The sequence below is a fragment of the Acomys minous genome (genome assembly GCF_964271855.1).
Source record: "Acomys minous genome assembly, chromosome: 15".
Classification (NCBI taxonomy): Eukaryota; Metazoa; Chordata; class Mammalia; order Rodentia; family Muridae; genus Acomys; species Acomys minous.
The window spans coordinates 50,646,641-50,718,729 of record NC_140497.1 but is presented as its reverse complement, the minus strand read 5'-3'; the positions used below and the strand labels follow the sequence as shown (position 1 = coordinate 50,718,729).

The following is a 72,089-nucleotide window of genomic DNA, read 5'->3' as shown; positions in this document are numbered from 1 at the left end:
ATCCTGTGGAAGCCTTGCCAGTCTCCACAGCCCAGCAGGGACTCCCAAGCTCTCAGGAGGGACTGAACCAGCCTGAGGGGATGGTGCAGAAAACCTAGCCAGCCACCAGATCCCCGTCCACACCCCCCTCCCTAGCGCCCTCACACTGGACAGAACCTGCCTGAAGCCTTCATTTTTAAACTTCAGCGTCTGGTGTGAGTTTTCTCAGTTTCCTCCCCAACCCAACACCTAGTAAGTGCGGAAAGACAGAAGAGTCAGCTATTGGAAGCCAGGGGCAGGGCTACTGAAATGCAAATCTCCAAAATCCCTGCCCAAGGCTGGAAAGGGCCCTAGATGATACTGTTCCTTTTGCAGGCTCTAATCCTGAGGGAGGGACTTTTGTCTGTCAGCGCTTACTAGCCAATCAGAAGGTGCAGGAGGACTGCCAGTCAGAAAGGGAGGCGGGCTCTTCCGGTCTCGGGCTCAGTTCTGAAGCTGAGTAACTGCTAGTCAGATCTCTGCGTGGAGCTGTGAGGGGTCCACAGGGCGTCCTAGAAGCCTGGATATGGTGAGCGTGGGGCGCTGTCTGGGGAGGAATGGGCGGCTGAGCCTCTGGTGTCCGTGCTGTGGTCCTTCCCGGCGCTGGGCCGGAAGCAGTGGTTATCGTGGCGTCCTGTGAAGTCTTTTGTGGTTCTTGCAACTCCCTGGACCGAAGTGGTGGCCTCAGCATAACTGAGCTCTGTGCTCTGTGTCTCTGTAGAGCATTGGGAACAGGGACTGCGTGTAGAAACACCTTGTAGTCAGCATCACAGTGCTTTCTGTGCATCAGAAGATGCCAGGGTACCAAACTCAGGCCATGCCTAACAGGACCGTTATTTTTCTGGCTGTAGATGGACAGCCTGAGAGAAAAGGTGGGAGCAATCCTTTGCGGGCTGTTTTACAGATTGCTAGTCCCTGGAGCACATGGGGCCATAACACAGGTTTCAACTTTAAATTTTTTTTTATATTGTATCATTTTCAAAATTCTTTTTCTTCCCTCCAACGTACTCCTCCTTGCATTAAATTTCATTACCTCTTTGCTTTTATTATTGTTGCTGTTAGAATTTGACCCAAGATTTGGTGCAGGACTTTCCAGCGGTGAAGCCAGGAAGGCGCCTCTAGATACTGTGTATGAAATGGCACGTGTGTACAAGGGACCCTGTGTCCTCGGAGATGAACAGGAAGTGCTTTTAGAGACTGAAAGAACTTCTACTAAAATAAAAAATTTCAGACTAGAGTCTTTTCTGACCATAGAATAAAGTGGCCGAGCTAGGAGGCTGTGAGTCCTAGTCATTTGATCCCTGCTCATCCAGTAGGGGATGTGCTACTGCCCTGTGGCCCAGTGGGTGGCTCTAGTTTAGGAGAGATTCTGGGAAGGCCTAACAACCATATGCACTAGCAGAAGGAAGCTGTGAGGGAGAGCAGCAGCCATACCGTGGTGAATGTGAGGCCACTGTGCTCAGGGCAGGGGTAGCAGCCAGTTGAGCTGTCAGAGTTCCAGGTGCTGGACTGGAATGTGAAACAGACTGTTGTTCCCTCTGTGTGGTGACCTGCACAGTGTCTCTTGGCCCCTTAGCTTCTCTGACTGTGCACTAAACCATCTGGTCCTGGGTGTTTTGTTTTGCTTTGTTTTTTGTTTGTTTGTTTGTTTGTTTGCATTTTGTTTAGTGATTTGTTTGGAAAAATTTACTCACTACTTCTTAGATGCTATAGCTCTATTTAAATGGTTTTGGGCAAGGGCATCTTGATTTCACACTGGTAAATGATATCTTTTGACAATAGCGTTGATTTCTTTTAGATTTCTCAATTTCATGGTAAACAAGTTTTTAGAGTATGATGTGATTATTCTCTGGATTTCCTCAGTGTCCTTTGTTATGTCCTTCTTCTCAGTTTTGATTTTGTTAATTTGGATATTCTCCCTCTACTTTTTAGTAAGTTTGAATAAGACTTTGTCCTTGATTTTTTTTCAAAGACTCAAGGCTTTGTTTCCGTGATTACTTATAATGATCCTTTTTTTTTTCTATTTCGTTTATTTCAACCCTAAGTTTGATTATTTCTTGCAGTCTCCTCCTGTTGTGCGTTCCTCTTTTTGTTCTGTAGTTCTTGTAAGTGCTGTTAATTTGCTGGCGTGTGATAGCTCCATTTCTTAGGTAGACACTTACTGCTATTAATATTCTTTGTACTACTGCTTTCATTGGGTCCCATAAATGAATTTTTGTGTGCAATCATTTTTATTGAATTCCAGGAAGTCTTTAATTTCTTTCTTTATTTCAGTCTTGTCCCAATAGTCATTGAGAAGAGGGTTGTTCAGTTTGCATGAGTTGTAGGCTTTTTGTTCTTTTGTTGTTGTTGAAGTCCAGCTTTAATCTTGGTGGACTGGTAGGATACCAGCAGTTATTTCAATTTTCCTGTGTCTTTGAGACGCGCTAAGTGATTGCATGTGTTTTAAATTTGGAGTAAAGCTCCACGATGCTGAGAAGAAGGAATATTCTTTTGTGTTTGGGTGCAGTATTCTATGGATATCTGTTAGGGCCATTTGATTTGTAACATGTTAGCACCGGTGTTTGTGTATATGATCTGTTGGTTAGTGAAAGTGGAATATTAAAGTATCCCACTATCAGTATGCGACGATTGATCTATGGTTTATTTATTTTTTAATTAATTTATTCAAATTACAACTTAATTGTTATCCTAATATTTCTATCTTCACTTTCCTCCCTCCCTCCCATCCCCACCCTACTCCCCTCCCCTAGGTCCATGACTGAGGGGGATCTACTCCCCCACTTTATGGTCACAAGCTATCAAGTCTCATCTTGATAGCCTGCCTGTTCTTTCTTTGAGTGCCACCAGAGCTCCCCACCAAGGGGAGGTCGTCAAATATGGGGCACCAGAGTTCATGTTCGAGTTAGTCCCTGCTCTCCACATAACTGTGGAGAATGTCCTGTCCATTGAGCAGATCAGAGTAGGGGTTCGGTGTTTACTACTTGTATTGTCCTTGGTTAGTGCAATAGTTTGAGCAGACCTCCCTGGGCCCCAACCCACCCAGCACGATGTTCTTCTTGTAGGTTTCTAAGATCATCTGGATCCTTCTATTTCCCCATCTCCTATATTTCTCTTACCTAAAGTCTCAGTAGGATGTCCTCACGTTTATCCCAATCTCCTGCAAAGTAAAGACTTTCATGGGACATGTCTTTTGGGGTAGTGCACAATTTAAGTGAGTATATACCATGTGAGTCTTTCTACTTCTGGGTTAACTCACTCAATATAATCATTTCTGCTTCCATTCATTTGTTCACAGCTTTCTGGATTTCTTTGTCCTTGGGTGTCTAGGTTGTCTGTTTCTGTAATCCCCAGAGTTTGTGTTTTCCTGTTGTTTTTAATTCCCTTTTCTGGTTCTTAACACATTTATTTCCTTCATTCAACTATTTGTTTCGTTTTTGCTTTCTTTAAAGGATTTACTCCAATTTTTTGTGGGGTTTTTTGTTTGTTTGTTTGTTTTGTTTTGACTTGTTATTTCTTGATGTCCTTAAGTGGTTTATTCAGTTTTTTAAGGCTCTCTATGACCTTCATAAAGTTGGTTTTAAGGTCTTTCTCATGTAATCCTGCTATGCTGGTACATCCATGGCTTGCTGTAATAGAATAGCTGTTAACTTACTGACCTGGCTCTTTCCGCTGTATTCGTGTCCTGGTGTTTTGGCATCTCCATTTGGGGTGATTATTCACATGGTTGCTGATTTCGGGTTTGTCTCTTTCGGATTAGTATTATATTGCTTGGCTTCTGTTTCATCCCTCATCTTCCGAACTATGTGGTCTGTGGTTGAACAGAGGGTCTCCACCCAAGTTGAGACAGGAGTTCTTCAGGCCTGTGTAGCCTCTGATCCAACATGTTGTCTCCAGCTGAGTTGGAGGTTGGCCAGTGTGTCCTGTGGTTAAGCCCTGAATGGCCACTCAACTTGAGGACTAGGATGTGTTGATGTGGAGGGGAGGGGTACTTGGTCTAGGATGAGTGGCCTATTTAGATTTTTGTTAGGTTTGGCCTCTGGTTAGGCATGGATGTCTCCCTGGGAGACACAGGAGAGTCAGAGTGGTCTTCAGACAGAATCACTGTAAGTTGGGTAATAGTGGTCAAGATTTTATTTTTTCACTCTGACATATTTCAGGACTTTTAAAACTTGTCCATTTGTGCTTTTGTTCAGGACTTTCTGTCTCCATCACTTTATTCTTTCACAATCTTTATTGTTGTAACTCTATAATAGAAATCATATTGTGTCAATGTGTACTAGCTTTTAATCGATTTAGCAATCAGTTGGCATTAGTTTCCATGTGGGTTTGAAATCAGCTTTCCTGTAGTAAATCATTGGCAACTTTCTTTAGATTACAATACATTTATGTGATAAATTGACCATACCCAACATTTTAGTAATGATGATATTAATAAAATATCCTCAAGGACCAGTTATTTACTTCTTTATTTTCTTAGGTTTGCTATTTTTGTTAATTTATAAAAAAAATTGGTTTATTGCATAAAAATATTATGGGGGTTGTGCAAGTTGCTCAGCACTTATTATTTTTGAGGGTACCTGAGTTCCAATCTCAGTACTACAATCAGGAATCTCATAATTTTCTGCAACTCTGCATCAAAGCGAACTGGCACCATTTTCTCTTGTGTATCCTGTGTATATAAATAGACTACATATATCTATATATATATATATACATAAAGATACATACTTACATACAACCATACACATGAAAGTGTGGATGAACATGTTTTGATTGTCCTTATGGCTCACACAGCAATTAGTGTAAAACAATTTGCTTTAGGTGTACAATACAAATCATTCCCTGTTTTTTTTTTTAAACTCGATGTGTCTCATTTATCATAAGAAAAGTAGATACTTTTTATATTCAAAGTATTTTCTACACCTCTTTCCCTGTGCACTCAATTCCTGGTCCTGCACACTGATCCCTGCTGGCCCTTGGCAGCCACCTGGAGAAGATAGGTGAGATCTCTCTGTGCCATCACCCTTCTTTAACCAGGCTGCAAGGTAAACACAGTAGCTGTGAGCTACACCTAGTCCCCCTAATAGTTCCCTCTGCTGGGCCACACACCTTTATGTATTCCTAGAATCCAGAGTCCCACAGGGACCACCAGCCATACCAGAGACAACCAGATTCTACAGGATGTCACAGTCAAGAGATTGCTTTGACTTTCATAAGACATTTTGGACATTTGAATAGCATTGGGCAGGTATAGACCATAAGGATCTTTGAAGTTAAACACATTTTCATCTTGGGATGACCAGAAGCCTATAGTGACTTTTGTCATACTAGTAGATTGAGTGAAATACTACCCAGATAGAATTATGTGTTTGAGCGTTTGTCTCTCATTGGTGGCTTCCTTTGGGGTGCTAATGGGTCATGAGTATGCAAAGATTTCTGGATGAACTTAGGGATTGGAGATAGGAGTTGTCTATAGCCTCACTTTATGTCCAGTTAGTTCATGGTGCCTATTTTGTGTGTGTGTGTATGTGTGTGTGTGTGTGTGTGTGTGTGTGTGTGTGTGTGTGTGTGTGTGTGATTTTAACTGATAAGCCTGCATCCATTCTGTGGTCGAATGTCCTCACCTCCAGTATAGAGTATTGCTAAATAACATAAGGTAGATTAGAACCATTTGCTTTTTACTGTAAAGTCATTTGACAGCCTTATTTTTTTACTTTTTATTTTGTTTTGTTTTGTTTCTGAAGACAAGTTTTCTCCATGTAATTTGGCTGTCTTAAAATTAGCTCTGTTGACTCAGTTGTCCTTGACTTGTCTGATTTTGCTTCCCAAGTCTTGGGACTAAAGGTGTGAGACCACATGCCTGGCTTTTTTATTTTTATATTTTTGGAAGATGTGCCTTTAATGCAGGATTTTGTAGGTGACAAGCATTTGCTATTGTCTTGAGTTTCAACCTGCTTCTTGAATTTTCAACTTTCACCAGAAGATATCATCCTGTTTCTGAGGTTGCTATCTTCTCATATTAATACTACCTGAGCCTCCTATGTCATTGGATTGAAGATACATGACATTCTTTTTACCTTTCATATGTTTTATTAAAAATGATTATAATTTCCTTGTTTTAAAAAGCTGAGTAGTATTCCATTGTGAAAATGTACCACAGCTTTTTAAAAATCAATTCTTCAGTTGAGGGACCTCTAGATTGTTTCCAGAATCTGTGCCTCAACAGAAGAAATGATAGAGAAACTGTGGTACATTTAAACAATGGAATACTACTCAGCTCTTAAAAACAAGGAGAATGTGAAAATTGCAGGAAAATGGATGGGACTAGAAATAATCATCCTGAGTGAGGTGATCGAGACCCATAAAGACGCCATGGTATATACTCAATTAAGAGCGCACGTTAGCCACGTGATATAGGATAACCACACTACACTATGTAGGCATAAAGAAACTAAAGAACAACAAAGACCCTGGAGAGGATGCTCAATTCTTATTCAGGAGGGCAAGTAGACTATACACCAGAAGGCATGGAAGAAGACAGGAGCTACCATAGAGGTCCTTTGAAAGACTCCACCCAGCAGGACATCCAAGCAGATGCTGAGACTCAGATCCAGGCTGGAGCAGAGTGGGAAGAGTAGGGACATAGAAGGACCTGGAGGGCACTGGGGCTCCAAAAGGAGACTAATGGTGCCAACAAATCCAGGTGGAGGAGTGGTGCTTCAGAGAGTGATGCACCAACTAAGGACCATGAATAGTTGAGGAGGTAGACTCTCTGAACAGCTCCCTTATGGGTCCCATAATATGGGGAGCAGGGGCTACTTCTGACATGGACTCTGGTGCTGCCTTTTTGATCAGTTCCCCCTGGTGGGGTGGTCTTGCCAGGGCACAGAGGAAGAGGATACAGGCTGTCCAGATGAGACTTGATAGGCTGAGGTCAGATGAAAGGGGAGGAGGTCTTTCTCTTTCTGAGGACATGCGAAGAATGGGAGAAGACAAGGCAGCAGGGGGGTGAGGTTTGGACAGGGAAGTGAAAAGAGATGAGGCTACAAGTATTAAGTGAACAAAGTAAAAATAAAAATAATAATTAAAAACGTAATAGTCATATAAAACAATACAGCAGGTACCCCCTAACCCACTATTGCATAGATAAATAACACAGAAACCTTAAAAATATTAAATACATCTTTTGAATATAAGCATGGATGCTCTGTGTCTGGTGCTTGGAATCGTCAGAAGACAGTCTCAGAACCTCTGAACACAAACTAATTGATAGTTGTGTGCCCCCGTATAAGTACTGTCAATTGAACTCATCTCCTCTAGAATACTAGAAAATATTCTTAATACTCGACCCATGTCTTTTGTCCTGTCCTTTCCTGTTATTATTTTAATGATATACATATATGTATGTATGTATGTATGTATGTATGTATGTATGTATACATACACACATGTATTGCTTATATTTTCATCTGTTCAGCACAAGCTGTTTGCATATGCATTCTGTTTTGTAAGGTCTTATTAGTTTGACATGTTAAACTGTGACAATTCACATTTCTGGGAGACATATGAAGAACTGGAGGAAACACATAAGTTTTTTCCTAAAGAACTGCAATAAAACCTTCAGAGTTTTTGTCTTATCTTTTTTGTTTATTTTGTTGGTTGATTGTTTGGGTGTTTTTAGGGGTGGTGAGTGAGGACAAGGCTTTAAGATATACCTCAGGTTGTCCTTGAATGCATTCCACAGATCTGGCAGGCCTCCAACTCAGTGGAATTCATCTGCCTCTGACTCAGAGTGCTAAGGTTAAATGCATGCACCAATATACCCCGCTTGCCTATGGTTTTTTGTTTCTTTTGTGTTGATTTTTTCAGTTAGTAAACTATTCATCCAATTTGTCTGATGAGTACTTATTATGGTAGGCTTGGTTTTATTGGTTTATGTTTCTTTTTCTCTATCTATATATTTACTTTTTTACTTTTATTTTATTAATTTATTCTTATTACATCTCAGTGGTTATCCCATCCCTTGTATCCTCCCATTCCTCCTTCCCTCCCTTTTTCCCCTTACTCCCCTCCCCTATGACTGTGACTGAGGGGGACTTCCTCCCCCTGTATATGCTCATAGGGTATCAAGTCTCTTCTTGGTAGCGTGCTATCCTTCCTCTGAGTGCCACCAGGTCTCCCCATCCAGGGGACTTGGTCAAATATGAGGCACCAGAGTATGTGTGAAAGTCAGACCCCACTCTCCTCTCAACTGTGGAGAGTGTCCTATCCATTGGCTAGATCTGGGTAGGGGTTTGAAGTTTACGGCCTGTATTGTCTATATATTTATTAATAGGCATTTCTATCTGAAGGCTATATCCTATACAAATACTTAGAAATGATGTGTACAAACCTCCTCTTAAGTTTTGTCCTAAAATGACTTCGTGATTACATTAGAACTTGGGTATCATGAATAAGTATGGAGAGCACGAGAATGATATACATTTATTGTCAAAGATGTGCACGTTCACAATGTTGTCTGTTTTAAGCTATCTGTTGTCCACATCTATGGGATATTTTAGGATGTAGTGACCTATGACGATGTTCACATAAACCTCACTGTGGAGGAATGGGCTTTGTTGAATCCTTCCCAGAAGAGTCTCTACAAAGAAGTGATGCTGGAGACCTACAGAAACCTTACTGCTATAGGTAAGACTGAATTTCCTTTCACTTTTTAAAATATGGGAGAATGTTTTTCTTGGTGATTGATGCTCTTCTGTAATTTCGATTGAGAAAGAAGCAGAATGTGGTAGAGATATAAGGCATAACTCTAAGGTTCACTGAGGATAGTAACTTACATTTTGAGTAATTGTCAATAATATTTATTTCCTGGTAATATGTTTTAGGTTATAAATGGGAAGACCACAATGTCGAAGAACATTTTCAAAATTCTCAAATACCTGGAAGGTGAGTTTCATGTGCCAGCTGATACAGATGTACCTTTGAAGACATTTGAATGTATCCTGGAAGTTTTAAGGAAAAGCAACAGTGTAAAAAAGCAGAGCTTTAAGTACACTGATGATTAGTAAATTCTCCAAATCCATGTACCTCAATGTCAAGTAGCTTATCCATGTTTACAAGGTGTTTCTCTAAGAAACAAGACAGAGAAGCAATGCTTTAACAGCTATCAGTGTTTTATTCTTCACCACTTGAAACTTACTCTGCAGACTGCCAATTCCTTTAGTTTTATGCTTCCCCAGTTCTGCAATAGACATACAAATAGATTAGATAATAAATATATATATACAAACCTTTCTAATATGCAAATAGTTTGTAGTAAGTCCCATGTTACTCATATACTTGGAGTGACTTACTAAAGTTTAGTGAGCAGTTTATGGGAGTCAAGAATATTATGGTGGAGAAAGCTTAATCTCTCTGTTATATCTATGATGAGCATTACTGCAGTGTGGATAGCATTTACTTGGTAACTTTCATACATATACTATAGTTCACATTAGATGCAAGTCATGAGCGCATAAGGGATATGGGAAGAAGCACAGGACCTCTCGCCCAGAATGATTAGAAGATATGAGGGAATCTTCTTTTCAGACTCTTAGTGAATGTTATAAAAAGTGCACAATTAATTGAGTGTCCAACTTCATTGGTAATACATCCACAAACCACTCAGCAAGAAAAGTCCTGTGAGTAGAGAGAATATGGATATTCTTTGATTTGTCCTGGTTCACTTTGCAAATGTAGTCCGAGTCAGGGCATTACAGGAAAATGCAATGAATGCAATCACTGTGGTAAAGCCCTGAGTTCTACCAGTTCTCCTCAAAGATGTGAAAAAGCCCACCTAGAAAAGGGATGCTATAAGTTTGAACTTTGTACTAAATGCTCTAATGTGCATAAGTATTTTCTTTTTTCATATATATTTTTTATTTATTCATATTACATCTCAATTGTTATCCCATCCCTTGTATCCTCCCATTCCTCCATCCCTTCTGCTTTCCCCCTACTCCCCTCCCCTATGACTGTGACTGATGGGGACCTCCTTCCCCTGTGTATGCTCGTAGGATATCAAGTCTCTTCTTGGTAGCTTGCGATCCTTCCTCTGAGTGCCACCAGGCCTCTCCATCCAGGGGACATTATGACGGGAGGATCTGGGCCCGGGGTCCTGCTCAAACTATGGCATCAGCCAAGGACAATATGTGCAGTAAACTTCAAACCCCTACTCAGATCTAGCCAATGGACAGGACATTCTCCACAGTTTAGTGGAGAGTGGGGACTGACTTTTGCATGACTCTGGTGTGCCATAGTTCATAGGTATTTTCAAACACAGAAAATAACCCAAAATGAGGAGGTAGCTTATGAGTAAAACGATGGGAGATAAAACTTTAAGATCTAATTCCTTTCTACAATTAGACCAAATTGTAAAATTAAATCATGCAGATTAAAAAAACAAAACTCATCCCTATCATCAATGTGGTAACATTCATACACTTGCAATTTATCTTCACAGGCATGAAATAAGTCACACTGGAGATACACCATATGAATATACTCAATGTGATAAAGGCTTTGTACATAACACTAGTCTTCAAAATTATGAAAGAATTCCTACTGGAGAAAACCCCTATGAACGTAATCGATGTGGTAAATCCTTTGTATGGCACAGTACTCTTAAAAACCATGAAAGACAGCATACTGGAGAAAACCCCTATGAATATATTCATTGTAGTACAGATCTCAGTCATCTTCAAAGGCAAGAAAAAATTCATACTGGAGAGAAACCCTATGAATGTAATCAGTGTGGTAAAGCCTTCCCATGTCACAGTAAGCTTGAAAGGCATATAAGAATTCATACTGGAGAGAAACCCTATGAATGCAGTCAATGTGGTAAAGCCTTTGCATGTCACGGTACTCTTAAAAATCATGAAAGAATTCATACTGGAGAGAAACCCTATGAATGTAGTGAATGTGGTAAAGTCTTTACATATCTTAGTAATCTTAAAAATCATGAAAGAGTTCATACAGGAGGGACACCCTATGGATGTGTTCAATGTGGTAAAGACTTTGCATGTCGCAGTCATCTTCAAAGGCATGAAAAAATTCATATGGCAGAGAAACCCTATGAATGTAGTCAATGTGGTAAAGTCTTTGTACGTGTCAGTAAACTTCAAAGGCATGTAAAAATTCATAGTGGAGAGAAACCCTATGAATGTAGTCAGTGTGGTAAAGCCTTTGCATATCACTATAGTCTTCAACGTCATGAAAGACATCATACTGGAGAGAAACCCTATGAATGTAATCAATGTGGTCAAGCCTTTGCACATTACTATAGTCTTCAGTGTCATGAAAGAAATCATACCGGAGAGAAACCCTATGAATGTAGTCAATGTGGTAAAGCCTTTGCCTATCAGACTAGTCTTCTAAATCATGAAAGAATTCATGCTGGAGAGAAACCCCATGGATGCAGCAAATGTGGTAAAGCCTTTACATATCGCAGTTATCTTCTTAGGCATATAAGAAGTCATACAGGAGAGAAACCCAATGAAATAAGTGAATGTGCTAAAGCTTTTTCACATCACAGTATCCTTCAAACACGTGAAAGAATGCATGGTAAAGAGAAACCATATGAAAGTGGTTAATGGGACAAACCTTTTGCTCATCACAATAGTCTTGAAAGTCATGAAAACTTCATGCTGAAGACAAACCCTATGAATATCAATGTTGTACAGGCATTATATTTCATACTACTCTTCAAGGGCTTGAAATATTTCATAAATGTAATCAACATGGTAAAGCCTTTGCAGGTCACATTCTTCTTCAAAATCATGAAAGAATTCATATGGGAGAGAAACACTATGAATGTAATTGATGTGGAAGGCTTTTTCACAAGTGGTTCGTGTCTGAGAACATGAAAGCATTTATGCTTAAGAGAAAGTTTGTGAATGTAGTAAATGTGGCAAAACAGTTGCACTGCACAGTCATCCCCAACCTCATGCCGTGAAACCTAAGAATGTTATCCAACCTCTTTTGGGTAATAATTTACATCCTACCATTTATCATTAGCACCTCCTGGGTTGTGTTCCTCCTTGTTTTAAAGAATGTTATTCCCTAAAGTGTGTTCTTTCCACATCTTTCCAAGGCCAAGACCATCCATCTGATCGACCAGGTTACTTCAGTGGGAATGTAGCTCAGTGGGAAATGTGCTCACAACAAATGTTTGAAAACCCAAATTTGATCCACACACCACATATCCAGAGCACACAGTGTAGTGTACATATCCCTTCCTAGTTTTCCTGCAGGTATATAGAAGTGTGAGAGGTGACAGGGCCTGGAAACTGAAAGCAGTCCACTCGGGAATACACAACAAACGATGACAACAAATAAAAACTAGTGTCACACTTGGTAAATGACAAACTATAAAATGTTTCCTGACAGCAAACACACATTGACACATACATTCCGACACACAGAAGGAGGTCACATCTTACTCTGCTTTCCATTGCTTTGATAAAGAGCATAAGCAAAACAACTTGAGGCTGAATGGAATTTTTTTGGCTTATACTTTGAGAACACAGTCCATCAGTGTAGGAAGCCAATGCTGAAACTCAAGCAGAAGATAAATTTTGCATGCAGGAACTGATGCAGACACTATGGAGGAATGCTGTTTACTGGCTTGCTCTGAAGACTCATGCTTACGGACTGTTCTTATACCTCCCAGAACTGCCTCCTCATGGGTGGCACTCCCACATGAGCACACCAAATCCTATTCAAGAAATTGCATCGACCTTCCCTACAGGCCAATATATGTATTTCCTCACCTGAGGGTTTCTCTTCCCAGAGAATTCTAGCATTTATTATGTTGACAAAAACCTAGTGATCACTGCTGACCCCTGCTTACAAGAAAACCATACATTCCATTCAGTCCTTTGCACCTTATTCTCAAGATGTTATGTTAATGACATATGGTAATACAGTTCAAAATTTTAAAATACAACAGTGTTTCAGAAATTAAAAGTTCCGATGTCTCTTTAAAATATCTACCAACGTGCACGCTGACAAAATCGATCAGATCCTGAGGATTTGGAAGAAGTAAAAGTCTGAAGACCTTGAGTGTATACTTGGCAGAACATCCTGTTTAATCATGGTCTTACTAACTCATGTGATTCTTCTGCTGGAGGAGAGAGAAGGAGAGCAATGCCTCTGAACAGACAGAGTGAGTCCAGGACAGCCAAGGCTACACAGAGAAACCCTGTCTTGAAGAAGAAAGAAAGAAAGAAAAAATAATTTCTTCATGTGACCTTAACAGGTCTAAGGAGATATTTGTGCTACTCCATATCCCCCAAAATGATCCTTAACTCCCACTACATATACTCTCATTATACGCTTTAGAAGTAACAAAATCTAATCATAGTCTGTAGGACAATTTAAATGAGCTCTAAGTTTTACTCCTAGACCTTCATCTCCAGGAAGTTGTACCATCTCCTGCAATGCTTCCAATTTATGCTCTGGCTTAACATCTATATCTTCTTGAGTTCCAAGTGCCAAAGTGACATTTCTAGACAATTGATTTATGAAAGAAGCAGTTTGTCCTTCTGGAGACAAAGCAATTGCAGCCGTGCTGGGTGGTAGCTATAAGATTAATCAAATCAGAACTCCCAGCTGTAATTAATCCTATGTTCTCTGTGGTCTACGTAAAGCATCTCTTTGCTCTTCCAAAACTTGTAAACCCAGTTCACTATACCAAGATGCTGAAACTTTAACTGGCACCATGACAAAGGAAGGCTGTTGAAATACCATAACTTGAGTGTCATTAGGTATCTCAGAAACCCAAGTAGTAATTGTACAATTAACACAGCTAACAAAGTATGTATCAAGAAAAGCAATTGTTAAATTCCCTAATCACAAAACATAAGGTGGGTTGACACATGGTCTAATAATTCCCAATAGAGGGTATGCAGAACTGTTGTTTCCATAAGAGACCTTTCTTTGGCCCATGCCCACAGCAAGTTTTCCATATGTACATCTGAAGATGCCCTGAGTCTGACCACCACAGTCCAGCAGATACTGTTTTTCCCAAGTATCCATGTATGTTTGAGGTTAATCTTCAGTACTTCCTGTTTGATTACCTGACTTGTCCAATAGAAATGTGTTGCGTTTAGTCACATTATATTGTAATGATTTGTCCCCTAGACACCTTTCCCCTAATAAAGTTTGGATGCTATATATCATGTCTGTGGTTAAAAAAAAAAAAAGTTGCTGAGAATTCTTTTCCTCAACCAGACTACCTTTGGGAAGAAGTAGTTCAGCACTGGTGTGCATTCCTCCACATCCAACAAGACTATAATTATATACCCCAACACAACCAGATGGAGAAGTGTATTTTGCAAAACAGATGGGTAACCGTCTTCCAAAATCTGAATAATTAAATCCTGATGGTTGCTGTGTATTTACCCTAGGGGAGTTCTTGCCAACAAATGCATATCATTCACCAGTACTATGATTTCTAGAGCTCCCAAACTGCAGGACGTAGAAGTGGACGATCTGGAATGCACACCCAATACAGCTCTCCATCAGCCTGCATCATCTGACACATTGTCCCCATTATCCATACCATCGCCCATCTTATGTTCAGTTTCAACAAAATGCACCATTTTTTCCATAACCATCCGGCATTCTCAGTGTCCTGTGGAAAAACACAAACATGCCTTTGTCTCCATATTAACACTGATCGGGGCCATGCCACTCTCCACTGAGAGGATGTTTACATTTAACCTGAGCGTCGGTACCCTGCAACTTAGGATGCCATAACCTTTCTGCAGCTGAGTGCCCAAGGGCATCCACATTTTAAAAGATTTAAAAATAAAAAGCATGATTTAAAGAATTCTGTGGTGAATGAGGGTATAAACCCACCCTTTTAATTTTATGTAATTCAATTTTCAAAGTGCTATGAGCACATCCCACAATCCTCTGTCTTTGGGGATTATAAGGGATTTCAGTCTTGTGACTGATTGAGAATTGAGGAAAAGTGTTGAAGTTTTAGGCTTTATACCCAGGACCATTATTTATTGTCACAACAGCAGGTGTACCAAGTATAGCAAAACACTTAGGCAATTAGAAACAGCATGTTTCATTGCTTCTCCTGTCTGTGCAGTAACCATAATAAACCCTGAATAGGTATATATAGTAGCATGTACATATTTAATTTTTAAAATTCTGGTATATGCATACCATGTTTTGTTATAATTTATTAGGAATCCAGCCCCTAGTATTTATTCCATATGGATGAATGGAATGAAGTTGTGTGCAAATAGGACATTGTCCAACAGTTTCTCTAGCAGTTTCTCCAGTAATATGAAACTTCTTAAACTTTGAGTTTTTTGATGATGCAAGGCATGAGATTTTTGAGCAAGTTCAATCTGAGTAAAATACACTTGTCTTGCAGCTTGCTTCGTCATATCGTTTTCTTTTGCTATTGGATCTGGAAATCTAGAATGAGCTTGAATATAACTGCTATACCTGGGACAGATCCGTGTATGTAAACATCTCTGTATTTGAGAGAACAGTAATTATATTGGAATATTAGGAGTCTCAATCTATGGAAATATTTCTAAAATCTGTAAGGCTTGAGTTATATATTGCCTATCAGTATATAAATTAAAAGAAGCATTGGCCATTGTAACAAGGTCAGCTGTCGTAGCCATTAATTTAAGCACTTGAGCTGCTGCTAAATTTTTTTTGGAGCAATAACAATCTGTTTTTTAAACACATGATGTAAATGGGTACAGGCTGTTAATAAAATACTTTTCTATAAGCTAAAAATATAGTTTATTTAAAGAGAGAAGTCATAGAGCATAACCATATTTTTTTTATAAAATAAAGCCAAATTTTAGCAGTGTTAACAATTTAGTGTCTTTAAAATCAATACCAATTGTATTATTTTGTTATGAAGTTTGGCTGTCAGCAAGAAAATTTGTTTAATGTGAACACTAGAGGTGCAACTCTAATACCTGACTAAAAACATTGCTTTAAATCTTGTCATTTATAAATCCGGTAGGACAGGAAATAAATAAGAAATTTATCTCAATTCAAAATACCTATAGAGAACTGTTTACTTTAGCTGACTTATGCCATTTGTTGTTCAGAATGGCTTTAACCTTAAATTACGAGTTTAAGTTAACATTTTGTTAACAGTTGTTACAGATTTTTAACCATATCCAATAACGAATAAAATTTCCAATATATATAGAACCCAGTAAATTTAAGACTAGTCAGAAACAAATGTGTAGTAAAACAGAGAAAGCCTTTCTTTTTTTCTAGGTGTATTTTCCAGGGTGGAGCATCTTGCTGCCTGCCTGTTAACATATTACACTTCTCATTAATTTAAATTTCCCAGTATAACTCTAAATGGAATTTTCACCTAAATGTTAGATGCTAAAGGCAGAACTTGTGGAAGACAATAGAGAAACTGGGGCTGAGTTTGGCATCCTGCCCAGGATGTTTCTACACACAAGCCCTTGTTGTACATGCTTTGAGCAAGTGCGTTCCCCCATAGTGAACTTGTGCAGAGCCCATGACCAAGAAGTGCAAGGAGTGACTATGGCTGAAAGGGAGCTTAGCAATGGCTTCATCTGGTCACTGCTTATGCCCCCAGAAAGACCCACCACATTAGCTCTCATTACTCAGGCACCTAGTCCTCCCTGTTGTGGGTAGTGACCTTGTACCTAGTATGTTGAGGCTTTTGGGCTTACAGAGCTCATAGCACGTCCTTCAAGCCGCACTGGGCTTTTTGCCTGTTTGACCTAGGCACGAAACATCCAGATGTAAAGTCCTGGGTGTTTCTCAGGTTTTTTTGTTTGTTTGTCTTTACTTTTCTTTCTTTTTCTTTTTTTTTTTTAAAGAATTTTAGAAATGAGTTAGAACTAATGGGCAGCAGGCAACGTTTGGCATTTTTCTTATAATATAAAACACAAAATGACATTTAAACAATTAAACACATTTACAGACACAGAAACAAAATTTGGGATGACAGCCATCAGAGAGACAGTCGGACGGGCAAGACAAAACAAAAAGTGTCTCAAGACTTGACAGCATGCAGCCGTACAGATGCCAGGGAGAATTAGCAGGAGCTATGTGACCCCTTTCAAGCTGTTCTTGTTCTCTGCGGCTTGAAGTTACACAGGCAGCAGAGCAGAGGCTTAGTTTTACTTTTTCTGAGCTTTGAGGCATCCCTTGTAATCTCAGTTTAACTTTTCTCTCATGTCTGGGCTCTGAACTATCTCTAACTAAGGCCATAAACTAAAAGTATTTACAGGAAGCTTCTCAGGTCCAAAAAGCATCAGAGTGATCCTGTAACTTTCCTCTTACCTTTGTCAAAGTTTTTAAGTACACTGCTTCTTTTTCAGGGAGCTATGGGGAAGCACTTTCTATAAACTCTAAAAATTTAAAAAACTGTTGTAGACTTACCTTTGATCCCCCAGCCTGGATCATATTTTTTAGCATATGTACAAACAGTAAGAACCTATTAACATGGCCCATTATTATTCATGAAAGATAATCACTGCACCTTTATTTTTTATTTGACATGAGCTCACTTTTCTCTAGCGATGTCCTTTACTGAACCCCTGGTGTTTAGGCGCCCCCTCTCTGTTCAGGCGCCAGTTGCCATAGCCAGCTCTGACAACATCGAACAGATCCTAGGTCAGGGAGTGAGGGTTAAGAAAAAAATAAAAGAACAGAAAGAAGAAATAGAAGCAAGAAATAGTCAGAAACAAAGGATAGGTTCGGGAGGGGTAGCAGTCAATAGCACAGCAGCCTTAGGATTGAATTTGTGACCTCGCCATGCTAGACAAGTGCTTTACTATCTCTCTATCCCACATTCTCTGTCTTGGGTGCGGGGACAATCAACTCTAAACCTAGAGGCCACAGTGTATTTATGCTGAAAGTCTGAAGACCTTGTGTGTACTTGACAGATCATCTTGGTTGATCATGGTCTCAGCAGTTCATGTGATTCTTATGCTGGAGCAAAGGGCACGAAAGCAATGCCTGTGGACAGAGATCCTTTACAGATGCCGTCCGACAAATATCCAGGTTTCTAACTCTAGAGAACTGAAAAGTAAGTTACCCAGTTTTTTTCTCCAAGAAGAAACAACCAGGGCACAGTTGCACACAAAAATCCAACATGATAAATAACCCATGCTTAGCGACTGGCAGTATATGAAAGGATTATCAGCTGTGGTCTTTTCAGAGAAAGGATGTCACTGGAGGTGGGCTTTGAGGTTTCAGAAGGCCAATCTAGGCCCAGAGTCTCTGGTCTGTGTCTGCCTGCCTGCCTGCCTGCCTGCCTGCCTGCCTGCCTGCCTCTCTCTCTCTCTCTCTCTCTCTCTCTCTCTCTCTCTCTCTCTCTCTCTCTCTCTCTCTCTGTGTGTGTGTGTGTGTGCGCGCGTGCGTGTGTGTGTGTGTGTGTTTGCCTGCCTGCCTGCTGTGGATCCAGATGTAGAATTCTTAGCTCTTAGCTACTCTCCAGTACTGTCTGCTTTGTTCCCTGCCATGACAGTAATGGACTAAAATATAAGCAAACCCCAATTATATGCTTTCTTCTATGAGAGTACCAAAATCACATGCTGTCCCTCCACGGCAATAGAACACAGACTAAGACACAAATTTATATTCACAGTTTTGTGTTTGTTTTTTGAGATGGGGCTTACTATTTAGACCAGAGTGGCCTCAAACTCATGGTGACCAGCCGCCTCTGTCTCCCAGGTGCTGGTAATAACTGCATGTACTAACTTATACACAAACTTTGTTTTTGAAAGTGATGGCTGATACAGCAACCAGTGGTTTACAACTGATTTAAGAAGTATTATTCAAATTCTGCAATGTTCCTTTTCCTATTATTCAGTTTTCTTTCTAGGTGTGTGTGTGTGTGTGTGTGTGTGTGTGTGTGTGTGTGTGTGTGTGTGTGTGTAGGTAGGTAGCACAGGATTTCTTCAACCTTACAGTTATCTTTATGCCTCTGCATTCTGAGTGCTTGAATTAAAGTTATGCACTACATGACAGGATTCAAAAATAAGTTTATACTACAAGTTTCCCTTTTTCTTTTCTTTTTTTAAGGAAATGGGTTTTTATTATTTTATGTGTATTGTTGTTTTTCCTGTATCTATGTGTCTTTACCCTGTTTTTGCCTGGTAATGGCGGAGGCTAGAAAAATGTATCCAATTCTTCTGGAAATGGAGTAACAGGTGGTTTTGACCCACCGTATATGTCCTGGGAATGGATCCTGCATGCTTTGGAAGAGTCTTCAGTGCTGTTAACTGCTGAGCTAATTCTTCGTCTTGATTTTTCTATTCTGGACCATGTTTCCTGTCCAAGACAGCCTAGGTTACTAGAGAATCAGACTCCTGTTCATAATTAAAGAGTGGAATTCTCCATCACATAGGATATTTAGCCTTATTCAGATACTAATTGCCCAACAGGTTGTCCAGTATGTAGTTATAAGGCAAGTCTTGAAGCTTTATACACACAAATAAAAAATACAAAACTTGGTGTGAGGTAACCATATATTTCTGCATATATATACAGACATATGTGTAGGCTCAATTTTCTTAACCAATATATTTTATTACAAACTTATTAACCGAGCATACATCCCTTATAACCCAAAACCAAAACAATAGGAAAAGAAGATTAAGGAATAACAAAACCATAAGGATATCATTTCTGAGGAACAATTCTCCTGGTGAAATCAACAGGATTTCCTCTGCTGGAACCTGAAGTAGCCAGAACCCGGAACCTCAGCAGGAGCCAGAGTCCCAAAGCCTTGTGGTTTTTTTTTTCCCTAGGAGTCTCTCAAAGTGGAGCGCTGAACAGCCAAAACTATCTGAAGTCTCCAAAAAGGCCCCGCCTCCAGTTTTGGGCTCATTTATATATCTGCTCCCTTAGTCTGTTCACAAATCTTTTCAGCTGGCAACACACATGTATATACAAAAATGACAAGGAAGAATGTACTAGTTGGAAAACTGGAAATGCGTGGAATGGTGGCAAGGAAGGAGGAATGATACATGATTATACTTTAGTTAAAGTGAATGAAAATAAAATGTGAACAAAAAGGAGTGGCTGGAGAGGTGGCTCAGTGTTTAAGGCCATTGGGTGGCATCGCAGAGGACCACTCATACGTCGTCTAAATATCTGTAATTCCAGTCACGGGGCATCTGGTGCCCTAATCTGGACTTTGCAGGTCCTGCCTGGTAACATGCAGACAAACGCCCAGGGAGAACTGGAGGTCAGACACAGCATTGAGGAGGGTCCAGAGCACTCCTTCCAAATGGTAAAAATACAGTGAGGGAGAGCTTTATTGACCAATAACAATCTTTCGAGAAAAAATAACTTGGAACATCTAGATCTTTGACTTCTTTGCCAGAGCATCCTCTTGAAGGTTCTTAGCTCCTATTCCTATTTTCATGCTTACTCTTGAGAAAGAGAGATGACTCCCAGTTTAGCTGCTTTAATGGTGCGTGCCTGGATACATGCATTCTCTTCTTCCTTAGTAAAAAAGGAGCTGCAGACAGTATGAAATATCTATTCCTAGAGACTTGACTATAATACCCGTGATCTTACTACATTCTTGAATTTTTCTCTGTCTGATTTTAGCCTGTCTTCACTGTATCTTCATCCAGCAAGTGTTCTGGAATGTATGAATTGAAACTCACACACTATGAACTTTTTTATTTCCTCAGATGAGGGATGAAATGAGAGCCATACCCAAGCTTTATGAGTATGTGGGTTGAGCTGAACCCAGCATGTTTCTATCTGACTTTGCTTGGCCAAAGCCTGAAAGCTTCTAGCATCTCTAAAACCCAATCTTCTGCAGCCTTCAACCTTGAAGGCTTCCAGCCTTTATCTGCTAACTGAGACCTAGAATGTTTTCAGCCTCCCAGGCTTTCTGAAAAATCAAATGACCCTTTCTACTTCTTTCTGAACTCTGGCTGCATGGTTCAAGTCCCCTGTTCTGGCTCAAAACTCCTCTTCAAGCTGACTGATTTCAACTGGCTTCTCTCTACTTCACATTGAATTGTTCTGCTTAGAAAACCTGCCTCTAATAGCCACAACTCAAGTGCACAACTCAAATGTACTCAACTGTACTAAATTGTATTATACTCCTGAACTCTACTGTGCTGTCTCCAAGAACCCTACTGTATTCCTCTATTACACTGGACTGTTTGTTCTCTCTCTCTCTCTCTCTCTCTCTCTCTCTCTCTCTCTCTCTCTCTCTCTCTCTCTCTCTCCTTCTCTCTCTTCTGTCTCTCCCTCTATGTCTCTGTCTCTCTCACTCTATCTATTTGTGTCTCTGTCTCTCTCTGTCTCTGTCCCCCCCCCTCTCTCTCTGCATTATTCTTAAATAGTCTTTCATTCCAGAGAGTTATGCATAATCTACCATTCATTCTGTTAAATCTTTCTGAGTCATTACTTTATCACTCAAATAGATAATATTGTTTGGAATTAAAGGTTTATACTAAACTACAGACAGATGGATTAAAGGTGTGCCATGTCTATAACCCAGCCAGAAGGACTAAGGATGCTTATTTCAGCCAGTGGGGTTAAAGATGTGTACTAAAACATGGTTGACTTCCAGATAGATCACACAGACCTAAGGCTGTGGATGTGATCACTTGCCAGAGTAGCCCTGTTGTTACATTAAAATTCCTCTACAACAAGCCAAACAAATCAGGAAATTTCTAAATATTTTACGTTGGGAAAATGTTGACACCTTGCAGGATATACTTTTACTATTTCCCTTAAACATCGTAACCCTGTTCTCTAAATTTATAATCTTTTGAAACTTGATATGTTTTGCACTTTATATAGAAGTGAAAATGACAGCACTCAGGCTAAATTCCCAGTTTTAGAGATGGATTTCTATCAGTCAAGCTGTGTGAGTTAGAGAATGCATAGTATAATTTACCATATGCATTCTTATAGTAAGTACCTATGGGACAGAGAATGTAGGACACAGAAAACACAAAATGTACTATAATGGAGAAAGAAATTAGCATGTTCTTTTTCCATAGCATGTTTGTGTCACAGAAACTTGAAGATAAAAATCACAGCATGAGTTTGACTGGCCTGCCTTGGCAGATAAAACAGTGGAGAATGATCTGGACCACGAGAGTCCTGAGTATCTTAAAGAAAAAGAGGCTGGGAGAATCCATAGGGATCATGGGGATGGGACAGCACAGTAAGGTATAGCATAGCCTGTATCTACAACCTCCAGCTGTAAGAGCTGCCGGTAGCAATACCCAACAATCTGTTATTTTTATTTCTGTTCCATGTGTGCTTCCCAGACTGGCTCTAGGCTGATGCAAATTCCCATGAGCCTTCCAAGTCTAAACAAAACAAAGCGTCAGCTTCCTTTGATTGTTAGCTAGTGCTGGAGGCATATTCCTAAGAAATTCTTCAGTCCCCTATGGAAGCCAGAAAGTTTATCAAGCAATGAGTCTAAAATTAAATAACCCAAATATACATTCTGCAAATCTGGTGTCACCTTCTTAGTATAAATGTGGTAATATCCTGATGGCTCAAGCACACCAGGATGTTTATGGGTTTGCCCATTCTTGCTTATGTAAAGGCATTACAGTAACCAAAGAGATCAATTTTTATTGACCTTTTCAGTGAAACCAGTAGTGAAATGGAGGCCAAATTCCATAGCTGCTTCCTTCCTGATGTGCTCAGAAGTCATGATGGCAGGAAACCATTTGATGGCCTTCTGTTCAACATTAACCAAGCTCCCTGCTAAGGTGAGCCCTTCCTTCAACAAGCACAGAATATGTCGGATGCAGACATCTCAGAGGCTAAATGTGCACTGTTACACCATTTCTTTGTAAGGACACTTTACTTAGCTTATCATGGATACTAACATTATTTAGGTTAGCATGCCACTCTCTTGACGGTGCTCTTTTACTTAATCAGTAAAACATTTGTATCTTTCTAACATAAAACAGCACATAATATACATTCCCTTCATAAAGAAAAGGACAGGAGACACAGTTAGGAAAGATTAGATGCAGGCAAAATTGAAACCCAGAAATCCAAACACCAAATCCTGCAGCTTTGTTTCAGATACCTGGGGCTTCAGATTCAAAGGACATTAGATGGCTTTATCCAGGAAACCTCTCATAGAACTCTCTCTTTGACTGCTTGCACTACCTATACGCAATTCTCCATGCCAGCTGTCTTAGAACATACCTTGGCTATCTCATTGTCTCGTGGTCTCAAAATGTAACCCGGGCTTCATCCTCACAATTATGTGCTATTCACTTCAGGGTCTCTCCTCACCTTGGCTTTGACTCTGTCAATTGTAGATGGCTGCAAAAATGCTGAACTGAAACCACAGAGGAAGAATTGATGACCTTTAAATTTTACATCTTTCTTATTTCTAGGAAAAGTAGTAATCAGATGATCCCACCATATTTGGATTTGTGTATGGATGGACTCTGCTCCCCTTGGAGCCACAGTAGATTTAAGAAGTTCATTCTGTGTCTAGTAATCAGCTTGCCTTTTACTTCTACTAATTGAGGCTTAGCTGAGTGGGCTCTTATCCTTAATATGTCTTTCCTCTGCTTATACTGAAGAGCCAGTGCATTCTCCTTAAAGACACTAACCTCCTTGTTTGAGCAGGTGACTGGCCACTAGTGCTCCCTGAGTTCTGAGAATAAAAGCATGAACCACCTTAGCCAGCTTGTCCATCCTTTTCTGATATTACTGTTGTTGATACTGTTTCTCTGATGTATACACAATATTGTTGATCTATGTGTGTATAAATGTACATTTGTTAGTAGTCATTTCACTTGTAGTGGCCTGTTCTATTCAGTGGGTCCGTAAGTGACAGGGTTTATTTAGAGTATCTATCCTGTGTTCCAGATATTTTGTGACCTGGGGTTTGCCGCTTCTCTCCTTGGAGCAGTATCACTACCACAATCCTCCCTCATTTCCTGTTCTTCAGATTCACCGAGGCAATAAGATTGTGAGCTCTAACTGCAGATAATTGGGGAAACGCCAGTCACCACATATCTTAGGATAAAAACCAAATTAGTTCCTGTCTAGGTGTCTTAGATAGGGTTTCTTCTGCTGTGAAGAGATACCGTGACCATGGCAACTCCTCAGAGGAAATTATTTCATGGGAATTTACTTCACTATCATCATGGAGGGAAGCTTGCTGGCAGATGGGCAGACATGGTACTGGATAAGAAGCCTAGAGTTCTACATCTGGGTCTGCAGGACGAGACAGTGAGCCAGTAGGCCTGGCTTGCGCGTTTGGAAGCCCACCCATCTGTGACACACTTCCTCCAGCAAGGCCACACCTACAATAGTGCCACTGTCCATGGGTCTGTGGGACTCATTCACACCAACAGAGTGAGTTCTGCTTTCATGAGCATATCCTCCTGATTAAGAGAAAAGTTTGTCTTGTCCAGACAATTATTTGTAACAATTCCTCGATTGGTCTGAGGTTTTACAGTTCAGAGGACCGTAGATCGCCTGAGGAACCACCTAAGATGGCCTCCCAGTGTAAATGTTTACTGCCAACATCTGTAACTTCTTGCCTTGTGTTCTGGAAGTCTCTGGGATAGCAAGAGAAACCCAGGGATAGAAGTCTCTGGTCATCCCCATGACAGCTGATTCAAGGAAATTAGAAGAACACTCTGTGCACAGACTAAGGTAAGAAATGCTGCAGAGAACAGAGAAGTGTTCTTTTGGTGGTTTGATTATCTTGGTGGTTGAGTAATATTTTTGACATGAAAGCTGTGTGCAAGAAGACTCCATAAGAAGGCACTAGGCACAATATAAACTAAAATGGGAAAATAATATAGGTAGAAAATGATCTAAAGTAAAAAGGAGATAGAAAATATAGAGAAAGAAACTTTAAAACATAAACATTTCCACCTAACAAGAAATGAACTCCTCTGGCTGTACTACAGTCTCCCTTAATACAACCTGGTAAAATGCCATACTCATGCTATTTGCTCAATAAATCCTTAAACACTAAGTGAATTAGCCTAAATAATATTTTACATGTGAATAGTGACATATAAACATGTTAGTTGGTTTGTGAAAATATAAGCCAAAAGTGGCCAATTTAAGATACTGTAAATTTCTGTCCAAATTATGCAATGAAATCTTTACCTTCTAAAAAAATGTTTTGTCTTCAGATAGTGGTGACACACACCTTTAATCCAAGCACGTAGGAGGCAGAAACAGGTTTATGTCAGAGTTCAAGGCCAGCTTGGTCAACAGAGTGAGTTCCACAACAGGCCTACCTACACAGAAAAAAACTGTCAAAAAAAATGATGGTCATTCTATGTAAGGATTAGTGTTGGAATGTATATCTCTCTAGTGCCAGGTGAGGACATAGAAGTAAGCACCATAACTGAAGCAGACAGATGGACCTGACAAGCAAGAGATTACTGTTTCTGTGAGGTTTAGACAACTGAAACATAGAGGCAAAAAGCAAGAGCTTAACAGAGAGAAACAAAGAAGATCATTTCACATCAGACAATAACATATTGAGAGGACACAACTCTGAATCACATTTCGTGAGGTTCCTAGAGTTCCTCTCTCCTGCTGAGAAAGAATAGAGAATATGAAGTTTCTAAGATGGTGGTACTGATCGCGCACTGCATCTGATCAGCAGGAAAACCAGGACTGCACAGCGACCTAAAGACCAAACTGAGAACTCCAAAACACCAGTGCTGCTGATTCCCAGGTGAGAGGGATCCACATTGTGTGGGGCATGGGCAGGTGCTAGTCCACAGAAATATCCCGGGGGACATCCCACATTAACCATCATCTTAGGAAGGACTGTGGGTTATCCCTGCAGCTTTGGGCTCTCTCAGCCCGTATACTGCTTGCTGGATCTGGGATGGAGGGACTGTGGATTATCCATGCAGCCTAGGGTTCTCCCAGCCTGTCTGATGCTTGCCGGATCTGGGATGGAAGGACTGTGGGTGATCCATGCAGGCTAGGGCTCTCATCATCCTTCTACTGCTTCCCAGATCCACAACAGGGAGTGACAGACAGGCAGAGCTGAGTCCCAGCGCAGGACACAACCCACATTATCTGCCTCTTGAGAAAAAGGGCAGGGTAACCAAACACCTTGGAGCTCTGATCCTTCTCAGCACCACAGCTGCTTGCTGGCCTAGCCTAGCTGGATCACAGAGTCTAGAGACCAAATCAACACATTTTGTGTTCAGGGCCTGAGCACCTGACCCAACCACACCCCTGGAGTTTCCAGGGAGAGCTACAGACACAGAGCTAGCAATTGTTCCTAGGAGCTTGCACCTCGGGGCCAACCAATCAGAGCTACAGGTCACACTGACCAGAACAAATGAAAAATTCCCTCCTGAAGTTTGGCCCTGGTCCCCTTGCTTAGATGTGGTCACCTAGCCAATCAGCTTAAAAGTCACCCTGTTAGCCAATCAAGTTTGTACTAATCACTGTTGCTGAAGTCTGCTTCTGTAAAGGGTGTGAATACCCACTGCTTTTGCTGCTCAGGGTCTCCTCCTTCTTGAAGGCAGGTAGACTCCATCATGATGAATCAATAAAAGCCTCTTGCATTTGCATCGATCTCAAACTCAGTCTCTTATTGGGGCTACCAGGTAAAGACTCTCCTGACATAAGTCTTACAAGAGCACATAAGCGTAGTGTTGCCATCTAAAGAGGGACCTTGGAGGACAGAGCTGAATCCAGGCTCTGGCCACAGTCCACCTTAGCTGCCATCTTAAGAGCAACTTCGGGCCTTAGTCTGTCTCTGCCCACCTGCCTAAAGCACAGTGCTCACTCAAAATAAAACACAAAGCAAACAGGCTGAACAGAGAACTATGCGGGCCACAATCTGCATTAGCCGCTATCCTCTGAGCAACTTCGGGCCTGGGTCAGTCTCTTCCTGCCTGCCTGAAGCATACTGTTCTGACTCAACTAAGACATAAAACAAACAGGGTGAACAGAGACTTGCTTGGGCCACAATCCTCATTAGCTGCTATCCTGCTAGCAGCTTCTACCTCTGATTTCACCCCGCCCACCTACAGCCTATTGGCCTGATCCACCCAGGTCACAGAGCAGAAACCTGTGTGGGCCACACCCTGCATTAACTGCTGTTTTGTGAACAGCTTTGAGCTCGAATCTCTCTCTCTCTCTTAGCCAGAGGCTTACTGACCTAGCCCATCTGGAACACAGCAGGTAGACAGAGCCCTGCCATCTGAAAAAGGACTATAGGCCACCTGAGCAAATTTGGGCTTAGAAATCTATCAGCCCACTCCTCTCTTGCCAGACCCAACTGGGATCACTCAGGAAAGACAGCTGATCTGAGCTGGGTGCAGGCTCTAACATTCGTTCTCTCCAACATTATGAGGATGCCTCTGGGGATCCCAAGGAAACAGCCTTAGGATTATAGCTCTCTTTACTTTCTCCCAACCTGCCTGGCCAAGATGGGACACAGACAGCAACCTCATTGGAGGAGCCTCTAGGCCTGCTAACACCAGAGACAACCAGATGGCTAGCGGACAGCTCAAGAAGACCAGCAACAAAACTCAGAGCCATATAACAACACCAGAAACACAGCAAGCCCTGGAGATATGAATACCCATGAAGCTCAAAGAGAAGACTTTAAATTTGACATGATGAAAATGATAGACGCTTTGAAAGAAGAAAATAAATCACTCAAAGAAACACAAGAAAATACACTCGAACAGACTGAGTAAATTTTATAAAGAATTACAGGACAATTCCGCCAAATGGGAGAAAGAAATGAATAAAACTAGTCAAGACCTAAAGACGGAATTAGAAGCAACAAAGAAAAAACAAGCTGAGGAAATATTAGAGTTGGAAAACATAGGGAAGAGAACAGAAATGACAGACACAAGCCACGCCAAATGAATACAAAAGAGGGAAGGATTCTCAAGTGTGGAAGATATGATCAAAGTTATTGATACATCAATTAAAGTAAGTGATAAAGCCAAAAAGTTTCGGGCACAAAACACCAAAGAAATCTGGGACTCTATAAAAAGACCAAATTTAAAACTAATGGGAATAGAAGAAGAAGACTCCAAGCTCCAAGGCCCAGTAAACACTTTTAACAAAATCATAGAAGAAAACTTTCCCAGCCTAAAGAAAGAAGTGTCCATAAACATACAAGAATGCTACAGAACACCAAACAGATTTGACCAGAAAAGAAAAACCTCCCATCATATAATAATCAAAACATTAAATATACACCACAAAGACAGAATATTAAAAGAAGCCAGACAAAAGGGGCAAGTCACCTATAAAGGCAAACCCATCAGAATTACACCTGACCTCTCAACAGAGACTATGAAAGCTAGAAGGGCCTAGACAGAAGTTATGCAAAGATTAAGAGACCACAGATGCCAACCCAGACTACTGTACCCAACAAAACTTTCAATCATGATAGATGGAGAAAATAAGATATTCTATGACAAAACCAAGTTTAATCTGTACCTAACCACAAATTCAGCCCTACAGAAGATACTAGAAGGAAAACTCCAATACAACATGAATGGCCTCAACTCCCCAGTAAAAAGACACAGGCTGACAGAATGGATGTGAAAACAGGATCCATCCTGCTGCATATATTTTAAAATGTAATGCAAGGAAAAAAAGAAACTCACCTCAGCAATAAAGATAGACATTACCTTGGAGTAAAGGAAACAATATTCCAAGCAAATGGACTCAAGTAGCAAACTGAAAGTCATTCTACTATCTGATAAAATCAGCTTTCTAAAAGATATGAGGAAGGTCACTACATCCTCATCAAAGGAAAAATACACCATGATAATGTCTCAATTCTGAACATATATACACCAAGTGCAGGAACGTCCACATTTGTAAAAGAAACATTACTAAAGCTTAAGCCTCACATTGAACCCCACACATTAATAGTGGAAGACTTCAACGCCTCTCTCTTCCCAATAGACAGATCATCAGGACTGAAACTAAATGGAGAAACAAGGAAACTAATAGACATCATGAAACAAATGGACCTAACTAATATCTGCAGAACATTTCACCCAAATGCAAAAGAATATACCTTCTTCTCAGCACCTCATGGAACCTTCTCCAAAACTGACCACATACTTTATCACAAAGCAAACCTCAACAAATACAAGAAAATTGGAATCACTTGCATCTTATCAGACCAACATGAATTAAAGTTGGAACTCGACCACAAAAGAAACAACCAAAAGCCTACAAACTCATGAATACATAACAGCTCCCTACTCAATGACATCTGGGTAAGGGATGAAATAAAAAGAGAAATTTAAAATGTCCTAGAATCAATGGAACTAAAGACACAACATACCCAAATTATTGGGACTCAATGAAAGCGGTGCTAAGAGGAAAGGTCATAGCACTAAGTGCCTTTATAAAGAAACTGGGGAGATCCCATACTAGCAATTTAACAGCACATCTGAAAGTTCTAGAACAAAAGAAGCAGACACTCCCAAGAGGAGTAGATATATAGCTAGCAATAATCAAACTCAGGGCTGAAATCAATGAATTGAAAATAAAACAATTCAAAAAATTAATAAAACCAAGAGTTGGTTCTTTGAGAAAAATCAATGAGATTGACAAACTTTTAGCCAAAGTAACTAAAGGGCAGAGGGAGAGTATTCAAGTCAAGAAATTCAGAAATGAAAAGAGGGAACAAAATGACAGATGCTGAGGAAATCCGAAGAATCATCAGGTCTTACTTAAAAAGCCTATCTACCACAATTTTTTTATTTTATTAATTTATTCAAATTACATCTAAACTGTTATCCCCTTACTTTTATCTTCCCTTTGCTTCCTTTCTCCTCCTTTCACCTTTTTCCCCTCTCCTAGGTTTGTGACAGAAGGGGACCTCTTTCCTCAAAATATGATCATAGCCTATCAAGTGTCATCCTAGTAGCCTGCTCGTCTTCTCTCTGAGTGCCACAAAATTTGAAAACCTAAATGAAATGGACAATTTTCTTGATAGCTACCAACTACTGAAGTTGAGTCAAGATCAAGTAAAAAAAAAAACTTTAACAGTCCTATCCCACCGAAGGAAATAGAGGCAGTCATTAAAAGCCTCCCAACAACAAAAACAGCCCAGGACCAGATAGATTTAGTGTATAATTCTACCAGACCTTCAGAGAAGACCTAATACCAATTCTATTCAAACTGTTCCATAAAATAGAAATAGAAAGAACATTACTGAACTCATTCTATGAGGCCACAGTCACCTTGATACCTAAACCCAGAAAGATTCAACAAAGAAAGAGAATTTCAGGCCCATTTCTCTTCTGAACATTGATGCAAAAATACTCAATAAAATTCAAACCAAATTCAAGAATACATCAAAACTATCATTCACCCCAGGCATGCAAGGATGGTTCAATATACAGAAATCCATCACTGTACTTCATCATATACACAAACTGAAAGAAAAAACCCCACATGGTCATCTCTTTAGATGCTGAAAAAGCATTCGATAAAATCCAACACTCATTCATGTTAAAAAGTCCTGGAGAGAGCAAAGAAACAAGGCACATACCTAAACATAATGAAGGTAATATACAGCAAGCCTATAGCCAACATCAAACAAAATGGACAGAAACTTAAATCAATTCTAGTGAAATCAAGGACAAGACAAGGCTGTGCCCTCTCTCCATATCTCTTCAATATAGTACTCGAAGTCCTAGCTAGAGCAATAACACAACTAAAAAAGATCACAGGAATACAAATCAGAAAAGAGGGAGTCATACTATCACTATTCAAGATGATATGATAGTATACATAAGTGACCCCAAAAGTCTATCAAGGAACTACAGCTGATAAATACCTTCAACCAAGTGGCTGGATATAAAATCAACTTTAAAAATCAGAAGCCTTTCTGTATACAAGTGACAAACAGACTGAGAAAGAAGTTAGAGAGTCTACACCCTTCACAATAAACATAAATAGTATAAACTATCTTGGTGTAACTCTCACAAAGAAAGTGAAAGATTTGTATGAAAAAAAGTCCAATTTTTTAAGAAATAATTTGAAGATTTCAGAAGATAGAAAGATCTCCTGTGCTCGTGGATTAGGAGACTCAACATAGTAAAAATGGCCATCTTACCAAATGCAATCGACAGATTCAATGCACTTCCCATCAAAATACCCACACAATTCTTTACCAAACTTGAGGATACAATTCTTATCTTCATATAGAAAAAGAAAATACCCAGAATAGCTAAAAAGATTTTCTACAATAAAAGATCTTGAGGTATCTTCATCCCAGATCTCAAGCTGTACTATAGGGCAATAGCAATAAAAACAGCATGGTACTGGCATAGAAATAGGCTGGCTGATCAATGGAACCAAATCGAAGACCCAGATATAAACCCACATACCTACACATACCTACAGAAACTTGATTTTTGACAGAGAAGGCAAATGCATACAATGGGGAAAAAGACAGCATCTTCGCCAAATGGTGCTGGTCTAACTGGATGGCTACATGTAGAAAAATGAATATAGTTCCATATCTATTACCCTGCACAAAACTGAAGTCCAAATGCTTTAAAGACCTCAACATAAAACCTGATACACTAATGTGGGAAAGATTAAGCTTTGTCTCAGGTGGAAGCAGTCTTGACGGGCTTTATCCTTGGGGCACACCATGAATACCTTGTGAGAGACTGTTTGGAGCCTTCCTGGGCTTGGAATTCAGGAAGCCTACCTAGGAACCCCACCGTGGCTATTGTTTTCCTAATTGACCCTCGAAGGGAGAAGGGACCGCCCTTTGCATATGACTGGGAAGGTGGGGGAGAGAGAAGAACAAGAGGTAGAGAGGAAGAAGAAGAAGGCGCGGAGAGAGAGGAAAGGACCGGACCAGCTCGTGGGACTGAGACACCTAAGGACCCGTCCTGCCGAACGGATTCCAGGAGGTTTTAATCTTCTGTCCCTTTAACCTTTTTTTCCTTCTTGTATATGCTAGTTGGGTTGTATAATAAAGTTTAATTGTTAATAAACTGAGCCAACATCTGGCGCCCAACGTGGGGCCCGATGGGTTCCACAATCCCTAATGATATGAGGGAAGATTCAGTATTCCACGGGATAAAAATGTTGTTTCAGGGTATTGGCAAAATTGCAACTGCTGTTGCAAAACTCTTTCCTGCATTATACTTAGAGGGAATTCTTTGTTTTCTCATTGTCCTTTTATTACAATATTTCATGCTTAGAAGGATTAGAAGACAGGCTAATGGCATAGAAAAGACGGAAGGGTCAGTAAGTTCTATCCTTTTGGAAAAGATTGCAGATTTGACTGGACAGATAGAAAGGCTGAGGTATGAAAATGAAGGGATGGGAAAACGGATAGAATTTTTGGCATTTGGTAGTGATGAAGGACAAAAAATAGAGAGACCGGAAAGCCAAAAAAATCAGGAAGAGTCAATAAGCTCTATCCTTTTGGAAAGAATTACTGACTTGACTGAACAAATAGGCAAAATACAGAGAAAAGTGGAAGGGCTGGAAAAGCAGAAGGCACCTTTGGTTAAAAAGGCGTGGAGAGAGAGGAAAGGACCGGACCAGCTCGTGGGACTGAGACACCTAAGGACCCGTCCTGCCGAACGGATTCCAGGAGGTTTTAATCTTCTGTCCCTTTAACCTTTTTTTCCTTCTTGTATATGCTAGTTGGGTTGTATAATAAAGTTTAATTGTTAATAAACTGAGCCAACACACTAAATATGTTAGAAAATAGTGGGGAAGTGCCTTGAGCTCATTGGCACAGGAGACAACTTACTAAACAGAACACCAACAGCTCAGGCCCCAAGATCAACCATTAATAAATAGGACCTTATGAAACTGAAAAGTTTCTGTAAGATGAAGGACACTGTCAACAGAACAAAACAGCAGCCTACAGACTGGGAAAAGATCTTCACCAACCCTACATCTGACAAAGGTCTAATATCCAAAATATATAAAGAACTTAAGAAATTAAACACCACCAAACCAAAAACTCCATTTAAAAAGTGCGTGTGCAGAACTAAACAGAGAACTCTCAACAGAGGACTATCAAATGTCTGAGAAACACTTAATGAAATGCTCAACGTCCCTACTTATCAGGGAAATGCAACTCAAAATGACTCTGAGATTCCATCTTACACCTATCAGAATGGCTAAGACCAAAAACTCAGGTAACAGCACATGCTGGTGAGGATGTAGAGAAAGGGGAACACTCCTCCATTCCTGGTGGGTGTGCAAACATGTACAACCACTTTGGAAATAAATATGGTACTTTCCCAAGATATTGGGGATAACTCTACCTCAGAACACAGCCATATCACACCTGGGAATATACCCAAAAGATGCTCCAGCATACAACAAGGACATTTGCTCAACAATGTTCATAGCAGCTTGATTTGTAATAGCCAGAATCTGGAAACAACCTAGATGTTCCTCAACTGAAGAATGGATAAAGAAACTGTGGTACATTTACATAATGGAATACTATTCAGTTTTTATTAACAAGGAAATTGTGAAATTTGCAGACAAATGGATGGAACTGGAAAAAGATCATCCTGAGTGAGGTAACCCAGACCCAGAAAGACACACATGGTATATACTCTCTGATAATCAGACATTAGCCACATAATACAGAATAGCTACACTACAACACAAAGAATGAAACATCAACCAAGAACCATGTATGATGTGGACCTAGACTTTCTGCTCAGATGTGGTAGCAGTCTCCTTGTGGATCCCACGTGTGCAGAGTAGGGACTATTTCGGACATGCACTCTGGCTGCTGAATTTAGACCGCTTCCTTCTGTCTAGACAGACTTGCCAGGCTACAGAGGAAGAAGTTGCAGGTAATACAGATGAGACATGGTACACTAAGGTCAGATGTTACGGGAAGACGGCTCCCCTTTCTGAATACTAAGGAATGAAGGGAGGGAGAGGGGATGAAGGAGGGAGGGCGGGGTATCACGAGGGAATGAGGGAGGGGGAGACAATCAAGATGTGAAGAATTTAAACTATAGAACAAGGAGGTAACTTATGTTGCTAACCCCACCATATTGGAATAGTTCTGAGACTGGCTGATACATGAGTGTCTAGGCATAGACAATGCTTCTTGTTGGCTGCAGAACCTCTATGAATTACTATTAGATGCAATTTTTTATATGGCATGAATGAAGATTTACAGATGTCTTTTTTCTGCTCATACAAAGAGCAGAAAATTGCCTTAATTGTTCTGTGCATCACACACACCTTATACACTTATAATTTTAGGACTGTATAATGCTTGTGAGAAATTATATGCTTGCAGAACAAAAGAACTGGACATTGACATTGGATCAGACATAACAGGATGCATTCCTCACAGCATGCTGAACACTGACATCCTGTGTCCTTTATGTTCCAGCACCAAGTGCTTCAATTGCAGTTCCTCATCAGACCAGATAGCTCCCAGGACACTTTCAAAGAAAGCTTCCAATCCCAATTGGTCCAGCATCTCAGACTGTCCCACATAGGACTTTAATTAAGCCTGGAATTTCTCCACATTTAGAGACTGGGCCACAAATGTGATTTCTAACTTATTTGACCATTTCCCCACTTTTATTTGGGGCCCTACTAGGTAGTATTTGTCCCTAATCAGCCAGAAGTAGCCTCAAGAGAATGATGCCACATTTCCTTCAAAGGGGGTCAGGTAGGTTTTTGGTTGCTTTCTTGGGCAATACATACATACATACATACATATATATATATATATATATATATATATATATATATATATATATATATCCTCATCATAAAAGAGGATGATGAGCATCAAAGAACCTCCTTATGGAGATGGCTTCAAATGTGGCAAACAATCTACGGGGCAAAATGTCCTTCTTTCTACCACAGACAGAATTCTGCCTTAAAAAGGGCAAGCTTGGATGCAGGCAGTTCCGATGGCCAAACTCTGCCAAGACAGAGTAAGCAAGTCCTTAATAGTTCCTGCCTCACAAATATGTCTGTCAGATATGTTGGGCCAGAAGGCTGAAGAAGATGCTGCAACATAATAGAGAGTTTTGGGTGACTATTCAGGTAGCAAACTGTCTCTGAAATCTTCTCATTTGGAAAGCTACTACCTGCACTCCTGGCATACTCAAGTAATCAAGTTTATTCCTTCTCAAGTCTCTCATGGAGTTGAAGACCCAGTAGCTTATTTTTACAAAGAAGTTTAGTTCTTTAGGGGTTAAGATATTTTTAGGTCTAAATAGATATTTTAAGTTGACAAGATGTGATAGAGATTGATTTACATTCAGAATTTTAGACACACCAAGATAGGAAAGATGTTTTCTTCAAGGCTGTCAAGTACAAATAGTCAGAAACTAGGAATGTAACAATTATATAATTCCTGATTGTGTCATGGTTCTTCTTGCTATAGATCGTTTATTGTATATATGTGTAATAATATAAATGTATATATAAAAATGTTTATAAAATAAAACAAACAAAAATGCAGGGCAAACTTGATGCCATGTAGTAGTGAAGCACACCTCCCAAAAACAACACTTACCAGTTCTCCTCAAATTATTATGCAAAAAAAGAAACAGATGAACAGTCCCATATGCCTCCCATAAAGTTAGCATTGCCCAGAAATCAAAAGCAGACTAAGAATCATCATAATAAGATAATTATAAGAAATATCTTTGATGTCTGTAGTTGTAAAATCTATCAATAAAATATTTCAAAACTGTATTCAAGAACACAGGCCCAGTATACCCAAAGTATTAAATATAATCTACTGTATTAATAAAGGACAGGGACTACATCACCAACTCATGCGATGCAAAAAATGCTTTTGAAATTATTGGAAAACACAGTTGGAAGCATAAGGACGCATAGGATCCTGTTCAGCACAATAAAGATAACATATGAAAAACCCACAGTAAACACCACCCCAGACAAACTCCCAAAGCATTTCCACTATATCAGGAACAACGCAAGTTTGTCTCTTCTACCATTTTGTTCAATAAAATAGTTGAAGTCTTACCTCGAATAAAAGCAGAAATGAATTAGTTAGATGGGGTACACACAATAAAGGAAGAAGTCAAGTTCTCTTTATTTCCACATGATAGGTTTATATACATAAAAGACTCCACCAAATATCTCTGGCAGCTAATAAATATATTCAACATTGTATTAAAATAAAAAATAGTGCACAAAACATAGTTAACTTCCTAAATACAAACACACCAAGGAAATAAAGAAGCAATCAATACTTTTTACAGATTCTCACAAATATCATAAGATAACTATGCCCAAGGATTGAATGACTTCTACAGTGAAGACTCTAAGCTTCGTGAAAATAAAAAAAAGGTAAATAAGCTGGAAAGGCCTCTGATGCTCAGATCTGCAAGAGTAATATGGTAGAGGTGCCATCCCACAATACTTCAAAGAAACTGAAAAATAAATCTTAAAATTCATAGGTCCATATAAAAAGAGCCAAATTAATCAAAGCAATCACAAACAAAAATAATACCAGGTGAGGTATTACCAGTGCAGATTTCCAGTTAGACTACAGAGCTTTAGGAATAAACAAATACCATGTAGTATTGATATTTTAAAAAGATTCATTGACTAGTGAAACATAGTTAAGCACCTATACGTAAATTTATACCCACACACCCATGTGCCATCTAACAAAGAAGTCCACAGTACACAGGGAATTGACAGCTCCATGGAGATGATTGAAACTCAATCCTTTCCTTTATTGCTGCAAGCTGTCAATATAAAATAGTACAGCCTCTAGCACCTAAAAGTGCACAGAACTTATAAAAGACAAAAGGGAGAATCCCCAGATAATACTGCTTGAGGTATTACAAAATATGGTGTGTTAATACAATGGACTTGAATCCAGCCATAAAAAGAGGTAGAACACTGATACATCCTATAGCATGACTAAACATCACAAACATTAAACTATAAAAGAAGCCAAATGCCAGAAGAATGAGATATTTCTATGTTAGGTGATTTCCTTTCTATTAAATACCCAGAATGATCTGGGTGGTGGTGGCACACGCCTTTAATCCCAGCATGCAGGAGGCAGAGGTATGTGGACCTCTGTGAGTCTAATGCCAGGCTGTCTACAGAGCTAGGTCCAGGACAGCCAGGACTCCACACAGAAATTTTCTTGAGCCTGAAAAGAAACAAAGAAATAAAACAAGTCAAAACAAAAATAAGAAAGTTAGACTGGTTTACAGCCTGTTTAGTCATTAACCAAAGAGACCCATGGAAAACCATGAATATAAAAGGCTACACCAAGGCTATTGGTTTCTCTACACAACCTGAAGAATAGGTCTGACTTCTGAAGGTAACACTTCTGTCATTGATCATGGACAGGCTGGGCTGGTGCCTACCTAGCTGGTGAGGGGAGGCGGAGGGCCTGGAGAAATAAAGAGTACCTACTAATGGGGAAAGGGGTTCTTCTCAAATGGCAAAAATGTTTTCAAAACAAATAGGGTGGTGAGTTCATAACATTAATAACATGCTAAGTAAGCCCTATTAGATGGTATACTTTCAAAGAATGAACTTACTACATAAGTGTATTGCATATATCACTAAACCTATTATTGCTATTATTTAATGGTTATATTTATTTGTTGTGTTTGTATGTTTTGCCTGCATGCATGCATGAGCACTGTGTGCATGTCTGGTGTCTGTGAAGAGGGTTCTGGTTTCCCTAGATCTGCATTTACAGATGGTTGTGAGCTGCCATGTGGGTTATGTTGAGGTCACGGGGTTTGTAGCTGAGAGATATTGAGGATTGTTTTTCGCCTCCAGTAGCATGCAGAGTTCCAGTACTATGAACTCTGGTTAGAAAGGTCAATAGTCTAGCTCAACACCAGATCAACCTACCTGAGTTCAATAACTGAAGTGTTAACCTTCAGAAATCAGGACTTAGCATCAGGTTGCATAGAGCAACCAATAGCCGTGACAATAGCCTATTTGCGGGTCTCCATGTGTCTTTTCGGTTAATGATTCAACAGGCTGAAACCCTTTCCTGGCACTGGAGGTTAACCCTGTGGCCCAAGATTTGCAGCTAGAGACTCACCTCCCTGGTTAGATTTTGGCTCCATTTGGATTCCTTTCATGTATGTATGGGAAGCTTCTAGAGTAGTCAGTTTCCAAATAGTTTTTCAAAGGACCCTTAGTGTTGGGTGTCCCTGCCCAGATCCCCTCCTTTACCTTTCTCTCCCACCTCCTCTCATTGAATCCTCCTGTTCTAGTTTTTATTTCTTCATAACAGTGTATGTTAATCCCCCTTCCCAGGGAGATGTTCTCCTCCCTGATGATCCCTTACTAGGTCACAATCCTCTGTGGCTATTCAGGTTGTAGTTCCCTTATCACAACCTTAAAAACTACCATCCTGAAAGGAGAAAACATAAAATATTTGTGTGTTTGAGTTGAGGTTTGCTAACTCAGGATGATTATTTTTCCTAGGGCAATCAGGCCAGTCTCAGGGGCACATATTGTCAGGGCTGCTGGGCTACAAAGGATCTGAACCATCAGCCAGTTGCCCTCAGTGTTTTGTCATTGGACGCCATGCCTGTAGGTCCACTCCAGAGTGGCAATTGACCTGGCTTTGCATATGCACCGAGCAGGGTAGGCTCCTGTCACTGGAGTCTGACCCGGGCAAGCACAGAACACAGGCATGGTGCTCAGTTACTAAGCATCGTTGTGACCTCATAGCCTGTCATGGTGACTGAGCCAGCGCAGCCATGCTTCTAGGTGATAACGCATAGATCTTTTCACACTGAACCAAGTGCCTGCCCTAGCAGGACGCGCGTTTGGCTCGGTGGAAATATTTCTGTTTTTTCAAAAAATTAGTGTAGAATTTGGGGGGTCAGAGGGAGGTTAAAGGGGAGGGAAGAGAGGGTAAGATGGGCCTGGGCGGCCCTGAGGCTCAGTCATGCTTGAGGACATAGAATACGTTGCTGAGACCTCTACAGCCCAAAAGTCAGCATGCTGTTACACCCGCCTGTGGCGGGCATGCCTGTGCTGTGGGTGCTTATGTAACCAAAAGAAGAAACCTCAACACCATCTCATTGGCTATAACCCCGTGGGGCCACTCCAAAGAGCAGCCAGCACGGGTGACTTAGAAACACTTGAGCAACTCCTCAGCGCCAGGCATTTTCACGTTGATGAATGCGATAGGAAGAACAGGTAATCATCCTGAAAAGGCTGGGGAGTCAGGGAAGGGCAAAAATGTGTGGGGACACTCGGGGCCACGACCTTTCAGGGCTGCTTCATGGAGCCCCTGGGTTTTCTGCCTGCTTTATGCTCCTATGCATTGGGGACCCACACACCTTCGAAGGGCAGCTCCTAGGCCGTCTATAAGGAAAGGAAAAAAAAACCTTCAGCTCCTTTACAAATCCTTTTCTGTTGTCTCTTCTTCCGCCCTTTATTTTTGTTGTTTACTTGTTTAATCACTTTACAGCCTGATACCAACCCTTCCCCTCCACTCCTCCCAGTCCCGCTCTGCTGTCCCCTGCTCCCATTTCCCCCTCACCTTCTCAGACAAGGGGAGGCCCCCCAAGAGGTACCAACCCATCCTGGCACCTCAAGTCACAGCAGGACTAAGCTCCACCTCTCCCACTGAGGCCTGGCAAGGCAGCCCAGCTAGGGGAAAGGGACTCAAAGGCAGGCAAGAGTCAGAGTCAGGCAACAGCACCTACCCCCACTGTTAGGGGACCCATATGTTGACCAAGCTGTACATCTGCTACATATGTGTAGGGGCTCTGGGTCCAGCCCGTATATGCTTTTTGTTTTGTGGTTCAGTCTTTCTGTGCCAGGTTAGTTTACTCCGTAGGGCTTCCTGCAGCGTCCTTGAGCTCTCCAGCTCCCTCTATCCTTCCTCCCACTCTTCCACAAAACTCCCCAGGTGCTGCCTATTGTTTGCGGGTCTCTGCAGCTGTTTCCTTCAGCTTCTGGATGAAGCTTCTCAGAAGACACTTATGCTAGCTTCCTGTGGGCAACCATATTAGAATATCATTAACAGTGACAGGGGTTGGCTCTCACCCACGGGGTGGATCTCAAGTTAGGCCATTCCAATGATTTGCCATCCCTTCAGTCTCTGCTCCATCTTAATCCCTACACTTCTCGTAGGCAAGTCAGTAATAGGGAGTAAAGTTCAAATCAAGCAGGTGTTCTCCTGTTATTCAGACAGGCTGGTGTGAGCAGGGAGGATGGTTGTGATAGAGCACTTACCTAGAATGGGGCAGCCATGCACTGTATCCCTAGCATATCTAATGAACACAAGAGTAGAGGCAGAATTACATAAGGAAATTCCAGCTAAGTAGCTACTTATATGAGAAGGAAATGAACATCATACTATTTACTCTTTACAGCTGAATGTGCTTTTACATAGTAGTCATAACTTCTTGAAATGTCCTCCCAATCTGTAGGACTTCACTGCACTACGCGTGTGCCCACAACCAGATGGATGCCGTGACACTGCTATTAGACTACAACTGCAGCATTAATATCCAGGATGACGAAGGCTGCACACCCTTGATTAAGGTAGCTGTGGACCATCAGTTTTGGTGTGAAATAGATGAGATTTGGTCCTTGTTTGGTTTCTGTTGTTGTGATAAAGCACTGACCAAAACCAAATCAGGAAAGAGCAGGGTTATTTGGCTTAAATTTCCACATCTCAGTCCATCATTGAGGGAAACCAGGGCAGGAGCTCAAATCAGGAACCCGAGGGAAGAGCTGAAGCAGAGACCACAGGGGACAGGGGATTGCCGCATTTCCATGGCTTTTCCCAAGACTTGCTAAGTTTTTATACAACGCAGGAGCATGTGTGTGGATGTGCCACCATACCTAAGAATGTAGGCCCTCCCACATGAATGCATATCGAGAAAATGTTCCAGGGACTTGCCTAGAGTCCAGTCTGATAGTGGCAATTCCTCAAGTGAGGATCCATCTTTCCAGGTGTTTTCAGCCTGGGTCAATTTGGGGAAAAAAGGGACAAACAATCTCTGGCCTACAATAACAACTCCCACCCAGCACAGATCTAAATGCTTAGATGATCTAGGTGTGTTGGCACACTCCTTAAATTCTACCCCCTTGGAAAGCTGGGGTGGGGAGATTATAAATTCAGGCAAGGCTGGGGTACACTTAAGGAGAATGAATTTAGGCAAGCTTGTGATATTTAAGAAGACCCTGTCTCAAAAAGAGGGGATGATAGGCATGCCTGAAACAATTTGTCTCATCTAAGTGTAACTATCTCATGCAGTACCTTGACTTCCTTGAAACGAAGGTCTGTCCCTTTCTACCATTCTCATAGGCTGTCCAGGAAGACAATCTGGGATGCGTATGTATGCTGCTGTGGGTAGGGGCTGATCCCCATGTGAAAGATTTTAATGGGCATACAGCCCTCCACCATGCTGTTTTGAGAGGTAACACTACAACTATTGAGGCGTTGCTTGAATTCAATGCAGACATTGAAGCCAAAACAGAGGTAAAGATCAATCAACTTCATTTTATTCCCAATCACTCTTATCATGACACTCAGATCCATGTTCCACCCACCAAAGCTCAAGCAGTCTCACTGAATCTATTCACGGGAAAACATTTGTCTCCAAGTGTGTTTTTCATATTTTTGGTTGTTAGTGTAAGAAACGAAACACAGCATATCTTGTTTCAGAATTGGGCTTTATTTTAAAATTCAAAATATAAAGAATTTGGGCTCAGACAAACACCACAGCTACAAATAATAAATATAAATAAATGTTTTCATGTAACTGTTTGTAGAAGTTACTGGTATAGTTTTTGGTTCAGAGATGAGGGTGGAAAGGACAATGGAACAAGCACACAAGTAAATTTGGACATGTGACCATTGAAGAAAACATATCAAAAAGATGTTATTTGTGTAACTTTTAAATTTTTTTGGTGAACATAGGAAATGCTTTTGAGTTTCGTAGGCAATTCTTAGTTGAGAAGAGAAAAAATTTTGAGGTATAGAGACAGAAACTCTGCTCCAGGCACCTGCTGAGCACACTCACTCAGCAGAGGCATGCCCAGCCTTTACTCCATGTTTTAGGGTTGAGGGGATGGAAGTTCAACTCCATGGAGCTAAAAAGCTTGACCAGTGAGTGTTTGCAGAGAATTCTGGAGAAGAGGCCATGTTGGACAGGAGAAAGCTGTGTGAAAGGAAAGAAGGCTGCTGTGTGGGGGAAAGTACGCCAGGGCTCTAGGAACATGGATGCTTTGTGACTCTTTACAGCATGTATATATGTTTACAAAATAGGTGGTGAATTTTCAGTTGAGAAATGAATCATTTTGTAAAAATTTTTCCCTTTACAGTATGGCTTAACGCCCATTCAGCTTGCCATAAGTGAAAACGACCACCAGATGGCAGAATTTTTAACATCAAAAGGTGCAAATGCACATAGTGTACCTGACCCGAACAGGTACAGATTTTTCTTTTTCTTTTTTTCCTCCTCCCCCCACTCTTCAGTACTGTTCTTGAGGGGGACAATTCATTAAGTCAGAAATCATAAAATAAAAGGAGGAAGGTTGGCAGAAATCCACAGACACACAGTGAGGATGCCTAGCACACATGGAGTGTGAGCTGGAAAAGGAGCTGTTCTGACCACAGCAGAGCAGTGTGCATCGGGGATCAGCCAGTTCACACTATGAGCATTCAGCCAAGCAAAAGAATGATCTAGATCAATGTAGCTGGATGCTACACTGCAGAATTTCTGCCTTTTCGGCAGTGTGTGTTGCTAAAGAAAAAGCCACACATGTTCTACCATGTATATACATCCTCAGTGGCTGTCAGTAATTTCATAACCTCTATCTGACTCTAAGGATTGCAGCATTAGCCATTTCTTTAGACTTAAACAGTCCGTAATCACATATAACAAATGGGTTTTCCTAAAATCCGTTTGAATCTTGTAATGTTCAACTCAACAGAAAGCTACCTTTCTCTAGGTGACGTCCTCTACAGCGTCATCCTCTAATTACCCAAAACCTTTCGTTATTCTGCAGTTCAAGGTGCACGTTTTCCTCCCCATTTCAGATGACCTTTTAAATGGGATGTATGAGTAATTAGCTTCTTTCTGCAGATTCTGGTACTTCAGCATTTTAAGCCTTGTCCCGATTTCTGTTAATGTTTAACTCTGAAGCAGATTGTTCCTACAAAGGCAGATGCCTCAGTCCATATGAAATCACTTTTTTTATGCTGAAAATTTCGTTTTAGTTCAATTGTACTTATTTTATGTTCAGCCATTATTTCCAAAGTAAGAGCTCAGTATTTTAAGATGAGCCTTGCTTAAAGTAACCACTCTCGTTATTGATAGCAATCTACCACACCCTTACCTATTCAAAATTTTAATGTTTTAAAAACAGCATGTGCATGCAAGGGTGTGTGTGTATGTGTGTATGTGTCTGTGTGTGTGTGTGTGTGTCAGTTTGTGTCTGTGTCTGTGTGTCCATGCATGTAAGAGTACTCCAAATGTAGTATCTGAGGAGGACAGTAGAGGGCATCATATCTTGGGCAGTTGGAGTTAGGGATGTTAATGACTTATCTGGCATGGGCGCTGGGGACCAAACTTGGGACCAAACTTTGGTCCTCTTCTGCATGAGCAGCTAGGTGACGTCACTACTGAGCCAGCTACCCATCATCACATTTACAACCTTTTGTGGAGTGCACGTGTGAGCCTGGTCTTCAGGGGGAGTGAACAACTTTAGGCTTTTCCTTGTCTTTTCTGGCCATAGACATGAATTAACACCATTCTCAATGATGAGATCAAGCTATGGAAAGACACTAGAATTGTTTTCTTTCTTTCACCCCAGATTTTCCTGAGAAGCTGCTTTCTATCCTGTGTAGCACCTTTTTTCATGTGGTGGCAGAACTCGTACTGCTCTTGCCCCTCATGGGCAACAACTTCCCATTGCCCACTCAAGCGGTGTGCTTTGAACTATTTAAAATGGCTGGAAGGTATCAAAACTGCAGCTTCTGAGAATGAAGGCAGAGGGATCCTTAGAAGCAAGAAAAATGTTCATTATCTACAGAAGCCCCTTCTTGGTAGAGAGCATTGCCCTCAGTGAAATGCCTCCAAAGTGTCCTAACAGAGACAGGGCTGTGGTGCCCTAGAGACGTAGGCCGAGGATTGTAACAGGAGCACTAACTCCATGAGAACACAAATACAAAGTTACTGCAGCCATAAAACAAAACCTACAGAAGGACCACTGCCCACATTGTGTGTGTGTGTGTGTGTGTGTGTGTGTGTGTGTGTGTGTGTGTGTGCTTGTGTGTATGTGTGTGTGTGTTGGTCTTATTGTTTTAATAAAAGGCTAAACATTATTGTTGAGTCACACAGATCTCTGTGAGTTTAAGGGCATCATGGGCCATGGAGTGGGCTTCATGATAGCCCGGCTACCTAATGTAAAAGTAACATTTATTTGCCTGAAGCAATTGTCATCTTGGAGGCTTATTGTCTCAGTCTGCTAACCTAGGCCTAGTCCTGGAAGCTTCTAGTCTCCATATAGTCTAGTCTAGGCCTAGAATGTTTTCTGACTCTGAGACTTACTGCTGAATAAGATCACTCTTTCTAGCTCTTTCTGAACTCTGGCTGGCTGGTTCATCCCAGCTGTTCTGGCTCAAAATCCTCTCCAAGCTGACTGATTCAACATGGCTTCTCTCAGTCTGTCACTGAATTGCTCTGCTTGGCCTCACTAACTTTAACAATCTGTTCTTATCTTCTGGCTCCTTCTCATTCAGTGCCTTGGTCTGCCTTTACCTGTGCCTAACTTGTTCTCTCTTCAACCTGTCTCTGTAAAACTCTCCTAGTAAAAATGCCTCTGAATTCCACTAACTGAGCTTCTACAAACTCAACCTCACTGCACTGCCTGAATGAACCACGCTGCCTGAACAGAAATGACTAGAATTCAGAGATCTGCATGCCTCTGTCTCCTGAGTGATGAGATTACAAGCCTGTACCACCATACATGGACCTAAGCGTTTCTATACCCAAAAGTTGCTCTGTACCCAGGTGGCCTTGAACTCAGAGATCTGCTTGCCTGTGTCTCTCGGGATTAAAGATGTGCCTGTATTAGAGCTGGATCACACAGTCCTAGAAGGACTTTGGATGTGATCTCGTGCCAGAGCAGCCATGTTCTGAAATAAAATTCATCTACAGATTCTGTTTCAAAAATTGTTGTAAATATCTAAACTAAGATATAGTAAACACTCAAATATAAAGTGTTTAAAACACCTGTTAGATGCTCTCTTATAATAGTAAAATGGTAACTTTTAATCATATGTCGCAGTAAAGGAACACAAGCTGAAGACCTAGAAGAGAAGCACGTTAGATTCAGTAAAGGTAAGGCTTTTATATTGAATTACTCAATCTAGTTCTACATACCCTAAATAAAATAAGAGTAGAGATTTTAGCTCCCCAAAAGGAGTTAAAGAAATCAAGTATAAATGCAGTTATATTGTTTTCAATTTCCCCTAATACTCAAAAAAATCAAATGTAATCAGGAAATTATCGATAAACAGTTTCAACTATGAAAATGTTGTCAGTGTGCTGCTTATTTGATTTTGTTCCTGATACATGTTCTGTCTTTGAATAAATAAGAAAACAACCTGGCAACACCCTCCGTAATCATATTATAGCCAAATGGATTGTTAGAAATACTGATTTTTCCTTGAATTTTATGACAAGTGCCTTGTACTTTGTATGGAATATTATTACAAGGTATGCGCCACAAACAAATCTTGAATAATCACTTTAATTTCCTTCTTACCAAATGATGTAACTAAAAGCACCTGGCTTTTACATGTGTTTGCAATTTCTCATTTAGACAGTTTTCACATACTCTACAACTCTTCTCTGTAGTCACCTCCCATTTAGGGCTGACAGTGTTCTGCCATAGTGAGTGTAATAGACTTTAGACACACTTACCATGCTTATGTGTTTCCCTTTCCTTCCTGTCTTCCTTTCTTTCTTCCTTTCTTTCTTCCTTCCTTCTTCCCTCCCTCCCTCCCTCCCGCCCCCCCTCTCTCTCACAAACACACACTTTTTAATTTGTTCAATTTACATCATGATTGTAGACCCCTCCTTCATCTCCCCCAGGTCCCATGCCCCCATTCCCTGGTCCTCAGAAAGGGAGCCCTCCTCCACTAACATCTGATGTCAGCACATCAAGTCTCATGTGGACTGTTTGCGTCCTCTCCCTCTGTGGCCTGGCAAGGCTGTGGCGGCATCTCTGGTGCTTGCCCTTGAACTCTCAACTCTTCCCTTTAGTTTTGCTAAGTAGAACAGGGTGAGGTGAAGCACTATTTGCAGGGGAAAATGGACAAAAAGAGGATTGAGAAAATGACGTCATTCTGTATTTCAAAGTGTTAACTGTTTCCCGATTGAGTCTGAAGAGACTCTGTGACAGTGGGACACTCTGCAGAATGCGTACTTTCAGCAACTGCCTTACCAGTGTCTTTTATAGCGAAATCACACTAGGTATTGAATTCAGATGACCTTTCCTCAAAAGGTAAGATGAAGAGAGTCAGTATTATTGTAATGTAGGTACTTTTTATGTCACTTTACTCTGGATTTTGTTGTCCTTGGCATTCCTGGAGGTGAGGATGACTGAGTGCTCCCATGAGGTAAGCATTGCTTTACTCCTGAGCCCCAGTCCTAGCCCATTCGTTGGTAGGACATGTGCCCTTCTTCATTCATGAAGAATGCTAAGGAGGACATTGAGATTCTCTTACTTTAAACAAGATGAAAATGAAATTTTTTTTATTTTCTCTGAAAGCCTACTGCTGGTGCACAGTAGGAGCCTGAGTGAGTTCATAGTTTCATAGTTTATGCGTGTAAACATGCAAAAATGATTCTGTGTCTGAAGGTGACCCATGGAATTTGCTGGTCCAGGCCCTAGCTGTTTCTCTGCTGCTCTCTCACTGTGAGGTAAAGCTCAGGGTGCACTGCTACCAAGGAATGGGTCTTAACAATAATTCTTTTCACGAGAGATCACGGTGCTTTCATGAGCATCCATTAAGCTGATCCTAATGTTGGGAACACTGCTGGAAGTAAAGAGCTTCTTCTCACAAAAGGGAAAAGGAGAGGGAGCATGCTGTCCACCCTTGAGCTGTATTGTGATGGTCTTTGTTCTTGGTCCATTTCTTTCTGCTGTGTTTGGTCTTGGTACAAAGGACAGTAGCTATACATGTAGTCCCTGTGGTAGAAACTTTCATCATAAACTGAACAATTTCAACTAAATACTGGGCGAGGTCCTTTGTTGTCATGATGTAAACATATGCATATACTCCCGCTTCTTTTCCAAATCTGGTTTTTTGGGGGCTGGGGGCTGAGACATAGTCTCACTATTATGTAGCTGTCTATACTAAAAAATCACAAGATCCACCTGGCTTTGCCTCCCGAGTGCTGAGATTCACGTTCTACACATTTTTTTCTACTATCATTAGCCCAGAGTTATTTTGTGACACAGTCAGTTGATGATACTTATTCTTGTAAGGATTCTACTCTCTAGCAGTCTGAAACAGTTCATTCAGGATCACCACAATTGCATATGGGTGTTTATTTTTAGCTAGTACTGTTTGATAAATTACTGTCTTTTTATTTGAAATAGACAGAAAATGGAAGAGTACCACATGAAGTAGTTTCCTACAAATGAACATTTACTCTAGAATGGTATCCAGATCAGTCTCAAAGACACTGATAATAACAAGGAGTCTAATCATTTTCAGAGCTTCTATTTTCTAGATTTGTAATAAAACATATTTTGTTTTAAGTTGTAGAAATACATTATTGTACAGAAGAAAGACCTTCCAGCAGGTAAAGATTAAGAATATACATTAATACTAAGGAAATTCATAGATAAGAAGCTAATTCTTGTTGGGTGTACTCTGAAACATTTACTGTTTTATATACATAATTTTTCCTGTGCCTCACAGTCCCCACTGCATTCCGTATATATGTTTAGCTTGAAACGTTGCTCAGTGTTGTTCATATGCACATGAGGATTATACTCTGTTTTGGAAAATGAGCCTCTTGGTGTTAATCATGAACACTGTTGTCCAACTAACACTCCTTGCCTTTTCAAAACCTTTCTGAAATCATCTTATGAAACCAGACCCACATGTCTAGTTATCCTTTCAGGCATTTGTCTTTCCTGAGAGCTTACATAATTTGGAGTCATTCTGGGTTGGCAGACCATACTACAAGAAGACAGCAGATTTCTTTCCTATGTTTACACCAGCTTACCATGCCAAGGCCCATTTGTGAGGTGTAGCACTCCATCCTAGATGGTGGGAGACTTCCATGTCTTCCTTCTATCCGAGTGTTCCATCCATCAATTGTCCATTCACATGACCTGTTTTCCACAGTAATGAATTCTCTGACTCCTAACAGATTATCTGAGCATAGAGAGCCAAACTACAACATAACTAGTATTCATCTCTCTGTAAAAAGCACCTTATCTTCCATATCAGGCGTGAACATGGGGCTGAAAGCCCATTGCTCAGCTCAGACATTGTTTTGGCAGAAAATGAAAAGTTCTATTTCAAGACAGTTCTGTGTTCGCTATGACTGGTTACTTCCATTATAGAGAACAGTTATGTTTTATTTTCAATGGGTGGAGCTATGTACCAATGAAATATTTGTTACACATTATTAAATAGATTAGTTACTCCAAGTTGAAAGATATAAAAAAGTCATCACAGCTGATGACCAAAATTAAGATTCATAATTTCCAGTAGCTACAACTGTTTAAGACATACAATATAAAACATGTGTTTTTTACATGTTAACTTCTACTTGGAATTCTAACCAGTTTCACAGTTTAAAAAAAAAGAAAAGAAAAGAAAGAAACCTAAAATTATCCAGTAATTTTTATGATTATTTGCTTATATTATTATCCTGTTAAGTCTATGGAAATGCTAGTTTGCCATACAAATAAGCAGATAGTGGTTTTAGGATTCACTCATGAATGGGCCCAAGGAATAGACTGAACCTAACCAAAGATGCAGTGGGCTGTAAGAGTGCTAGCAGACATAGAAATCGATTTTTTTTTCCAAGATAGGGTTTCTTTTTATAGCCTTGGCTATGTTAGACTCTCTTTGTACTAGGCAGACCTTGGGCTCACAGAGCTCTCCCTGCCTCTCCCTCCTTGAGTGCTGGGATGACATGTTTGATCCTCCATGCCTGGCTGCAGGAATCTATTTCAAGGTCCACAAACCAAGCTCTTGGGAGGTAATACCACAGTCAGTGAACTAGAAGGTACTGTCTGCTCTAGGGGCCCAGAGTGACGTGACAAACAGAGTCAGGGTACTTAGTTACATAGAGCAAAGGAATATAAAACCATCAGTTACTACAGCCATCAAAACAAAGAGTGGCGAGAAGCTAGTGTCTTTCTTCATACGTGTGTGTGTGTGTGTACATATGCAGACACGCATACATACATGTCTGTGTCTGTGTGTGCTGATTGTTGGGCTAATTTTGTGGGCTAAATTCCTCCCCTTTTTCTACATGAGAAAAAAATATAAGGAAAGTATCACCAAATATAATCAACCGGTTAAAGAACAAAGTAAAAATTGATAGTAAACTTCTAATGTAATGTATGTTAGCAAATAAAACAACAAGAATTCAAAGCATTTGGTAAATGTTTTCATATGAATGTTAAAATATCACTTTTTAAAATGTGCCACAGAGGAATAAGACCAACAAGACCACTAAAATCCATACTGAAAATATCATCCCAGATCAGTACAGGTAAGACTGACTGTGAATACTCTACTGGTTCTACCCTAATTAAAAAAAAGTTTTGTTTCTGCAAAAAAACAAACAAAAAGAACTAAAGTAAAATATGAATGTAGTTTATTCTTTATTAGTTAGCTTCCCAAATATTAGGGAATTCAGAATTATTTAAGAACTTGTTTCTGAAATTTTTTAAATCTCAAATTATATCATCTGGGACGGGTTTATTTAACAAGTACTACTGGTGCATGTAGTATCTTTTTATAAGTAAAAGTATTTTTAACCTAGTCCACATTATGTGTCCTCTATAAGCACATAACAGCAATTTGGGTTTGTTATAAAATGAATTTTTACTTCAGTTCTTACAATGAACACATTGTGGTTTTCCTACATTTTATTATATATGTCAGGGTCAATAAATGTGATCAGGCCATTTCGTGGACGCCGTAGGAGTGTGAGCATCCGTGCAGCAGAGCCAGAAGGGAGCGGGTGGGCCTGTCGGAGGCGTTAGGAGTTTGGGCTTCGGCGTTTTGATCCCAGGATCTCGAAAGGCATTGTGATTCCTGTCCACTGGACTGTAAGGTTTACGTAGGTAATCTTGGAAACAACGGGAACAAGACTGAATTAGAACGGGCTTTTGGCTATTATGGACCACTCCGAAGTGTGTGGGTTGCTCGAAACCCTCCTGGCTTTGCTTTCGTTGAATTTGAGGATCCCCGAGATGCTGCTGATGCTGTCCAAGAGCTAGATGGAAGAACACTGTGTGGCTGCCGTGTAAGAGTGGAACTATCAAACGGTGAAAAAAGAAGTCGGAATCGTGGCCCACCTCCCTCTTGGGGTCGTCGCCCTCGGGATGATTACCGTAGGAGGAGTCCTCCACCTCGGCGCAGATCTCCAAGGAGGAGAAGCTTCTCTCGAAGCCAGAGCAGGTCACTTTCTAGAGATAGGAGAAGAGAAAGGTCTCTGTCTCATGAGAGAAATCACAAGCCGTCTCGCTCCTTCTCTAGGTCTCGTAGCCGATCTCGATCAAATGAAAGGAAATAGAAGACCAGTTTGCAAAAGAAGTGGTGTACAGGAAATAACTTCATTTGACAGGAGTATGTACAGGAAATTAAAGTTTTGTTTAAGACTTCATAAGCTTGGTGCATTTTTAAGATGTTTTAGCTATTCAAATTTGTTTTGTCTCTTGGAACAGTGACAGATAACGATGTAATCTCTAAGGTTTCAAATGGATCATTTGAGGCATGTGATATCAAGAATTGTTACTTTACAATGTTCCCTTAAGCAAGATTGAATTTGCTTTGAACTTTAGTTTTTCATAGACTGAAATAAACCTAGATTGTGCTCAGTTAAAGTGTGATGTGCTAATGATAGAGAAACAACTGGCGGAGATGGGATAAAACTGTAGTTTCTTTAGTGGCTGGGATATGGCGGTGTGGAGCGGTGGTTGCGATGACAAGCTGCCGGGACACAGGCCTGCAGGCAGAGCCGGAACTGCACTCTGAAGCCTGTGTACAAGGCTTCCTTCCTGGTTGCTATATATGGATGCACAGCTGTTTGTAACATTCTTTATTTGGAAATGTAAGTCTAAGACACCAGTCAATGTCCTGTCAGTTTAAGGGTACATTGTAGAGCCAAACTTTTGAGTTACTGCGCAAGAATTTTTTTTTCATGCTGTCATTTGTAATATGTTTGTGAGAATCCTTGGGATTAAAGTTTTGGTTACAAATTGTTGTTTAACTTGAAAAAAATAAAAATAAAAATAAATAAAAAATAAAATAAATGTGATCATTTAAAAAAGTGAAAATGCGCACCAGCCAAGGACAATACAGGCGGTAAACCTTAAACCCCTACCCAGATCTAGACAATGGACAGAACAGTCTCCACAGTAGAGTGGAGAGTGGGATATTACTTTCTCACATACTCTGGTGCCTCACCTTTGACCATGTCCCCTGGAGGGGGAGACCTGGTGGCACTCAGAGGAAGGACAGCAGGTTACCAAGAAGAGACTTGATACCCTATGAACATATACAGGGGGAGGTAATCCCCCTCAGGAACAGTCATAGGGGAGGGGAATAAGGGGAAAATGGGAGGGAGAGAAGAATGGGAGGATACAAGGGATGGGATAACCATTGAGATGTAACAAGAATAAATTAATAAAGGAGAAAAAAATAAAAAATAAAAAAAATAAAAAATAAATAAAAAGTGAAAATGCGATATTCATTATTTCAATAAGTTTTTGAGGACTAAATGTGATTAGGGTTCTCTGGGTTTTTCCTTTTTGTAATTTCTTACTTTAGATATATAAAGTAATTCATATATTGTTTTATTGTTATTTTTGATTATCTGCCATTTAAGTGAATACTTCTTGGCATAATAAATGGTAAATTCAACAACTTTCTGAAAAGTGAATGGAGTTTGAGTTTTGTAGACAGTGTTGGGGACAGAAAACCGCCATTCTAAATGTTCTAAGCAAGTGGTCTCCCTGTTGGATAATCTGCCAGCACCCTTTTCCTTTAGTTTTACTAATTAGCATAAGATATAGTATACAAGACATTTCCAGGGAAAAATGCCACATCATTCGGTAGTACACAACACTGATGGTCCACTGGGTCTGCATAAGATTGTAACAGTGGGACAACACTACAGAGTTTGTGCTTTCAGGAAGTGTCATCACAGCATCTCTCACCCCCACATTGCCTTTTGAAAGCACCAGCAAGTGGATAATGAAGAGAAATGTGAATGACCCTCTTCACATAAGCGTGAGAGGAAATAGTACTATTGCAACCCGGAGGACGTTTTTTTACATTATTTCAGCAGTAGATTTTTTTTTTTTTTGTGGTGATGAGGATTGACTGAGGCCTCCCACATGCTGAGCTTAGGCTTTACCATGGAGTCACATTCCCAGTACATTTGTTGTGGGACAAATGTTCTGGCCCACCCATGAGCAATGCCAGGAAAGGTATACTGGAGATTTACCCACTGTAAATAAAGTAAACGTGATTAGTTTTTCTTCCTTCTTGGAGAGAAGGCTGTTAGGGCCCAGTGAAAGCTTGATTCATTCAATGGTTTATATGTGGAAACAAAAGTTTCGTTTGAGATACTACTCCCTTGGAATTGCTGCTCCATCCCCAAGGTTCTTTTATGCTTCTCTCTCTGGAGATGCAGTTCAGGGTGCACAACTGCTACGATGAGGAGTCTTTGTACAGCTCTTACCGTAAAAAGCGATGGAAACTGACACTGGGCTTCTTTGCACTGCATATGAGCTAGAGACTAGAGCTAGAACTGAAGGACCTTTAGCATCTTCCTCAGAAATGGTCAAGAACAGGACACACACTGACCTCTCTGGGTATTTGCCATCCTGGCAGCTGGAGATTCTTCTCAGAGCTGTTTAAGTCCTGGGTCTCCTTGTGTCTCCTGTGTTTGGCTGTGCTGCAAGAACAGTCGCCATAGACTGAGCTTCACTGTGCCAGGAATTTTCATCCTCAGTGGAGCAAGTTCAACTCAATACTTGCTGAAACCCTTTCCACTTCTGTACGGGAGGAGTATATTCACTTAGATTGTGCCAGCACCATTAGTCCAGAGACAAAAGCAGCAACAGCAACAATCCTGGCTAAGATGCCACTTCCTCTGCCTGATACTGCTCAGGATCATACGTGCTTTGTTGACAATTATAAGTAATAACTTCTAATAAATTTGTCTCTTTGAATTTTAAACATACAAAGAAGTGGAGATTAAGAGATTGCCATATACTTATTGTTTAAAAATCAATATTCACTCTAAAAGCTAACCGGAATTGGTGTCAAGTGTATATGGTAACAAAAGATTAGCCTTGCCATGTAATCGTCATCTTTTCTACAGCTCTTTAATAACAATGCCTTTCTCTTTAGTAGCTGGTGGAACAGACATAACTTCACTCCGGTAAGTGCGTGAGCATTTTAACATACAGTGAGTATGGAGAAAATATAAAGTTCAGAAACTGGCACTCTGTTTTCCTCTGGTAAGACAGTTTCTCCTTTATTTATTCCATCATCACACGATGAATAATTATTTGTGGAGCACACAATGTTGCAATTTCTGATTACACCTCTGATACAGCCTGAAATACTGTTAGGAATCCAGGGTCAGGGAGATGATTCAGTAGATAAAATGCTTGGTGAGCATCTTTGAGAATGGGAGTTTAGATGCCCAGAATCCACATGCTGCCTGATGGTCTCCTGTGCACATGTGCTCCTTGTAGTGAGATGGGAGGTGGTGACAGAGAATCTTCTGGAGTTTACTGGATAGCTAGCCTGAGGCTTGCATTCATGAATAAGGGACCCAGACACAAAACTAAGGTTGGAGGCCACGGTTGATGCTCACGTCTGTACTAGGATCACCACACCTGCACACTGGAATGCATGTACCTAAAATCACACACACATACAAATACACTGCACTTAACATGCCATGCATATAATATTTGAAAATATTAGTTTTCATGTCAACAATTCAGGTCAGTAGTATGTTTGGGATGAGTTGTCTGCTGAGAAGAGTGTGAGTAAAAAGACTCCCCCCAGGCTTTGCTGAAAACAACTTCAGAATGGGCTATGTACATGCTTTTATTCAACAGGAAATTCAATAAGTTCCAAAACTGCGGTGAAACCCAAGGTTTGTGGAAGGTAGGAAAGCAGAGGGGCTGGTCCAAAGTTTACCAACCAGAAGCCCTGAGATTTGGAGCTGTTGGCTGTAGTGAGGACAGGGTGGAGCTGAGGGCACAGTGTTACTTGCCCTCTAGTTACTATAAAAATTAAGCATTACACAGAAATGAGCATAAAAATTGTCATGTCAGTCTCATCACATATTTGTGGACAGACTATCAAAAAGCAGCTTCAAATCACCAAAAATGTGATGGCTTCTAAGGTCATTGGCAAATGGATGCTCAGAGATAGTCAATTTCATGCTCTACCAAACCAACATCTTTGGAGAGACCATGACACTCAGTGAAATGCCTAATAATTGTATAGACAGAGAAGCAGCCATGGTTCCCTACAAGTGTGGGAAGAAGAATGAAGTAGGAACATTATGTACATTGAGCACATAAATACTAAGCCATCAGTTACTGCAATCATCAGGTGTGTGGAAGACCCCTCCCCCATCTATCCATCTATCTATCTATCTGCCTATCTCTATCTTTCTCTCTCTCAGGTTGCCTGTTTTGCATATGTCTATGTGCAGGGATGAAGACAAGAAGAGGATATTGATGTCTTGTTCTATGGTTCCCTAAGTTACTCACCATACATACATAAAGACTCTCGCTAAAACTGGAGCTACACTAGCAGGAAGCCCAAATAATGAGAGACAGGGTGGCCCTGTCTCTGCCACCCTCAGGACCGTGTTTAGAAATGCATTCAACCGTGTCCAGGGTTTTTTTTTGTTTGGGGCTTTTTTTTTGTTTTGTTTTGGTATTTTGTTTTGGTTTTAAGTTTTTTTTTTTTTTTTTAATGCTGAGAATTTAAACTCAGGTTGTTGTGTGTAGGCAGCAAGTACTTATTTACTACGGCATCTCACAAATTACAGGCTATTAATTTGAATTTGAAATTCAGCTATTTTATGGATTTTTATATAAATTTATTCACTCCCTTTACATCCCTAACATAGCCTGCACCCTCCTCTACTTTGGCTCACATCCTCCTAACATCTACCCCATTTCCCCCTTCCATTCTTCCCAGAAAAAGGGAAGCTCATCTCCATATCAAACCACCCTTTAAGGACTGAGCCCATTCTCTTCCAGGAAGAGGCCAGGAAGCCAACCCCAATAAGGGGAAGTGATGAAGAATCAGGCCACAAGAGTGGGTGTCAGGGACAGTCCTTGCTCCACTGGCTAGGGGACCCACGTTAAGACAACACTGCCCATTGGTTACATATCTTTACATACAGTGCATGCATGCTCTTTGGTTGGTGATTCAGTCTCTGTATGCCATCATGGGCCTAGGCTAGTTGGCTGTGAAGTCTCCTTGTGGGATTCTTGTCCCCTCTGGTTTCTTCAATCCTTCTCCCCACACTGCAACTAGGCTCCCTGAGCACCCCCTAATCTTTGGCTGTGAATAGCAGCATCTGTTTCCATCCACTGTTGGGTGGAGCCTCTCAGAAGACAGCTATGCTAGACTCCCTTCTGCAAGCATAGCAGAGCATCATTAATAGTGTCAGGGGTTGGCTCTCTCCCATGGGGTAGGTCTCAGGCTAGGCCAATCATTGGTTGGATCTTCCCTCATTTTCTGCTCCGTGTTGTGTGTGTGTTGGTGTTCCCCTCCCTCCACTAGAAGTCCTGCCTGACTAGAAGGTGGCCACATAAGTCTCCATATTTTGATATCTTATTCAGTTTCTTTCTACAGAGACTTAAATTTCTTGTCATAAAGGTAGTTCATTCACTTCCTTGGTTAGAGACAAGGCTGCCTCCTCTCTCTGTATCTCTTCAAAATAGAACTTAAAGTCCTCACTAGAGCAATAACTAAAGGAGACTAAGGGGGTACACACTGGAAAGGAAGAAGTCAGAGTATTGCTATTCACACATGATATGATACTATACATAAGTGAACACAAAAATTCAACCAAATCCAGCAAAAAGTCAGTAGCCCTTCTGTATACAAATAATAAATGGGCTGAGAAAGAAATTAAGGAAACAACACCCTTAACTATAGCCACCAATAATATAGATTGAGATGTTAACATTCACAAAGACTACCAAAAGCTTTAGGACACCACTTGTCTTCAAATTACACGAATGCAGAATTGGCTGAAGATATATATATATCTTCAACGGTGTTGCTCAAATGACCAAACCCACCCATTATGGCATGTTTTTATTTTAAAGGCTTGATGACAAACCTATCCCTGATATTCCTGGGAGTCCAATACAAGATGATGCCAGTATCTCTGTTAAGGTAAAAGTCTCTTTTGTGAAATTCATTTTCTTATCAATTTTGTTAAAATGTAACAGTAGTCAACCTACCTCCGTTTAATATGGAAAGTTGGTCAGAGGAAAGCATTTTGTAGATGTAGAACTTTCTACCAATTCTAAATGAGCCGTAAGTCCTTGAAGGTCATCATGGCCCAATAAGAAACTCATGGTGAGTGGGTGGTTGAGTGCAGTTCTCACATAGTAGAAAATGCTTGATGTTTGAAAAAGGATTCTTTGCAAAAATGAATACACATCAACGTGATTTTAAAACATGGCTGTGATAATAGATATTTTAATGGATCCAGTTATTTCTATGATCCAGGAATCTCCCAGCTGCCTTTATCCTCAGGATAAATGCAGGGAGCTTTTGGTTTCCCCAGGACACTCCTATTTCAGGATCACATATAAGAGCATCTCCTCTGTTTCTGCCTTTGCTTCTGTATTTAGACTAACAGGAAACTGTGGAAATTAAGCCATTTGCAATCTGTTCATCAAAATTTGCCTTGTCGAGTGTTTACGCAGTGTCTTCTATTTGGTTCCACTAAGATTATATTTAAAACTCCTCATCTAGTTAAACAGTAAGGGTGTGTCCCCACAACTAGACAGCAGTTCTAAAGCAAGGATGCAATATCTTGTAGTAACACTTTACAATCTGGTGGTTTTCTTATGTGAAAATAATGTATACTCCCACCCTTTGTGCCACATTGAAACACTTAAGATACCTGAGGGTTTTAATCAGATCCTTATGCAATCCTACTAAAGCTGCTTCATCGCCATGAGCTGCAGGAGGTTAGGAAACCTGTTGGTGTAACCTGCAGCCCTGGAGTGAGGGCCTGTGTGGATAATAATTGGAATTTTAATAAATATTGATGTGACTCAACAGACAAATGGGTTTCTCTAAAGCACTTTCACAGGTACTTGATATGAATGACTCTAGTAATTAAATCAGTGTTTATTCAAAAGTGGAAAATAATAGGCCTTTTTGCCTCCTAACCATGGAAGAGAAAGACTGTTTAAAGAGGCCTATTACTATTAATAAACATTTATACACGATTTAGAAATTTTAAAACAGTTAAGTTTAGTCTCAACCAAAAGGCAAAGCCAAGTTTCTCCACTCATGATTTTCTCTTAATCTAGGCTAGAGTAATAGTTTCTCTTTTCAACTAGTCAACATCCTGTAACTAGTAAGGAAGAAAGTAGATTTGAAAGTATGTGTCCTAAAGCAAAAGTGTTAATTTCAGAACAAAACCCAAAAGGTTAATCCTCTACCTTTACTTGCAGGGATTGTATTGCAGAATAAAGAAAAGAGCGCAAGCAGTTGTTAGAAAGTCTCAACTGAATGCACGTTCTAGTGGAGAGCCAATACCTGATCCATGGGAAGAAGAAACGCCCCTGACGGTAATTCGCACTAATTTGAAAAGGAACATATGTGCTTGTTGTGAGGCGAATGAGTCTGTTGGTGTATGTCTTCAGTATTGCAGCAGTGTCCGAGAAGAGAAACCCAGCCTCGAACATTTTCTTTGCCTCCTTCATCCCACACTCCTGGGAAATACCCTTGCCAGTCACGTGATAAGGCAGTGGTTCTCCACCTTCCTAATGTAACCTATAATGGCTACAACCCTTTTATGCAGTTTCTTCACGTTGTGGTGACTCCCAGCTGTAAATTTGTTTTTGTGGCTACTTCATAACTGTAATTTTGCTAATGTTATGAATTGCATTGTCAATACCTGTGTCTTCAGGAGGTCTTAAGCAATCTTTGTGAAAGGGTCCTATGACCACCACCACCCCAAATGGGTTACAACCAACAGGTTGAGAAGCACTGCCCTAAAATGTAAGTGATAGTAGACTATGGAATCAAAAGAAAAACCAAAAAGTGAGCATGTTTTTCATAGCAGTAAGGAGAAGTCATAAAACTACAGCAAATAAATAATCTAGACCACTGGATAGTTTTGGCCAACATGAAAGTAACCAACATATTTGTGTGCTAAATATTGATTTACTTAATGTGTATGAATGTTTCGCATGTATTCTTTTGTGCACCTTAAGAGTGTGTGTGTGTGTCTGTGTGTGTATATGTGTTTTTGTGTGTGTTTCCCACAGTCACCAGAAGAGGGGATTTGGTCTCCTGGAATTGGTGTTCCAGATGGTTGTCATCCAACATGTAGGTGCTATGAACCAAGCCAGGTCCACTGAAAGAGCAAGAAGTGTTATAAACTCCTGTGCCATTGTTCCAGCCCTCAGAATGAATAATTTTGATAATGTAAATAATTAAAGTATAAGCCAAGTTTTAATAAGTGGGATTTAATAGGCAGGCTCAAGATGTTTCCTATCTTCCTGGACCCCAGGTGTCAATATCTTGCCAGTTTTACACATTGAAATCCAGAGACATAAAGGCAGGAAGCACACAATGGGAGGCTGGAAAAGTTGGTGGACACCCTTAATCCCTGCACTCATGAAGCAGAGGCAGGCGGGTCTCTGTCAATTCAGGAACTCAATGTTCTCAAATTATTTCAGGGGGTGGGAGAAGGCAAGGCACATGTGTGCCATAAAAGAAGTGTGGAGATCAAAGGATAATTTATAGGAGTCAGTTCTCTCTTCCACTATTTCAGTTTCAGGGATCAAATTCAGGTTGTCAGTCATGCTGGCAAGAGCCTTTATGCACTTAGCCATTTCACTGGCACTGTTATGTACAAGTTGACTGAAAATATTTTAGTAAATTACACACACACACACACACACACACACACACACACACACACACACGCACGTATGCACACACACACACGTATGCACACACACACACACACTCAGAGAGAGAGGGGGGAGGAACAGAGTGAGAAGGGGGTCATGTGTCTGAACACTTTGTCACTGTTTGGGAGATTGTTTAACTTTTGGGGTTCAGCCTAGCAAGCAGAAGGTTGTCAGGGTGGGTCTTGATGGGCGTGACTACTTTGGGTACCAGTTCTCTATTATCTGCTTCCCGGTCTCCTGCTATGTGAGAAGCAACAGACCAAATCCACAAACCAAGTCACCCCATTCCCCCCACACACACACTACATTTTCCTTCTTCACTGCCTGCAGCCATGAACTTTCCTCCATTAAAGAATTTCTGTCAGATATTTCGTCATGGCAGCTACAAAAGCAACTACAAAACTAACATCCCTCTTTTCTGTTTTAAACCCCATTCAGAATGAACAAAGTGAACACAAGAGTCTGTTTGCAGATCTTACTTAAAGCAATTGCTCTCTCCACTGCAGACTGTTAATGACTCACTAAACACATTCAAGCATCTAACTTCATCATTAGGAGCAAAATGAGCAGATTAGACCTGCTTCTTACACCTAAGGAAACCTCTAGTAACTGTAACATTACTATTGCCGGAAACCAAACTCAAATGTTCTTTCTTTTAAGCCTAACTCAATTTGGTTTCCAAATTAATATCAAATACTATATGTGATCATTGAGTATTAGTCAAGTAAGTACAAAACAAGCACATAAATGTCAAGTACTTTAATAAACAGAAATTCACTTACCAGTCATCTCCTAAGAATATAAAGAAACATGCTAAATATGAAAGAATTTTTACACTGATTGAATTTTTAGGATGACACAAGAAGTAAATAATGGTGATGGGTATGGTGGCCATGGAGTAGTTACAGTTGGCATGAAAGGAAGCAACATCTTTGATATGCAAGTAATTAGAATACAAACCACAACACCACTAATAGCAATGAGATGTTAACAATACCTGAGCCAACTAGCCCAAAAGCATAGTGGTTTCCATTTTTCAAAGAACTCATGTGACTTAAATAAAAATAGACATCAATGTTCTGATCTTAAGCTTGCATAAAACCCAACTAACACAAAATTTTCACAGAAGCCATTCCCTAGCCATTGCAGTGTAATGAATGTGAAATTACAGACCTGATCTGGACAATGTCAGTTTTGCACCACATGCTAACAGAATACTACATAGAAATCTTTATGAAAAGATACCGAGAGACAAGGTTTACATTGACACAGGCATGTTATAAGGATTGTGCCTGGGGTTGGGGGGAAAAAAGCTTGCATTCCAATGAGAAGTTCAGAGTTGTCTCCATATTATTTTCATTCTGAACTGCTAACAACCAACCTCTCTCTCTCCTCTCTCTCTCTCTCTCTCTCTCTCTCTCTCTCTCTCTCTCTCTCTCTCCAGTTTCTCTTTCATCTTTTATTTAAAAATTAAAGCACATGTACACATACACAAAGAAACAAAAACAGGCACATTATATATATACATATGCCAACAAGATAGCGCAGTGGGTCAGAGCACTTGCCTATCAAGCCTAATGACCCAAGTTCCATCCCACAAAACACAATAAGCATAAAATTTCTCACATATGTAACCCCAGCACCCCTAAATCCAGATTAAAGGCTGAGACAGTGGAACAGTCCTATAACTCACAAGCCATCCATCCTGGGACACACAGAGCAACAATGAGAGACCCTGTCTAACCCAGTGGAAGGAGAAAGCCAGCTCCTGAAAGTTGTCCTCTGGCACACACACACACACACACACACAAACAAACACACACATACACATGCCAGAACAGCACAAACAAGTATAGAAATGTGCACACACATGTACACACACCCCAATAATACTTTTTGAATCCTATGAAATTGTGTATTCTGATAAATAAGTGGTGTCCATATAGTCATTACTAGTCCTGTTGTGTACATAACAATTCAGGAACCTATCTTTAGGATCTTTTCATTTGTCTTTAGTGTTTCTGTTTACATGTGGCCTTTCCATTCCTTTTTGCTAACTGGATGAAGCATAATTAGTTAATGAGTAGGAATCAGTCAATGGAAAATCATGTGCCATATGAAAACATGTCTATGTCTGACAAATATCATATATTGTGCTCAAGTTCGTCTTTCCCAATAAAATCTATGAATTTTAAATTCTGACATGATCCATATGAACAGTTTGAACACACATGTAAAATAGATACCTCCTTAACTTTTTGCTTTGATCAACAGTGTTTCTTAAGCTAATTTGCTTAATCATCTTGGTGTTATGTTATTTGATGATGCTGGGTAAGGGTTGGAATGTACGAGTCTCTCACTTAATTAGCATACACCATCCTCAAGCCTGGTACTAAGAGGCAAAAGTAGACTTCTAAGTCATGAGTTTCACTGAGGTGTAATGAATGACAAAGACATGGAGACAATATTTGTCTCCCCAAATTTATCTGAGTAAATCAATGCGTGTTCTGGGTGTCTATCTAATGCAGAATTATGGGATTTTCTTATTTTTTTGTGACATGGCCTACTGTGTAACACCCCCTCAGAACAAAGGCAACATCTAGAAGGAAGGGTTTATTTGAAGTAGAGTTTAAGGCTCCAATTGCATATATGCAGCTCCATTGTCATCGTGGTTCATGCAGATTAACATGGAGCAGCAGCGGAGAGATCACATCTTGACACTCACAGGAAACCGAGATCTCACTGGAAATGGCATCAGTCTTCTGGGACCTTAAAGCCTACCCCAGTGACACATCTCCTTTAAAAAGGCCACACCTACTACTCATTCCCCAAATAATTCCACCATCTGGACACAAAGATTTCAAATATATGAGCCTTTGAAACTGTCCTCATGCAAGCTGCACAGGGGTGCTGCAGCAGGCCAGCAGGTACATGTACAGTATGATGTATCAACAATCATAGCTGAGGAGTGAGACTGGGAAGGCAGCTCCTGAATCCGTACTTGCCACTCAGCAGGTCCCCTCTGCTGTGGGTAGTAGCAGACTTGGCTCAGACATTTCAAAATGATCCTCACCATTCTGCTATCCCAAGAACCTAATGGGAACTTGTGAAAGGCCATGGGGAAAGGATTAATGTAGCGCAGAAGAAAGAGGTTCTTTTTGTTCCTGAAGCCCCACATTGCCACTTTCTCTTATTCTGGCTGCTTTGTAAACTTCAGGTCGTAAGGACAGGAGAGGATACATTCTGTCCACTTCTTTTTATATCTTCCTATTTTACAGAGAATGATGATGTCTGATAGCAAAAAAGCAGGAGAAAGAAAGATATGTGACCATGTTCCTGTCTAAGATTTTTAGAAACTCTTGGCCTTCTACTCAAGCAGAAAGGAAGAAGAGGTTTCTCAATATCAGTGACTAGTGACAAAATTAGACTGAGCACACAAACATTTGAGGACTGTAAATCAAGATCCTGACGTTATAAGATAGGTGATAAAACAAATAAAATCAGTGGCACTTTTAATGAAAACTAACATCTCAAAATTTCCTTAAAGGTTGCACAAAAGGAGAGAAAGACGTTTCCTTATGCACTTTCTGCACATGGTGACACTGTGCCAATTTCTTCTGCATGTGCGGGTGATCCAGGTGAATTAAATGAGGAAGAAGACTTTGCAGCCACTCATGACACCCACATGGATGTCACACCCCCCACAGCTGCTTGGACTGAGGACGCGACATGCACACCACATGTAACCTTTGCACGTCGTAATCTTGTACGGTGGCCAACTGCTCAAATCTGGTCAATTCCTTCTGCATGTGATGGTGACACAGGTGACATAGGTGAGAAAAATGACTTCACAGCAACACATGACACCAATATGGATGTCACAGCCCCCACAACGGCTTGCCCTGAGGATGCAATTCTCACTAAACATGCTGACTCTCAGCCCACTGCTGGTCAATGCACTGATGATGATCAAGACCTGGCTCTTAAAGCTTATAGAGCAGAAGACAAGTGTGATCAACTCACTGCTGATCAACAAAATGTTCTTGATCATGACGCAAAAGAATCTCTGGACCCTACTCAGGAAGATCAGTTTCTTTTGCGTGCTGCACATCCATCTGACCACACTGACACTACCAGAGACACGAAAACGAAACCCGTTCCCCATGAGGAACCACAGACATCACTGTTCGTGACAGCACTGCTCTTACTTTTTTTGATCTCCCTATTCGGAGCGCTATGGATAATAAAGCAAATTCGACAAGTGTGGAATGGAGAAAGTTATCACAGACTTCCCAGTAACAAAAAGGACGAACAGGGTAAGTTACACCATAGTAGTGGGTTAAATAGATGAAGATTTTTGTACCAGAAATCTAATTCTCTTTGGTATTAGTACTTATGATTAATAAATTTCATGCTTTATAAAGGGCTACTTAGGCATTATCTAGAACCAGAAACCATTTTTTTCTTTTTGCAGTTCTATTGGAAATACTTGGCATAAAATAGCAAAATCAGTTTAGACCAGCAAAACTAACCAATAAAATATGGTTGGTTCTTAATTTTATTCTATTCTAAAATAAAGGAATTATTTTCCATCCCAGTGAGAAACTTGTTTTCTAAATGACTAAGCAGAGAGATAATACTATTAAATATTAATGTCTATTTTTCTGTCTCCATGAACTGTGACTTCTGAGGATAGGATCACCTTGGTAACAAACGTTCCAAAAGAAGCAGCTTCTGAGAATCAAAGCAACAAAATAAGGCTCCACTTTCTCACTCTTTCTCATTACAAGAATACTGATGATACTCATAAGATGCACTGATAATGACACTGATGATGCTGACAATGCCACCAATGATGCTCTGGGTAACACTACTGATATTTCTTGCTTTTCTTTCTAGTGTCAGATGCACCTGATCACTAATCTCTTGAAGCCAACTGGATCGTATGTAAACCGTCACGAAGAATTATATAAATATAGAAATTTCAAAGTTACATATTTCTCTCAAGGAGGGCACTGTACATAGTAAATTTTGTATCTAACTTTGTGATATTTTTCCATTAAAGTTCACTATAAAACAATTATGAGCTGCTTCTTAGAATTGTTTAAACTTATGACATTATTGGTCGGAGGTAGGGTTAAGGGTAAAGATTTGATTATAGAGTAAGAACAAACAGAGGCATCTGCTGTGTCCAGAGCAGAGCAGAGTGAGAAGTTGGCTGGACATAACCAGCAGGCTGGATGTGGCACCAATACAAGCAGAAAGAGTTCAGAGAGAGGCAGTGACAGAGGTGGATACAGAGAGAAGGGGGAAAGGAGCAGAAAAAGCAGAGGGAGACTTATTGATAGAGACAAAGACAGAGATATGTGTATAAAGAGGAGTAGGTGTGTGAGAAAAAGTGTGAGCAAGAAGGAGTTTGAAGGGATGAGAAGACCTAGGACTTTAGCAAGGACTTTAAAAAGTGTAGCAGGTGCTTGTGGTCCTGAGGGATCCTGGAGGTCAGCATGTGCTGTGGTAAGCTAAGGGGTAGCTGGTAGCCATGTTATACTGCTGCCAGTGACAAGAGAAATGGCTACTTTGGGTGGAGGGGAACCAGCTTTATAGGTCCTGAGGAAGGCTGGCTTTTATCTAACCTCCAGAAATCCTCCTAAAGTCCAGGTGGAGCACATTTCCGGATATCTGAGACTGCCTTTGGAGTTTTGAGAACCTCTGTTTACTTTGCACAGGCATCAGTGCATTTTAGTGGATCTTAAAAGTCACAAACCAGCCTTGTTGAGATTTACATAACTAAATTGCCCTAACATAGGTAAAGACAGCATGCAAACTTTCATATTGTAATTAACATACACAAAATTAAAATGCGGTTGCTTAACTACATCTTCTTTTCTTTAATTTTATGATACCCCACTCTACATCACACATTAGCTATGCAAAGTCCCTCACTGAGGGTTGGTGCCTTGTGAGTCCCTTTCTGTGCATGATGAAATAGTGATGGTCCAGTTTTTAGGGAGATCTTGCGTAGGTATCATAGCTGTAGGAAATCCATGCGTGTGGTAAATGCATTGTAGATCTTATTTCACAGACATCACCTACAACATCTGCCTCCCTCTTCTAAGCACTCCCTGAGCCTTGAAGGGCATGAAACAGAGCTCCTGCTGAGGTCTGAGCGCTTCACGGGTATTTGTTTCCTACACTTTGTTCAGCTGTGAGTCTGTGCACTCACCACCGCCCACTGCAAAAAGCAGCATCTCTGAGTAGGAATAATACTTGCCCTAATGTGCAGATAGGCATAAGTATTTATAAGGCAGCTTGATACCATGTAATTTTAACAAAACAATAGAGAACCTATTTCTGCATTAAACATCACTGACTAAGTTTCCAATACTACATCACCCTTGCATTGAGGAAAGAATTAAAATCACTCCCATTTGGAGTCATTTATCCAAGAGTGAGAGTAGACTCAATTTCCTTAACAATTATACTTTATTATGAACTTATTACATGAGCGTACCTCCCTTATAACCCAACTAACCTAAACAGGAAAAGGAGACTAAAGCAAACAAGAACGAAACCTCCTGGGTATCAGTTCCCAGGAACAATTCTGCTGGCATAGTCAGCAGGAGCTCAGCAGACCAGCAACTCCACACAACAGTCTGTCAGATGGTTTTGGGCCAGCGGGCTGCAGACTGGATGCCCTGACAGTGGAGAGCTGATTTCAAACCTACATTCAAATCAGAAAATATTCAGAATATTCAGCAGGATTGTGAAGAATTAATATATACACTGACACAATCTGATTTCTATAGTTACAGCAAAAAATGGTGATATAAATATTTTTTTAAAAAAACATAAGCCATGCTTCACTTTTAAGGCATGAGCTTTAAACTTCCTGCTTTAGTTGCCACATCTGGTAGTTATTGTCCTGCCTCTTAAATGCTGATCCAATGCCCCTCTGGAACCATAAACCAAATTAAACTCTTTGATACAGGTAACACCCATTGCACATGCTGCATCTCACCACAGGGAGAAGCTTCAGGGTTTCATCAAGCTCCTGAAGTCTCAAATGAAAGAAGTTGAAGAGTCAATCAGCGTTCAGAAGGAAAGAACCTTGGCCGTGAGTGAGGAGGCAGAAGCACAGAGGGGGAAACTGACTTCTGAATTTGAGCAGCTGGACCAGTTTTTATATCAAGAACAGCTGGCAGCATTGCACAGGTTAGAGGACCAGGAGAGGGATACTGAGCAGAAACTGCTTGACAATATAGCAGCATTTGAAAACTATGGCTGCAAGCTCAGAGATCTCCTGAGCCCAGTGGTGACTAAGAGGGAACTATCTGAAGCAGAACTGCTGTCTATAGTCAAGGATTTCCACCAGAATGTGGAGACTGCGATAAGCCCACCACCTTTTTGTGTTCAGTTAAGAGGAGACTTATGTAACTTTCCTCTCGAATATCTCCCAAATTCGACCCTAGAAAGACTTATAGAGCAATTTACAGAGCAAGTGACTCTAGACCTGAAAACAGCCAATCCAAACCTGCTTGTTTCTGAGGATAAAAAATGTGTAACATTTGTGAAGGAAAGACAATGTGGTTCTGCTTCTTCAAAAAGGTTTACTGAAAGCCCCGTTGTGTTGGGCTTTCCTTATTTTTATTCGGGGAGACATTTCTGGGAGGTGCAGGTAGGAAAGAAGGCTGAATGGGTTGTTGGTATCTGCAAGGCTGATTTGCCCATCAGGGAAAGGCAGTCCTCTATCCCCCAGGGATGCTGGAGGATTGTCTGGCAAGGGGACCACTTCGATGTCTCAGGAGCTGACCCAGACTCTCAGTTTAAGGATGCCAGAGCCGTTGGTGTTTTCCTGGACTGTGAACTGGGAGAGCTTTCCTTCTTTTCCATGCCTGAGAGATGTCACATCTACACCTTCAGGGACACCTTTACTGGTCCTGTTTGTCCTTATTTCTACACAGGACCTCATTCAGAACCTCTTAGACTCTGTTCCACCACAGGTTCTGAGTGAAGCCCCACATGATGGTCTTATGAGGTTTGTTCATATTCGAATCTCCTCTGCCTCCAATCCAGATGTGTCACTAGCTTGCTATACAGTTATGCCTTAATATATTTTATCAATTTGTATTTAAAAATTAGTGTGTGTGTATGTGTGTGTGAGAGAGGGACACACAGATGGACTATAATTGAGGATGTGGGTGTCATGAAAACTTCCCCTCTTTCATCCGATGTCCCAGGGATTGCATTTAGGTAATCAGGTTTGCATGGTAAGGCCTTTTTCCTGGGGAACCATCTCAGGCCTGAAATTGGCTCTTGATAGAGAAGGGAAACAAGGAAAAGAAAGGGACTGATGGGTGGCTGCTGAGTTAGACCTAGGTCAAATGAAGTATCTGTATCTTTGCAAAGTAGGGTGAGTGTAGACAGTGTAATGTCCCTTAGAGATGAAAAGCTGCAGGAAAGCATTTGGGATGATGTCACCAGAAAGAGACAAATGTTGGAGGAGATGGTTGTAAGCTGATGTAAACACTACATATGTTCATGTGGTGAAATGTGATAAGGTTCCTATTAATGCACTGATTTTGTCCATGAAATTAATTTTAATAAAAGTAAAGTGGCTCCTTGTATGCAAGAAGATTGTTCCTCAGGGTCTTGTGTTATCACTTTCAACTTCTCACAGTTTTTCACTTAATTCTTAAAATGTCCAGGCTTGGTGGCTCAGGGTGTATCTCTGCACTGCACTCTGGCTCTGGACTCACTGTATAGTTAGGATGATACAGATTCTTAAACCTCCACATGCTGACATACATGCCTGGGCAACAAGGCTAGGTAGAAATAGTATTTAGTTGTGACTTGGTTTTGAGACAGGGGCTCACTTTGGGAGAGGCTAGCCTCAGAAACACAGCAAGCCTGCTTCAGCTTCCTGGGTGCTGAGACCATTGATTTGAGCCACGATGCCCAGGTCTCATGAATTTCTTCTGTGAAAGAAGATTTACTTTTATTTATGTGTAGGTAGGCACATCTGTGTTTAGGTATGTGCATGTGTCAGGCCAGACAATCTTGTCAGATTCTCTGTAGCTAGAGATGTGAGCCACCTGACATGGCTGCTGGGGACAGCTATAGCCTTGAGGGTGAACATGCATTCTGGTCCTCTGGCTGAGGTTCTGACGGATGACTGTGTAGTGCTGGGATAGACTCCAACCTCTAGATTGACTACTCCAGGCAAACACTATGGCCCTGAGCTGGAGCCCCAGTACTAAGACTAAAGGTTGTTGTTAATGAGATTGAGCTACCTTGGTTACACATGGAATTCAAAGTCAGCTGGTGCTCCGTGATGGGGCATCTCAAACCTACAGGCTGAAACCAAGACACACACCTGCAAGGATTGGAGGTCCACTGAGCCTGCGCAAGCTCCACTCTGTTCTATTATCCCAGAATAAGACTACACTTCTCTTGGTCAGTTGGACAGATAGCAGCACCATCTCAAGTCAGTGGCATTGAACACCTTGGACTCGCAGCAACTGGCTTTCCAACATGAAACCTGGGAGTAAGGTCTCTTTCAGTCCTGAGCTATTGGCTGAGAAAACTGAAGCTTAGCAGGCCAGGTTCCTATTTTACACGAGGGCACAGGGGCAGGGTTCAATGTCTTGAAGATCCATACTCCAGAGTCCCCAAATGAGGGAAGAGGGGACTCCCACACAGCCTGCGGCTGAATAGTTCTGATGTTCACAGTAAGACACATGGAAGAGGTTGTGGATAGAGTTTAGACTTAGGGACCTTGCCTGGCCTCTGTGAAACCTTGTTGTGATTCCCAGAACAATTGGTGTGGATTCATAAGTTGTATTTTATATTCAGTTACCACTATTATGCAGGAGATACCATGTTTAAACGTGTGGACGCTTCTTTAAATCATGTCAGGTGGTGTTATACAATCAAGCTGTTCTTTAAAGAATCCAGCATGTGGATTTTATGGGAGTGTCAGTGGGGAGGGTGGTGGGGGCGCAAGTGAACCAACTCAGGCAGAGACCAGAAGAGGGCACTAGGCATCTTTTCTCATCCTCTCTCTCTCTACCTCAGAGTCTTGTCTCTCCCTGAACCTGGGACTGGGATTCTGCATCCTCCTATCTCTGCCTCATTTGGACCAGGCGCTCCAGGTGTGCGGAGGCAGAACCCATGTTTTAATGGGCGATAGATATTAAACTTTGATCTTAATTCCTTCCCAGCAAGTACTCTTATCCTCTGAGCCATTTCTGGAAATTTTTTGTTTTAAGGAGGGGGCTTCACTATGGAGACTTGGCTAACCCGGAACTTCCATATAGACCAGGCTGGCCTCCAACTCAGAGATCCCTCTCCTTGCCTCTGCTGGGTTTAAAGGTCTTTTCCATTACACCAGGCCTTTGATTGCCTGTCTGTCTGTCTGTCTGTCTGTCTGTCTGTCTGTATTAATATGGGGAGAAAATCATCTATTCACTCCAGACAGACCAAAGAAGATTTCACCCAAATCGTGGATAACCAATGCACTCATTGGAACTACATACAGGCATGTAGGTAAGGTTATGCCCATTGGAGCACCCACAGGAAATGGATCATCAACAAAATCTCAACCCTCTGACAACCCTTTAACCTTTCATAGAGTCTCCCACAGAGGAGAGGCCTCCTGAGCCCTTCACTTTTCCATGACCAAAGGTTATAACCTAATCTTGTGCAGATCTTCTGAGAGTAATTACTGATGGTGTGCATTTGTGTAATCTTTAGCCAAAACTGAGATGAAATTTCTGGTCCTCCTGGCTCTACCTCCCAAGTGCTGGGACTAGAGGCAGGTAAAACACGGGGCTTATGAAACGTGAGTAGAACCCAGTTCAGTAACTTCAGTTTTTCAGTCAGATGGAAATGTGGCCCTCTGTTTCTACTTTTTAAAGTGAGTTCCCTCCCTTTGATTTTGGGGTAACCTGATATGTGTCACAGGTTGCCCCTCATCATCTTGCTCCCAAACCACTCTAGGCAGTAATAAGAAAACTACCATTCTCTCCTATAGCCTTGTCAGAGTTCAAGACACCAAGACTGGCCTGGAACTAACCACGTCACTCAGCACAGAGAACCTTGAGTGGATCTCTCTATAGCCCTGGGTATCAGGACTATTGCAATCAGTGTCCCACATGCAACAATTACTTCCATAGGTATCCTTTTGTCTCTCATTTTTCTATTGTTTGACTTCAACACTTGCATATGTATCTCAAGTTGTATGTGCCAACTTTTGTATGTTGTTCAGTTTTGATTTCGGTCGGTTTCTTTATCCAATTCTGTTGAAAGTGTTCCTTACCTTCAGTCACATCGCATTTTCTGTATCCTTCTTATTCCTGTCTTTTCTCTTTCATCCTTTTCCCCAGCCCATTTTACTTCTTAACGTTAACCTTCTGTAACTTTAACAATCCTTAGGATCCACAGCCCCTAACAATATCTCAGCTTTCCCTTCTTAACTACAGTTGTTTGTTGTTTGTTATTGTTGCTGTTGTTCAAGACAAGTTCTCCCTATGTCTCCCTGGACAGCCTGGAACTCTCTATGTAGACTAAGCTGGCCTTGACCTCACAGAGACCCACCAGGCCATGCATCTGTTTTGAGTTCTGCAACCAACAAGTGTGCACCCCCATGCACTATAGTTTTTCCTTTGGTCAATTTAATACCTACTTGATTATGGATAATTCTTTACCCTCCAATCTCTCTGCACCTCTTTTTTGCTTATGTCCTCTTACCCCAGCATTCTCTTTTTCATGTTGATATCATATTGTGTACAACCTGACTGCATCCTTGAATTCACTAACTATCTTGTCTACATCCCGCTGGCCCCCACCAACACAGAATTCTATTATTCATTCTGCAAATATTAGTCTCTTTCAGAGCCTCAGTTTCTGACTTCAAACAGACAAAGCTACGTTCACTGACCTCAATACCCATCATCCTCTCTGAGGTCTGCTTCTGCACCTGGGGTGTGGAAGACGCTTTGCTCTGGGATCTCTGTTTCTTGAGAGCTGGTTGTTTCATGAAGGTCAAAACTAACCCTGCCTTCACATCTGCACCAACAAGGGACCCCAGCAGATTGGAAATTGCTATGGTAGAGAGAAGGGAGAGGCAGAAGCAAGTTGCTTAGAAAAAACAAAACAAAAATTTTTTTATTATCACATGTATGGGTGTTTGCCTGCATCTAGGTCTGCATACCACATCTGTGCGGGGCCCTCAAAAGTCAGAAATGCTTCTTGGATTCCTCTGGGACTGGAGTTACAGATGATTGTAGGCTGTCACATGGTTGCTAGAACTCAAACCTCAATACTCTAAGAAAATACCAGTGCTTTCAACTGCTGGGCTACCTCTCCATCCCTGGCAGAAGTAAGAAAAAGCAGTCTGCAATGAAATGTTTTGGCTGAACTTTGACTATCAAGTAGCTCCTAGGAATAAAAAGGCACTAATAAGAAAGGGCTGGAGAGATGGCTCTTTGGATTCAGAGCACTGGATGTTTTTCAGGAGACCCAGTCAATGTTCAATTTCTAGACTCACAGAGCAGCTCAACACTGTTAGTGCAGTCCCATAGGACCTCATCCCTGCT

General features: G+C 40.8%; 3 protein-coding genes across 3 annotated transcripts; all 3 read left to right on the top strand.

Annotated features, from left to right (window-relative positions):
* Positions 1–558: 558 nt before the first annotated feature.
* On the top strand, positions 559–11,651 carry LOC311585011 (uncharacterized protein; the record flags this gene model as incomplete). Its single annotated transcript, XM_084759806.1, has 4 exons — positions 559–890; positions 8,583–8,709; positions 8,907–8,967; positions 10,523–11,651. Exons 1-4 carry the CDS (start codon positions 870–872, stop codon positions 11,649–11,651), a joined length of 1,338 nt encoding a protein of 445 aa, XP_084615932.1. The 5' UTR covers positions 559–869.
* A 27,132-nt stretch (positions 11,652–38,783) lies between these two features.
* Positions 38,784–64,664, top strand: LOC311583982 (uncharacterized protein). Its single transcript, XM_084757974.1, has 12 exons — positions 38,784–39,240; positions 40,482–40,596; positions 41,366–41,539; positions 42,385–42,491; positions 45,355–45,407; positions 47,840–47,882; positions 49,756–49,817; positions 53,693–53,723; positions 56,656–56,725; positions 58,024–58,140; positions 63,041–63,809; positions 64,393–64,664. The coding sequence occupies exons 1-12, from the start codon at positions 38,987–38,989 to the stop codon at positions 64,413–64,415; spliced, it is 1,818 nt and encodes a 605-aa protein (XP_084614100.1). The 5' UTR covers positions 38,784–38,986; the 3' UTR covers positions 64,416–64,664.
* Positions 50,206–51,150, top strand: LOC311585010 (serine/arginine-rich splicing factor 3-like; the record flags this gene model as incomplete). The annotated part of the gene is made up of 2 exons (XM_084759805.1): positions 50,206–50,256; positions 50,343–51,150. The coding sequence occupies 2 exons, from the start codon at positions 50,206–50,208 to the stop codon at positions 50,844–50,846; spliced, it is 555 nt and encodes a 184-aa protein (XP_084615931.1). The 3' UTR covers positions 50,847–51,150.
* Positions 64,665–72,089: the final 7,425 nt, after the last annotated feature.

What these genes read in the sequence shown, in the direction of transcription:
- LOC311583982 (XM_084757974.1), top strand. Translation starts at nt 38,987, where the DNA reads ATGCTTGAGGACATAGAATACGTTGCTGAGACCTCTACAGCCCAAAAG. An exon ending in AGTGTACCTGACCCGAACAG is followed by an intron (nt 42,492 to 45,354) that starts GTACAGATTTTT and finishes CATATGTCGCAG; the next exon opens with TAAAGGAACACAAGCTGAAG. An exon ending in GCACGTTAGATTCAGTAAAG is followed by an intron (nt 45,408 to 47,839) that starts GTAAGGCTTTTA and finishes TTTTGTTTTAAG; the next exon opens with TTGTAGAAATACATTATTGT.